At 37.3% G+C, this 72,089-nt stretch overlaps 2 non-coding genes across 2 annotated transcripts; both read right to left on the reverse strand.

The window, feature by feature from the left end:
- Nucleotides 1–14,492: 14,492 nt before the first annotated feature.
- Nucleotides 14,493–14,599, reverse strand: LOC145135303 (small nucleolar RNA R71). The gene has a single exon (XR_013719765.1). It is a non-coding gene; the product is annotated as a small nucleolar RNA R71 (small nucleolar RNA).
- A 24,070-nt stretch (nucleotides 14,600–38,669) lies between these two features.
- LOC145135226 (small nucleolar RNA R71) lies at nucleotides 38,670–38,776 on the reverse strand. Its single transcript, XR_013719687.1, has one exon. It is a non-coding gene; the product is annotated as a small nucleolar RNA R71 (small nucleolar RNA).
- Between the last annotated feature and the right edge of the window lie 33,313 nt (nucleotides 38,777–72,089).

Consider the following 72,089-nt stretch of genomic DNA (forward strand, 5'->3'; position numbering starts at 1 on the left):
TTATTGCCTGCATTAGGTTAAAACATTGGGAGAGGTAGGCGATAACGCTTAGTGAGTTCAATAATAGATACAATATAACGTTATGCCATATATATACCAATATGGCAGAAGCAAATAGGAGCAAGGAACAACAAAGGCATAATGCGAAAAGCTTTCCTATCAATCAATGACTCGATTCAAAGATATACAATCAATGAGATATAACAATTTCAATACTTGATAAACATCAATAAAGCTTCGGCCCAAATGGTACTGAAGACAAACAATTTCTGATTAACATTAAGGTAGATTTCAGGTTTTCACGCCCTGTCTAACCTTCTGCCAATGCCATAGAATAATAGTCATTCTCTTACGGATACATGCTCTACATGGCCAGAGGCTACATACGCTCTGTCTAACCTCCTGCCAATGCCATAGAATAGAGTCATTCACTTAGTGGGGGACATGCTCTACATGGCCAGAGGCTACATACCAGTACCACCGTGAATCTGAGTTCTTAAACTGATCACATGGTCAAAGGTATAGCTTTGCTATCATAAATAGCAGAAATAAAAATAACACGGAAAAATAACCCGGAATAATAACACCGAAAAGCACATAGTACATATAACACATAACATACAATTGTTCCTATATATTAAACTCACCGTGAAATAACCGGGGGTCAAAATAGTAATTTGGGCAGCATTTCGGCTCTAAATATGACTTTCGTCGTTGAAAACCGGACCCTGCGAGGGTTGGTCTTCGAAACCGAAAAGATAAATTTTCCGGGTCTTCTCGGGAATCTTGGGGCGTGTTTCGGGCATTGGAATTAATCCCGGGGCTTCGGGGGATGTCAAAATAGTAAAAATATTGAAAAATGGTGAAAAAGTGCCAAAATTCTAAAAATACCTGGGAGGGTTCGCATGGCTGCTATTTATAGGGGAGGAGGACCGAAGGCTCGGATCCGAGGCTGGGAAGCGAGAGGCTCGTATGCGAGGCTCGGACCAGCTGTCAGCAGGGCGAGGCTCGGTTCGGACAGATGTGCGCTTCGGATTGGGCCTCCTCCTCGGTCGAATCAGGAGCCAACACGCGGGTCGGATCACGTGGGGCACATGCGAGATCACGTGGATTCTTCGGACACCTGTGAGACACGCGTCGCTTCTCGGACATGCCACGCAGCAGCTTCGGACACGTGGCCAGCTCCGAGCGAGGGTGACGTGGCAATCACTATTCATGCGAAATTTCTCGAAAAATGTGCCCAATCTTGTAAAATCCATAACTTTCTCATATGGGCTCCGTTTTTGACGTTCTTTATATGCACGCGTAGAGAAAATTATGCTCTACAACGTTCGTTTAGACTTCGTCGGAAAATTTTGACTTTATTTTTATATTATTATTTTTAACAGACCGGGACTGGTAAATCCGTTAAAAATTCATAACTTCTTCATCTGACGTCCGTTTTCGTCAGACTTTTTACCGTTGTACTACTAATGACGAGACCTTCGATTCTCGTTTAGGTTGTGTCGGCTAAAAATCACTCGATCTAAAATTCGAGTTTTTAGCTGTCTACTGCTAACCTGAAACTTGTAAAAATCATAACTTCCTCATACGAAGTCAGATTTTGGCGTTCTTTTTATCGAACTTCTCGGTTTAACGAATACTACGACTTTCATTTAGATCACTAAGGCTGAAAAGTAGTTTATCAAAAACTCACTTTTTACGTCATTTGTAACATACACGTTTTGAAACTGTGTTATGTAATCGAAAAAGTTAAAAATATTATGAAATATTATGTGAAATTGAGTGTTGAGTTCTAACAGATAGTTTTTACTAGAAATGAAGTAAAACTATGTTTAGAATCACTCATAAAGTATTGGAAGTCTTATGAGATTCCAATCAAATGACAAATAGTGAAATTTAGAGAAAATATAAAATTTGAAATAGGTACAATTTTATTATTGAAAGTTGTAGATAATCTCGTTAGAAACACGTAGGCGAAAGCCTCGTCGAAATCCGAGTTATAACGAAGAAGTTATGACCAATCGAAGATCCGCGATAAAACCGGCACGGTGCCGAATGACGTAAAAAGTGAGTTTTTGATAAACTACTTTTTATCCTTAGTGATCTAAATCAAAGTCGTAGTATTCGTTAAACCAAGAATTTTGATAAAAAGAACGCCAAAATCTGAGTTCGTATGAGGAAGTTATGATTTTTACAAGTTTCAGCTTAGCAGTAGACACCTAAAAACTCGAATTTTAGATCGAGTGATTTTTAGCCGACACAACCTAAACAAGAATCGAAGGTCTCGCCATTAGTAGTACAACGGTAAAAAGTCTGACAAAAACGGACGTCGGATGAAGAAGTTATGAATTTTTAGAAGGTCGGGGCACAATTTCCGAGAAATCTCGCAAGGATAAGGCTGATTTCGGTGAGTCATCGCGCCATGTGTCCGAGCCGAAGACCCAGCTGCTGACGCGTCGCCTTCTGATTTGTCCGAGCAGCGGCTCAATCCCCGTGTCCGATCCATGACTCATCCTCGCATGAACAGTACCCGCGTGTCGCTTCCGGATTCGACCAACTTCGTGACCAGTAGCCTTCTGACGCGCCTCGCACACCTGTCTGAACCGAGGCCTCGCAGCCTGCCACCTGCTTCGCTCTACTGACTCCGCGTGTCCACTGACTCATCTCTTCTCGGATCCGAAGGTCGGTCTCGCACCCTATATAAGGGAGGTGCGAGACTTCCCGGGTAAGAGTTTATTTTTGCCCCTTTTTCACCCCTAAACTTTATTTTAAGCCATTTCGACTTCCCCCGAAGCCCCGATACTTATTCCAAAGCCCGAAACGCGCCCCGAGATTCCCGAGAAGCCCGAAAAATTTATCTTTTCGGTTTCGAAGCCCAACCCTCGCATGGCCCGGTTTTCAAGAAAACTCCCGGTTTTCAACGACGAAAGTCATATTTAGAGCCGAAGTGCTGCCCAAATTATTATTTTGACCCCCGGTTAATTCAAGGTGATTTTAATACATAGGAACAATTGTATGTTATGTGTTATATGTGGTATGTACTTTTCCATGTTATCATCTCGAGTTGTTGTATCCGCTATTTTTATAGCAAGGCTGTACCTCTGACTTGAAGTGTATGACATAGGCATCACTTGGGTATTGGTATGAACCGTTGACCATGAAGTGTATGACATAGGCATCACTTTGGCTTCGGTAGAATGATATTCCTGAGTATTTTCTCTGTGTTATTTTTATTTCTGCTATTTATGATAGCAAAGCTATACCTTTGACCATGTGATCAGTTTAAGAACTCAGATTCACAGTGGTACTGGTATGTAGCCTCTGGCCATGTAGAGCATGTCCCCCAGTAAGTGAATGACTCTATTCTATGGCATTGGCAGATGGTTAGACAGGGCGTGAAAACCTGAAATCTACCAAAAGGTTAATCCGAAGTTATATGTCTTCTGTGCCATTTGGGCCAAAGCGTTATTGATGTATATCAAGTATGGAAATTGTTATGTCTCGATGATTGTATATCTTTGAATCAAATCAATGATTGTTAGGGAAAGCTTATCACATTATGTCTTTGTTGTTCCTTGCTCCTATTTGCTTCTCCCATATTGGTATATATATGGCATAACGTTATATTGTATCTATTATTGAACTCACTAAGCGTTATCGCCTACCCCTCCCAATGTTTTAACATAATGCAGGCAATAAGCACCCAATATAGTTGGAAGACTTAGAATAGTTGTAATATTATTTTTTTGTATTTGGTTAGGTTTGTATAGATTTACAATATCCTAGGTAGTCATGTAAAATCTTAAAACATAGTCGGTTTGTATCCAATCTTTTGTAATGACTTTATCAATGTAAAAATATTGTTTTATGTATATGCATGTAGCATGTTTTGGAGTAACTATATTGTCAAGTATGAGAGTTTGGGTCTTTCAGAAATATGAAAGTATAGAAAGGGGTCCTTTCAATCATGGTATCAGAGGAGTGGTTTAAGTGAACTAAATTCCATGGATTGGTATTTAGAGTTAAACTATTGGAAGTTCAATATATGAACTGAATCATTGTAAATATATGGATACAAACCATAGGAAACACTTAAGTGGGGTATTGGGTAGTGATAAACCCTAGCATTCTAAGACATTAAGTTACTTCAAGAATTTTAGAGAATTAGTTTATGTAAATTGGAATTTTGAGAATTTCTAGATTTAGACATGAATTGTTAAGTGATGATACAATATGTATCTAGTATACTTTAGGTTGAATACCTAATGGGGTAAGCACTAGAATATTAAGAGGAGATATGCCTTATATTCTATTAAGTGCTAAATGATAAGTAAATATAGCATGCTTTAGGTTTCATACCTATATTGCTATTACTTGAGAAAGTTTAAGGTCTGTTGCCGACCTTGGTTTAGAAAATTTTATGTTCAGAATTCTAAGAATTTCCGTAATAGAATTTACATGAAATTTTTCGAAGTAATAAAGATACTTATGATAGTCGATATTGATAAGTTTATTGATAGACGATCGAAGGATATCGTGAAATAATAAATATGAAATGTTATCGTAAATAGTGTATTAATATCAACAGAGTGGTATTATGCATTTAAAATATGTAAGATAATATAATAACATCTTTGGAAGAAAGATGTGCGTTTGAAATACATTTGGATGAGATAAATGTTTTGGCATAACCAATGAAGTTGTTCCACCGTTGTTCAGATTAAAGCAGTGATTGTTTATAGAGTCGGAAGAACCGAAGCTGGTGATAAATACTTCGACAGTATTGAAATTAATGTAGTATAAGATTTAGAAGAATTAAATGAAGATCAACGGAAAGGCTAATGAAGTTTTTAGACTCATTAGGCCAAGACTTTGTGATGTAGTATGTAGTTCGAGTAGTAACCCAATACAAGATGTTCAGACTTAGTATTTAATAATACTGAGTGATGATTGACTTCTATCACATCATTATGGAAGTTCCATTGTGTGTTAAGCCGACTTTAACATACAAGATTGGGATAGTGAAATAGGTTATTTGGTTGTGAAAAGGTTGAGTGGCTTACTTGTTAAAGTAAGGTAGAGTACTTAGTTGAAGAAGATATACACTCATATTATTATATGAGAGGAGATATTGTAGTTAGGAATAACAGAGAACCAAGTTGAAGCTAGTAGAGCTTGCTGAGATGCAGCTATAATGCAGACTTCTTAGGATAGACTCCTATGAAGTAGACTTAAAAGATACAACCATGAGAAGAAGATTTACTCAGATACAGGAATGACGATGTCATGAAAGGATAATGAAACCAACAAATATGCATGATGGTTTGCATGAGTTAGAAGACGATACAAGTAGTTAAAAACTGTTTGTCTCCACGATACTAGAGTAAATTTTGGCATAGTGTGTCTTGCAAAGTAGACACTACCCGAGAAAGAATTTATATGAAGAATTGGAAGTAAAATTTCTATCGACCCATGGAAAAATATTAGGATATATTAAATCGAGCATATGCGTGAGAAGAATCCTAGAGGGCGAGTATTGGTAATCCAATATATGTTTGATAGAAACGCGAAAACCCTAGTTGAGTCTAGGAGAAATTGTTGTATGTACTTGTTTGAACACACTTAGGTGTGAAAATTTTGCTTTGTGAAAACTTTTGAATGGTGACTTGGGAACTGCGAGACAATACTTGGGACGAGTATGAGTAGGTGTGAATAGTAGTAGAGGCCTATACTACTAGAAGCACAGGACTCACACTTGGATCAGGAAAAGTCACAAGGTTACCAAGTAGCTAGTAAATGATTCCGTTTTATTCATGTATGTCGTTACCTTCGTTTCGGTAATGACTAAGGAAACAATTATCGTTCAAATCTTAATGTCATAAAGAATCGAATTCGATTAGTATAAATTCGCGAAAGGAGTTGATTGGTTCAGATAACCATGTCTTGTATAGTGACGAAACTTCAGTAGGAATACTGAAGAAGTAAATGGTCGAGGTAGTCGATAGAAATATAACAATCTTCATTAAAGGATTGAGCAATCATTAGCCAGAGATGTGACTTGCTATGTGGTGTTACTGGCCAAAAGAAATGTTTCCGCCCTACTCTTACTAGTCAAATGGCGCGGAGTCAAGTTTCCGTTCAACAATCAATGAGTACTCCAACTAAAAAGGAGGAGGTGCCAAAAGCTAAAAGATGTATATGTCCAAAAGCATGAATTAGAGATACATGGTGCTATTCTTTCTATTCCGAAGCATCCACGTGTTGTTCAAACTCTTTTTGTTTTCTTTATTCCCTCATCTTGATTTATTCGATCTGATTCTAATGCAAGAGTTTGGTTCGTTATGTGTCTTGTGCGTTATAAAATCAAAGGTCATTAGAATAAGACCATACGAGTTGTTGTTATAGCAAAAGTAAATGCCTTATCTTGGGTTTAGTCTATAAACCAAGAAGGAGCAGGAGTCTACAATGAGAATTGAGTTTTAACTCAAAGATTAGGATCGAAGGCCCAATAGAGAATGATGAGCGGGTGCAGGTTTGAGCACCGCTAGTAATTAGTAAGTTTGAAGAGTTTGACAATCGTTGGGCAAACTAAAAGTTAAATATCGTACATTTTAGATTACCACAGAGGAAGTAAGTTAGGACTCGAATGTTGTGACTAGTAATTTTCTCGTAAACTTTAGATCTGCTCACATCTTATTTGATTGTGATGCCTCAGATTCTTTCGTGCCTTATAAATTCGCACATTCTTTTCAAATTGCTTATTACGCAATTGTCCAATCATTTCATATAGATAACATAGGAAATATATCATTACTTGCTGATAAAGTCTATAGAGATAGTGCTATAGGAATTGAAAGTTATAATCTTCCTGCTAACCTAATTCCTATCTTTGATATTATTCTCGACATGAATCGATTGTCAAAGAACTACGCAGAACTCTTGTGCTACGAAGAGATGATATGTATCCCTATCGAAAGGAAGGATTCTATTTGTATCTACCGTAAAAATAATAAATTTCTTTCTTAAAAACTCGTAAATTATATCGAAGGGATATTCTACTTATCCGGATTATACAGTTAATACCTTGAAAGAGGAGAAGAAAACTATGAATGATAGTCTTTGGATAATTATCGACCGGCTGAATAAGAGTGCATATTTTCTCGCCATATGTACAACGGTTCTAATGGAGAAATACGCACAAGTTTACATAGACGAAATTGTGACGAGACATGGTGTGCCACTAAAGATTATTTCCGATCGTGATACTCGCTTCACTTCTCACTTTTGGGCGAGTATGAAAAGTGAATTGGGATCTCGAGTTGCTCCCAACGCAGCTTACCATCCCCAGACAGATGGTTAGACGGAGAGAACAATCCAAGCAGTAGAAGATATGCTTCGTGCATATGTCTTAGAGTTCGATAGTAAATGTGAACACCCTTATGTTGGCATAATGTAGGACAGAAAATCCTTGGTGGTCCTGAAATGATTCAAGACACCACTGATAAGATTCAAATTATACGAGAAAGAATGAAAGTAGCCCAGGATCGACAAAAAGACATGTGTAGAAATGGAGGAGACGATCCATAGAATTCCAAGTGAGTGATACTGAAGGTAACCCCGTGGAAAGGTATTATGAAATTTGAGAAGAAAAGGAGATTGAGTCCTAGATTTATTGGACTTTTCAAAATTATCTAACAAGCATACCGCTTGGAATTGCCTGAAGATTTGGCAGGTATTCATGATGTATTTCATGAAAGATATCTACGTAATTGCTTGAGCATAAATGATGAAACGGTTCCATTATCCAAGGTGAAACGAGATAATAAACTTATACTTAGGGAAAATAAGAATGAGATAAGAGCGAAATATCCTCATTTGTCCAAATCGTTGTGATTTCGGGGACGAAATCCTCAAAAGGAGGAGGTAATTGTAACATACACGTTTTGAAATCGTGTTATGTAATCCAAAAAGTTAAAAATATTATGAAATATTATGTGAAATTGAGTGTTGAGTTCTAACAGATAGTTTTTACTAGAAATGAAGTAAAACTATGTTTAGAATCACTCATAAAGTATTGGAAGTCTTATGAGATTCCAATCAAATGCCAAATAGTGAAATTTAGCAAAAATATAAAATTTGAAATAAGTAAAATTTTATTATTGAAAGTTGTAGATAATCTCGTTAGAAACACGTAGGCGAAAACCTTGTCGAAATCCGAGTTATAACGAAGAAGTTATGACCAATCGAAGATCCGCGATAAAACCGGCACGGTGCCGAATGACGTAAAAAGTGAGTTTTTGATAAACTACTTTTTAGACTTAGTGATCTAAATGAAAGTCGTAATATTCGTTAAACCGAGAATTTTGATAAAAAGAATGACAAAATCTGACTTCGTATGAGGAAGTTATGATTTTTACAAGTTTCAGCTTAGCAGTAGACAACTAAAAACTCGAATTTTAGATCGAGTGATTTTTAGCCGACACAACCTAAACAAGAATCGAAGGTCTCGCCATTAGTAGTACAACGGTAAAAAGTCTGACGAAAACGGACGTCGGATGAAGAAGTTATGAATTTTTAGAAGGTCGGGGCACAATTTCCGAGAAATCTCGCAAGGATAAGGCTGATTTCGGTGAGTCATCGCGCCACGTGTCCGAGCCGAAGACCCAGCAGCTGACGCGTCGCCTTCTGATTCGTCCGAGCAGCGGCTCAATCCCTGTGTCCGATCCATGACTCATCCTCACATGAACAATACCCGCGTGTCGCTTCCGGATTCGACCAACTTCGTGACCAGTAGCCTTCCGACGCGCCTCGCACACCTGTCCGAACCGAGGCCTCACAGCCTGCCACCTGCTTCGCTCTGCTGACTCCGCGTGTCCGCTGACTCATCTCTTCTCGGATCCAAAGGTCGGTCTCGCACCCTATATAGGAGAGGTGCGAGACTTCCCGGGTAAGAGTTTATTTTTGCCCCTTTTTTCACCCCTAAACTTTATTTTAAGCCATTTCGACTTCCCCCGAAGCCCCGGTACTTATTCCAAAGCCCAAAATGCGCCCTGAGATTCCCGAGAAGCCTGAAAAATTTATCTTTTCTGTTTCGAAGCCCAACCCTCGCAGGGTCCGGTTTTCAACGACGAAAGTCATATTTAGAGCCGAAGTGCTGCCCAAATTATTATTTTGACCCCCGGTTAATTCAAGGTGAGTTTAATACATAGGAACAATTGTATGTTATGTGTTATATGTGGTATGTACTTTTCCATGTTATCATCTCGAGTTGTTGTATCCGCTATTTTTATAGCAAGGCTGTACCTCTGACTTGAAGTGTATGACATAGGCATCACTTGGGTATTGGTATGAACCGTTGACCATGAAGTGTATGACATAGACATCACTTTGGCTTCGGTAGAATGATATTCCTGAGTATTTTCCCCGTGTTATTTTTATTTCTGCTATTTATGATAGCAAAGCTATACCTTTGACCATGTGATCAGTTTAAGAACTCAGATTCACAGTGGTACTGGTATGTAGCCTCTGGCCATGTAGTGCATGTCCCCCAGTAAGTGAATGACTCTATTCTATGGCATTGGCAGATGGTTAGACAGGGCGTGAAAACCTGAAATCTACCAAAAGGTTAATCCGAAGTTATATGTCTTCTATGCCATTTGGGCCAAAGTGTTATTGATGTATATCAAGTATGGAAATTGTTATGTCTCGATGATTGTATATCTTTGAATCAAATCAATGATTGTTAGGGAAAGCTTATCACATTATGCCTTTGTTGTTCCTTGCTCCTATTTGCTTCTGTCATATTGGTATATATATGACATAACGTTATATTGTATCTATTATTGAACTCACTAAGCGTTATCGCCTACCCCTCCCAATGTTTTAACATAATGCATGTAATAAGCACCCAGTATAGTTGGAAGACTTAGAATAGTTGTAATATTATTTTTTTGTATTTGGTTAGGTTTGTATAGATTTACAATATCCTGGGTAGTCATGTAAAATCTTAAAACATAGTCGGTTTGTATCCAATCTTTTGAAATGACTTTATCAATGTAAAAATATTGTTTTATGAATATGCATGTAGCATGTTTTGGAGTAACTATATTGTCAAGTATGAAAGTTTGGGTCTTTCAGAAATATGAAAGCATAGAAAGGGGTCCTTTCATCATTCGGCACCGTGCCAGTTTTATCGCGGATCTTCGATTGGTCATAACTTCTTCGTTATAACTCAGATTTCGACGAGGTTTTCGCCTACATGTTTCTAACGAGATTATCTACAACTTTCAATAATAAAATTTTACTTATTACAAATTTTATATTTTCACCAAATTTCACTATTTAGCTTTTAATTGGAATCTCATAAGACTTCTAATAATTTATGAATGATTCTAAACATAGTTTTACCTTATTTCTAGTAAAAACTATCCGTTAGAACTCAACACTCAATTTCACATAATATTTCATAACATTATTAACTTTTCAAATTACATAACACGATTTTAAAACGTGTATGTTACACTTCAGATTTCGACACAAAATCATTGAGGGTCCCATATATATTACTTCCTAGTTACTAGAATGAACAAATAAACTTTGACTACATAGTTTTTGCCTACTCGTCTAATCATACATGGAAATACCCTTTATGACTACTAGTTACAGATAGTGTTGTAGCACACCAATGAACAACATATATTGTAAACAAGACCCCATATATATCTCGGTTAGAAAAATAAAAGATATTGTCATCTTAAAATTACTCGTGACTTGATCTATAAAGTAATATCTAAGTGTGGTTGTTCCAATACTTAAATCTATATTTTCAAGTACGCATGCAATATTAGCACAATCTCTATTGCAATGCCCAAAACAATTTGGTCAATTAACCAATACTCATAATATTCTATAATACCAACATTTATTCCTGAGAATGCGACCGACTGTGGAGTTTTGAATATTATTAAATATTCTCAAAGTTGGTTTAAAACATCCAAAAGTGAAACACAAATTTTGAATTAACAAGACTTTGAGAGTAAATTAAAACTCATTATTAAGACTCTTTGAAATTAACATCAAAATTGGTACAATTCATACTATAATATGTTTTATAATAATACAAACTAACAACTAAACTACTACATCAGATCACTATTTAGTCTCATGCCAATGGTCCTTGTATAACCATCATGTTTCTCCCTTGATAGTGGCTTTGTGAATGGATCAGAAAGATTCTCCTCGGATGATATCCGACTCATAATGATGTCATTATCTTCTACATGATGTCTAACATAATGATACTTCCTCTGAATGTGCCTCAAATTGCCATGGGCATTGGATTCTTTAGTCAAGGCGAATGCACCCTCGTTATTACAAAAGATCTCTAGTGGTTCTTTGATGCTTGGTACTACTCCATGATCACTGATGAAGTTCTTTAACCATGTAACTTCCAGTGAAGCTTCATGATATTGCTATATTTATGCATTATTTCAATATATTTTAGTTATAATTTGGTTTTATAGAAAAATATTTGGTACTTATAAAGTATACCTCCTGTTTTTGTAGCCAAATAAGGACATTCTCATGAAAAGGGACTAAAGAGAAGCACAATTGAAAACTTGGAGGATGGAGCTTGCATCGAAGAGAAGATGAGAAGAGTTATACATAAAAGAAGAATTCCACAACGTGGCATCTCCGGATCCACAGTGTGGAAACAAGAACCTTCTCGATTGACTAATGACGAAGCTTGCAGAATATGCTTATGATATGATTCCCATAACATTTTGACCATAAGGCCACGACGCGGAAGCTGATTTTTGGCAAGTATAAATATTGATTTTTAGGTTAAAATTCAGGATGCATGAAGAGAGAGTTGTTGTTTTTATTCGACTAATAGCAACCAAGAACCCTTGGAGACTTGATTTCGTTTGGAGAAAAAGATTTAGGGAGATTAAAATAAAGATTCATCATTAATCATTCGGTTTTCCTAGATTCTACTTTGTGTTAATTTCTACTTTTATGGATTATTGAAGTTGGTTTTAGCTTGTGTTTGGTAAATCATTATCGTAGCATGTTAAAGTTTCAAACTTTATTGCCTTGCCCTCATGTTTGGTGTAGTTGAATGGCCATTTATTGCATGAACTTGTTTACCTAGTAGTTTATGATCATTAAATTACTTGAGCTAGAGATTAGCCATAGCCTAGTTTAGGTAGTAAAGTTAGTTTCTTAAGTGTGTTAGAGAGCATTATTACATCATAATACATGCTTGACTGATTATCTTGATCATAGATAGATAATTCTCAGATATATTCATTCATAGTCCAAATATATCTTAAAATCGATTTGGTGTAATTAACTTGCATGATTATTGGGGTTAAAGTTCATAAATTGACATATGCTAGTTAGTCTCATCATGATAACTAGTAACCACTAGTTTGGTAACCAACATAATTAATTCATTGTTTGAAATTAACCATAGGAAAAGGGGGGGGGGGGGTTTCGAATCTAAACGGAAGTATCTTTCATCAAATCATGTTTTCCAGTTGTTTGCTTTAGTTGAAGTTTTGTTTTAGTGATTGCTTTATTTAAGTTTTTCTGAACTTGAAAAATCAGATAAAAACCCCCATTTTAAGTTTGTTTCTTTAAGTTAACTTTTAGAATTATTTTCTTAATTAGAATACCATTCCAAGTGTTTAACTCTTACTTACTATACTTTACTAGTACGCAACTAGGTACACTACCTATTGTGTTTTAGTTGAGTTGAATAATTGAGATATAAATCTAAAACTTTGTTTTATAACATATTAACTTTTTGGTGTCGTTGGCGGGGAACGGATTATTTTAGCTGAAATTTAATTGCTAGTAGGTAATCGATCCTTTTTAGGGGTTAAATCCGCAAAAAGTTATTTTTCTACTTGATTTTATTTTTCTGTTTTTACCGTTTACACGACATGGCCATCTTGTTGCCACGACATGGAAACCGAGATTTCAGTTTTTTTGTTTTTTATTTTTTATTTTATCGTTTTACGTGTATTTCTTTGTTTTGTTTCAATAGAACATGACCAGGAGATCAACCTTTAAAATTCTACCAACCTTTGATGATCCGAAATCCAAATTCCATAAGAAAAAGGACAAAAAGAAAGGTGAACTGAGTAGCGGTTTCAAATCCGATGAGGTATCGACTTTCGAAAGAACTCCGGACAAGAAAGGAACATGTTATGAACCAGAAACTGAGAGCAATTCAGAAGAAGACGACAAAAATGGACCCGACAACACAATGGTGGACATAACCACCATGACGATGGACAAGTATAATCGGCGTATGTGAGATGACAATAGGTCGGATCTCGTACCACCCGAAATTCCATCTATAATAAATTTCGAGATTAAGGGACGTATCTTTAGCATGCTCACGAACATGCCTTTCATTGGGAAGAACCACGAGGGATGCATGCAAACACATTGACGACGTGTTGGAAACAGCGAACTATTTCAACATTCCAAATGTTACCAAGGACGTGGTGATGTTAAGACTTCTTCCAATTACATTAAAAGACGCGGCAAAGAATTGGGTGAAATCACTTCCACGAGGAGCTACCACGAAATAGGCTAATTTAAGGATGAAATTTATTCAACAATTAAGTCTGATGGGTTTTGAGCATAACAACATTCATATGGTGTACATGCAAACCTAATTGCTTTGGATCTAGGTTTTTTTCTTTTGAACATACAACTATGAATACCAAAGCAATAACCCTATGAACTAGCATAAACAATTCTAAATTGACATATAAACTAGGGTTAGATGCATACCTTGCTTGTTAAATTGCAATAACAAGATTAATCCTTCTTGATCTTGACTTCTGAAAGCCTAGTGCCCCAAGTGTCGCACCTCTAATGGAGTCACAAACACCCAATGCAACAAGATGACTTAGGAGAGAGGTGAAATTCGGCTAGGGCAACTCCAAGAAGCATAGGGCCAAAATTCACATGTAGAGGGGGCTTTATATAGTTGTGTGGGCTGCTAGGGTTTCAGGTGGAAACCCTAATTCTCTGCTTAGGCCTTAAGCAATCCATGGAACCCTTCTAGAAGGCCCTTTGGACGAAAACTATATGGGATTCCCATAGATTTCGTCCACCCCTTCTATTAGGAGTCCATAGCCCAACACTCAACTATTGATAATTTACATAATCAGTCCCCGTTAATTTAATCAGTCTCTTTTGATCACCAAATTAATTTCTGATCAATACTAATTAAATAATATGATTTCCAAATAATATATTAATCTTATAATATATTAATAAAACCATTTTGAGTACCAATTTATTATTTATATAATAAATCCTACTTTCTCTCCTCTTGTCATCCTATCAAGTTGCATGAGTGAAGGCAACCCAAAAGGACCATGATCATAATCAAATCCAGTACATACCATAAATAGTTATGGCTTAGACACCTAATTCAACAAAGTCCACCCTCGAATATTTCTAAATTAAAGAAGAACATCGTAAATTTTTAACAAAATGATAGGGAGTCGTTTTACGAAGCGTGGGAGCGCTACAAGGGAATGTTACGAAATTGCCCTCAACATGACATAAATATGCAACAAAAAATCATAACTTTTTATGATGGAAAAATATATGATCACAAGGCAACTTCTCGATTCGCAAGGTTGTAATGTCAAAGAAATCAGAGTAAAATTTTTAATTTTTCAAAAACAATCCAATGACCATAATTGTTACAAAACAATGTTTCCAAGACTAACAGTCACAATCACAGTATCCCAAAATCCAAAATCATAAAACAAGAGGATGTGCACGATCACGCCCTCGCTTTTCCACGAACATCTGAAGTACCTGAAACAATAAACTGAAACTGTAAGCCAACGCTTAGTAAGTTCTCCCAAAGTATCACACACAACATATATAACATATACAATTATGCATGCTAGGTCTAATTAGTCATCAGACTGGAATACCTTCAGGTCCACAACCATTGGGTCGGATTACCCCCTGCTCAATAAGTCATCAAACTGGAATGCCGCTATACAACGGGTCCAATCAGGCATCGGACTGGTATATGCACGCTCTCGGTTTAAAGTCTACTACGAATTTCTTTTAGATCGCTAAGGCTAAAAAGTATTTTGTCAAAAATTTACTTTTTATGATATGCGGAGTCGTGCCGGTTTAATCGCGAAACTTCGATGAGTCATAACTTCTTCGTTATAAGTCGGATATCAACGTTACTTATATGTACGGAATCCTTGTGACATACAATATAACTTATGTTAAGATTATTTATCCTAAATAATCTTCTATCAAAAAGTCATTTTTAACGCTTATTATCTCTAAATTAACTAGCAGGAATCTGCGGGCGTTACAATAATTCTTCGTGTAAAATAATCAACCCCACAATGGTTAGAATCAAACGAGAGCTACACAATAACGCCAAATCCATCACTCTGAGATTATTTAACCCTTGCAGCACGTGAGTTACGTATTCACTTAATGGTTAACTCACATCAATAAGGGTCCCACATAGCACAAAGCAAGTAACATTCATGCTGTAACACTCCAAACCATAGAACAAAGAAAGGACATCCCAAGCTCAATTGCTACTACCATGCTAGGAACTTCTACTCTCACTGTCGGTTGCCTTATACAAGCAAATTATACCCAATACATGATCAAATAGACTGTTAAATAAAAGACTCTACCCTCATTGCCTACTTCCAAAGTATGATTGACTGTGCATGTTTGAATAATCTTATTATTCGGGAAGTCAAAACATGCGAAATGAAACACAAGAATAATCAAATCCAATATGGTCTCACGCTTTTTAATATAAATAAAACACTTATTATTTAATCACCATATTGATTACACATTATTCATTGTATAATGTTTTGGCTAATCAAATTAATACTTTAATTAAAACAATAATTATCCCATGCTCCAAGCATGCACAGTATGCTTACCTACGGTCCTTTCTTTGTGAAATAGATCAATTGAATACATTTCCAAAGATGCTCATTTTACAATTCCTAATCCTTATCACAAGTGTAAGAATAACAAATTCTTGCCACTATTAGAATGTGCTAGATTCTAAACTATCATGCAATGATCATTTTGTAATGTCTACGCACCAAAGTCACAGAGACTGTGCCGATTACAAACATTCCATTGGAGATTGTTACAAGACAATTCCATGAAAGCGAAGTCTCACATTCAAAGTACATCCCTTTGAACATCCTTCTTGCATAAAAGTTTTTAACCTACACATAGATTCTTAATATCCAACTCCCATTATGGAAATCTTTCCATATTTGCCATATGACAATTTATTCTTAACATAATCCTATCTATTCATAATAATGTCAATATGGTCCATTCATTACTATACTTCCAACTGCCCACAAGCGACAAATCCTTAGCGAACCTTGGATTGTCCTTAACAGTTGTTTAATAACTTTAGTCATATCTGGTTCTAGTCCTTTTTCCTTCTTAATGCCCTAGGCATTTGGAAAAGACAGAATGGTCGAATATTACAACATATGTAATTGATCCTATACCTGAAGCGTATGGAATACAATTTATAATTTCTTACATAGAAACATGATACTTTACCAGTCTCTTGCTATAACATATCCATATATAGAATTCCCATGTTGAAACATTCCAATATGGTAATCATATATGTCCATGACTAAGTCAAATTAATATTTCAATCTAAACTTTTAGATTCGAAATAAAGTATAAGTATCCTCTCCCTTACTATAGCGAAACAACTTTTCAAACTCTGCAACTTTGCAAATTAAAACTTTGTTTCCTATAAATAGCATTGCTGACTTGCAATGCTTAATGTAAGAATTGTGCTCCCACTAGCATAATAATTACATTCTTACTGGCATAACACTTATGCTCCCACTAGCTTTGATATGTACTTAGAAATCAGCTGGACTTCTAGAAATCAATACTTATTGACTTTCTTACCAAACTTCAGATTTCTAACACGAGATGCTTCAATAAGCTTTTGTCTAAGCTCATACATCCTTTAGAAAGCTCATATGTGTGTCTAAACTATTTCAGAACTTATATCAATAAGTCCCAAATGTTTAAACCTTTTGCCATTTCTCACAATTCGATCTATGAAGAGGGATGCCGTAATCGTACTCGAATTTGAGAACGCAATTTACACAACTGCGATCTCCTTAAAATCCACTTAGTGGAAGCGTTTCCTCACAATCATTTTCATGAATTGGAGAGAAACTTTGCACTTAGATTTCATGGTGTATGTGTCCCCACTCATGTGAATCTGTCATTATCATAATCACAAGACAAGGTTTGTGACAAATCCAAACTCATATGGACTGAACTTGTTCATTCTTAATTTCTTGCCACTTAGTAGTACAGGGCCTACCATTTCTTCCAGGTTGTTAAGCAGCTCACCTATACTAGTCAATGCACTCTCATTGATCAAGGTGCTTTGCCTTTATGCATTCAAATGAGAACACATATGACTCACATGCATAGTTAACTTAACTGGAATGGCATAGAAACAAGAATATGTCAACACGATAGGTTATAAACCTCAAGTCGTGTGATAGTGATAACAACAGGTTTACTCTTGATTAGTTCTTGAAGCTATTCAAGATCATTATGACTCCCACTAACCTCTTGACATATAAGATTCTCTTGTCAAGAAACATTCATTGATAAACAAATATTCAAGAGTTAGTGTGGGTTCTTATCAAGACAAACACTTCACACAATTGGTCTTAGTTGGTCTTTATCTTATCCAAGACATCACAACTTACCAATTACAAATGTGCAATAGTAAGAAACCTTTCTACTCCACATTTGATGAATGTTATAAACCTTCTTAAGATTATGTCACTTAAAACACAATGTTGGAGTATAACTCTAAGACTTGTTTTGGAACGAAGTATGACTCACCTTAATTGATTTAACCATTTCAACAATTCTCGATTCCTCTTCTTAGCCATGCAGATGCACTAAGGTGTCCTTAGAGGATCAATTGTGATATGGTTTCATAATCACTAAGATGATCATAAAACACGATACTCAAGTATTCTCCTTTCCTTTCAGATTGGAGAAACTTTTATCTTTCTGCCTAATTGATTCTTCTTATTCGTTCTGCTATATATTGAAACTTTTCCAATGATTCAGAATTACACTTAATCTTGTAAGCATAACCTTGTTTACTAAACTTTTAGTAAATCATGTGGAATAGTCTTATCGTTCTTTGTGGTGGACCTGACCAGTGCACAACAATGTGTACTAGATCCCCTAGTCCTTCATTTGAATCACATCCACATGTGAACAAGGAATTAGTCTTAATTTCCCAAAGATGAAGGTTTTCATTAATCACACAATACTAGTTGCATGATTCCAAGTTTCTGTCCAATTGAAACTTGGGCAATGAGAATCTTCCCTTATTTGGTAAATTTCTGACACTACCACAAATAACATAACTAAGAATCACATCCATTTTTAATATTGCTAATAATATATAAACACCAAATTTTCACAAATGCCATTGCAAGGAAATATAAAATAAGACAAATCAAAATTTTTCTTTATTTATAAAAGTGCGGAAACACTTGTCCTTACAACGCAATTAAAAATGAAAACTATGTTATTAAATATTCCTAAGCAATCTATCATAACTCTTAAGCAGCAGCTCAAAAATCCGATCATCGAACCATGCGATCGAAATCCATTTCTTCGCGATCAGACTCATCTCACTCTTTCTTTAAGCTTTCTTTCTTTTCTTCGATCCTACAAAACATCAAAATGTAATCTTATCACATCATGTATTAAGAATCTACAAATATGAACTTAATAGAGTTAGATAGTGGACTTACCTGAAGCAGAGTCATACATCTTGACTTTACCATCCTTGCGATCCTTCAGGTAGATACGATAGCTTCGCATCCAATGCTCCTTCTCTTGGCAATAGAAACAAACAGTCTCTTTTGGAATGGTACACGGGACAATTTCAGACTTAGCCTTTCTCTTTACCATTTGGTCAAATAGTTTGACCTTGGCCGATCCCTTTCCCTTGGGAATAGAATACTTTTTCGGACATCCAATGTTACCATTGTCAATGTCCATGGAAGTTTGGTAGATTGATCTTCCAGACAAATTTGCTTGACCAGTACGCCAAATCATTGCTGATTCAACAACAATTAGCAAATAGGTAAGATCAATGAGGGTCACGTCGTGGTCCATCATATAGTAATCTTTAATGAGCTCACTATATGAGTCAGGAAATGATTGAAGAACCAAGTCAACAGCCAGCTTCCTCGGGAAAACGACACCCAACATCCCAAGTTTGTCAATGTGTAGCTTCATTTCCAAGACGTGAGCACACACAGCCTTTCCATCTTGGTGTTTGCTTGCCAATAGGGCTTGAGTGACCTTGAACTTTTCTAGTCTTCGAACATGTGGGTCAGGGAGAATTATTGGAGGAGATGGAGGAAGTGAAGTATGATTTCCATTTCCATGATCAAAATGTGGAACACCACCTTCATGAGGAAAGCTTTTTCCAAAAGATTCGGGAAGACCATAGTTGTTAGAATAAGACATCTACAAAAAGGGAGAAAATTCAAGTTAGTTGATTCAAGTCCTTAATATAACACCCAAATGAAATATTAAGGCTAGGACCCAACACAATATTCTACAATTCAGAAGAGGGATGCCGTAATCCAATTGAAAAATATTTCAAGGTAGGGAAATGACGATTTACCAATTTCCACCATGAAAAAATGAAAATGAACATTAGGTATTAAATGAATTGAAATTCCTAGATCTTTTGAGATTCATTGAACTTTTCAACGGCATGTTTAATCCCGATTATGCCCTTCAAGTTTGTGACTGGGATACCGAGGATCACAAACAAGGTGTGAGTAACCATGCAAATTAGCTTGGTACTCTCGAAGACGTTTATCACCTAATCAATGTGCCGGTTAACCACATACGCTCCGTTGATCTATGATAATATACGAGCTACCCATTTCCATCCTTCATTAGTCCCATATTAGTGTGTCGGTTAACCACACATCCTCCACTAACGACCAACAAGGTGCAATGTGCAATTTCATGGATTAGCACAAAATTCACATTTTTCCTAAAGTAACTAAGATTGAGAATTTATAAAAACGTTTAGTTACTTCGTATTTTCATTATACTTTTAATGGGAGTTTGTGTCCTATCCTACCCGTTCGGCTAACGACCCTCCACTAGTCAAAGGTGCGGTGGGTAAGAATGGATACCCAATGGCAGTCATTTTACAGGCCGCTTCCTTAAGCCACCCCTTATAGACCATCTTCGTGAATGAGGCCTACTAACAGTAAGACTGACTTTTACTTATACATATATAATATATTAGACTTTTAATTTTATATAGTATAAGGGTGTATTTTATACATTTAAAATACTAGGTGGTTTAAACTATAAATTAGAATTTTTATTTAATGAAATTTAAATCGTATTATTATGGATTTATTAATTCTCACTTTTAATTAAACACTTAATTAATATAATAAAATCCATAAGGGTATAATTTGAACTTTTCAAAGCACTAGGGTTTTAGAATTTAATATTTCAAAATTAAAACATTTTAATCAAATTTTAAATTCCAAAACTTGAGGACAAATTTTGAAGCTTTTCAAAATATTATGGTTTAACTATTTAAATTTACAAACCTAAAACTTTTAATTTTAAATTTAAACTATAAAACCAAAAGGGTGTAATTTAAAACTTTTTCAAAATTACTAGGTTAAATATTTGAATCAAAATAATCCTATATTATCCATATTTAACCAAATCCATCAATTTTGATAAGGATATCACATACCAATCATAAAAGTCGAATTTAGGCAATAAAAACGAGTTATGGTATTTATCCAAATCAAAATTTGGTCAAAAAATCGAAAAATCCGGCAGCAGATCACACAACTTGTCAAGTCCACTATGGAACTCGTCGAGTTCATGCAACTTGTCGAGTTCATACATGATTGACTTGTCGAGTCAGTCTGTCAGACAACAAAATTTTCGACTTTTTGATCCTTTGGCAGTTCACTTTTGCATCTATTCAATTGAAAAACGACCTAGACTCTGATACCACTGATGAGTTTTGAGCATAACAACATGCCTATGGTGTACATGCAACCCTAATTGCTTTGGATATAGGTTTTTATCTTTTGAACATACAACTATGAATACCAAAGCAATAATCCTATGAACTAGCATACACAATTCGAAATTGACATATAAACTAGGGTTAAATGCTTACTTGCTTGGTATGTTGCAATAAAAAGATTAATCCTTATTGATCTTGACTTCTGAAAGCCTAGCGCCCCAAGTGTTGCACCTCTAATGGAGTCACAAACACCCAATGCAACAAGATGACTTAGGAGAGAGGTGGAATTCGGCTAGGGCAACTCCAAGAAGCATAGGGCCGAAATTCACATGTAGAGGGGGCTTTATATAGTTGTGTGGGTTGCTAGGGTTTCAGGTGGAAACCCTAATTCTCTGCTTAGGCCTTAAGCAATCCATGGAACCCTTCTAGAAGGCCCCTTGGACGAAAACTATATGGGCTTCCCATAGATTTCATCCATCCCTTCTATTAGGAGTCCATAGCCCAACACTCAACTATTGATAATTTACATAATCAGTCCCCGTTAATTTAATCAGTCTGTAACACCCAAAAATTCAAACCAATTTAAACTTTTAAAAACATTTCAAACCATTAAAAATCATTACAACTTTGTTTTCAAAATGTATAATATCAGAGTTTTCCCAGAAACATAGACAAAACATGAGGAGCTGTACGATCACGCCTTCGCCTTGCCGCGATCCCCTGATGTACCTGAAACAATAAACTAAAACTGTAAGCCCGAGAGCTTAGTGAGTTCCCCCAAAATACCGATACACATACAGTCCACATAAACATATCATAACAAACTGAACAACATGTAATGGGTCCCCAGCTTTACAGACTGGATTACCCCTGACCCCACAGTACGAGTCTCCCCTTTAGCCCGTAACTGGAATGCTCCCGAGCCCACAGTACAAGTCTCCCTTTAGCCCGTAACTGGAATGCTCCCGAGCCCACAGTACGAGTCTCCCTTTAGCCCGTAACTGGAATGCTCCTAAGGTCTGTTGGCTACCGCACGGAGCAGTACAACCTCAACCCATCCCACATAACATATAACATACCACATAACCACTGAGCATGCAATAATCATATAACATCACAGGTAGTCCTACAGGTCTACCTAACTGGCATAACCACTAGTATGCAACACTAACTCATACCCAACATCTAACACTGCTAGGATAACATATCCATTGGGCCAGCCTTAGTGCCTTAGACCCCTTAGTATAGTGAGGATAACTCACCTCGCAACTATCGTCTGAAACTAGAAAGCTCAACTCCCGGATCACCAAAACGAACTCCACCACGTATAGTTACCATAATACCCTTTTTCATAAATCTCCAAATTACCAGAATACCCTCAGAAGTCAACTGGTCAACTCTTGGTCAAATTCAAAGTCCACAGTCAAAGTCAACAGTCCATGTTGACTCGAATCGTCGAGTGCAGTTCACCGACTCGTCGAGTCCTTCCTGAACTCGAGAAGTCGTGAAATCCTTGATTGGCTCGTCGAGTTCCCCTTTAACTCGCCGAGTTCATACGTGTCCAAGAATTGGGAGAAACCCTAGCCGACTCGCCGAGTCTTCGAACGACTCGCCGAGTTCAAGGCAATCTTCAACGGACTCGCCGAGTTTGTTCATCGACTCGACGAGTTCATGACCATCTTCATATGACTCGTCGAGTTGACTATGCAACTCGCCGAGTCCTTGCAGACCTTCATCCATGCAGACACATTTTAAGCCATGCCAAGGTTCCAGATTACAGATCCAAGCTTCTAAGGCATGTTTATCACGTAAAGTTGCAAACTTTACACACATGCAAGGTCCTAAAGGCTCTAAATGACCAATCTAAGCTTCTAATGGAGCTTTACACCTTAGGAGAGTCTCATCCTTGCAAGAGCTGGAAGCTTTATGGACTTAGGACTCAAAAGAGGTTCAGATCTGAAGTTTCAACTTCAGATCTAGCTCTCATACCAAAATCCCTTCATGAATAACTAAGGAAAGCCCTAGTTTTCACATATGAATGATTCTAGAAGAAAAAAAGGTTATGGTAACAGCTAGTTACCTCCAAAACGTGGCCAAACTGAAGTAGACTCTGGATCCACACAGAAATCTTGATGCTAGCCTCTTGATCTACAAATTTCCTTCACAAAAGTCACTTCCCAAAGCTCCAAAACACTCTCCAAGCTCTCACTCACGGAAATTAGGGTTTCTGGGTCTCAAGAGGGTGATAGAGGACAGTGGGAGGCGCTAATGGTCCAATATATAGGGTGCAAAACCCATGAAAATTAGGGTTTCCACTGCCAGCTCCTACTCGTCGAGTCCCTCATGCCGACTCGACGAGTCACTCATTAATTGACGTGTCCTGGCCCGCTGCTACTCGACGAGTCATAGCGCCAACTCATCGAGTAGACCTTAGACATGAAGTCTAAATGGAAAAATTAATAATACCTTGTTGGGTTTTGAGCATTCTAACACTCCTATGGTGTACATGCAACCCTAAATACCTTGGATCTATGTTTTCTCTAATATACATGCAAATGCTAATATTCCAAGGTATTACCCTATCTAGCATACAATCATAGATACTTGGGTAATAATATAGATATAATACATACCTTTTGTAGTGTAGCTTGACTCCATGGGGCTTGAGTGCCTAGTGCCTCAAATGTGACACCTCAAATGGATCACACAACATCAAGTGCTCTTGGAATAACTTAGAGAGAAATCCACACTTCAAGAAATCGGCTAGCCCTTCTTTTTCACACATAGTCCCCGATTTTGGTGAATAATATGATGCTTATATAGTATGTTACAATTAGGGTTACACCATGTAAACCCTAATTGTCATGACCTTTCATTTCCATGACCCATGGGTTAAGTAACCTCCATGGAGCATCCATGGAGTATCCTATGGGTTTAACCCAACTTGATTATCCATGGAGCTTTGGCCCACTATATAAGTTATGGATGATTTACACAATCAACCCATATATTTAATTAGTCTTCTTTTGATCACATAATTAATTCTAAATTAATTCTTGATCAATACTAATTAAATATTATTATTCTTATTATTAATATATTAGAACTTATAATATATTAATAACCATAAGTGTCTTATTTCTCTCATTTAGTCTATCCAAGTGCATGATGCCATGCAACCCAAATGGACCATGCCTGGTCGGGTCAAGTACATACCAAATATAGTTATGACTTAGACACTAATCCAACAGTCTCCCACTTGGATAAGTCTAAAACTATTATTGTGTATGACTTCAAGAACCAACTGGCAATCGTAGCTCTCAAAAGCCTTCGTCGAACTCTGACCTTGCCGATAATCTCTGACCTTTATCAATGACTTGTCCATTAGATAAGTGATCATATATTCCTCCATTCTAGATATCATATGGACTGAGACATGGATTATAATCATTCTCTCTGTCCATTTGTTGTTTCCCGATTTCCGATTTATGATGACTGACTGATTGAACAAATCAAATCAGTCCTGGCTTGGCCAAGCACTCACATGTCTCATCACTAAATCATCGAGGGGCCCACAGATATCGCTTTTATCCCGAAGGTAAAAGGAATGGATAAACTTCGACTCATATGGCTTGTTTTGCTACTTGTTGAATCATACACAAAGGCACGTTTTATAACATCAAGTTACCAATGCGTTTTCGTGCAATCAATGTACTATCAACTCATAGTAACAACTCATATCTCTAGGTTTGAAGAATATAAGATATTATCGTCTCATGAACACTCGTGATAAAATCCATGAAGTGATTCAAATGAGCACGGGTTGAATCCAATACTCAGAACTTATGAGCACTCATGAGTGTTGTAGCACCACTTTATCCACCAACTTGGACCTCTACAAGCCAACTCATGACAGTCTTGATTCATATCTACTTCCAACATATGACCGACTGTGGATGGTTTGAATAACTTAATCATTCAGGAAGAGCGAATTAGTTATTCTGGAAGTCAAAACATGCAAAGTGAAACACAAGAATAAATGAATCAAATATGGTATCAAACCCTATGAATATAAATAGACCACTTTTATTTATCACCATACTGATTACTCATTATTTCATTGTTTCGGTTTTATCAACTTTATATCTGAATTAAAAACACTAGTTGTCCCATGCTCCAAGCATGTACACTATGTTTTTCTAAACAATAGCTTTGGCATACACCAAGTATGCACTCTATGTTTGTCTATGATCCTTACTTTGTGAAATAAACCAATTGAACATAATTTCAATGATTCTAATTTCACACTCCCAAATCCTTATCGAAAAATGTGAGAATTTCAAATTCCTATCATTTATCGAAATCTGTTTAGATTTTAAACTTATATGCACTGACCCTCCTGTAATGAATATGTACAAAGTCACAAAGACTTGTCAACAGTCATTATAAGGTATTCCACTGGAGATCAACTCCATGGAAACTAAGTCTCATATTCAAAGTACATTGCTTTGGACATGCTTCTTGCATTAAGTTTTCTAATCTTACACAGATAACTTCCACCTATGGAGACAACTCCATATTCTCATTTTGACTATCACTTCTGAATAAGAGATGCCTCTTTTCAGAATATGTCAATATGGTCCTTCCAAAATTAGCACTATACTTCCAACTGTCCCTGAGCAACCAATCTTTGGTAAACCTCAGATTGTCCTCGACAATTGCTTAATCATTTTAGTCATATCCAATTCTAGACCTTTTCCCTTCTTAATGCCTCTGGGCATTTGGAAAAATTTAGAAATGACAAATATTATAGCACATGCAATCGATCCTGTACCCAAAGCAAATGGTATACGATTCATGATGTCTCACATAAAGACATGATTCTAGACCAGTCTTTTGCTACAATATTTTTATTTGTCATGTTTACAAAATTTGACTATGAAGAGGGATGTCGTAATCATAATCGAATTTTGAGAACGCAATATATAGAATTTCCTTAAGTTGAACCAATACAACATGAAATTCATATATATATATATATATATATATATATATATATATATTCTTGACTAAAGATGATTAAGGTCTCAATCTAAGCCTTTAGAACTGAAATGAAGTATATCCTCTCCCTTAATTATAGCAAAACAACTTTTTCAATCCCTGCAGCCTCACGAATTGAAACTTTTGTTTTCTATAATTAACATTGCTAACTTGCAACACTAACAATAATTATCATGCTCCCACTAACATGATGATTATTAGCATCACACTTATGCTCCCACTAGCTTTGACATGTACTCACAAATCAGCTGGACTTCTAGAAATCAATACTTTATTGACTTTCTTACCAAAGTTCAGATTTCTGATACGAGATGCTTTGATAAAACTTTATCAAAATCATACACCTTTCCTTAGATAGCATGCATGTGTGTCTAAACAATTTCAGAACTATGAAAAGGGATGTCGTAATCATAGTCTCAATTGTTTAGACCTTTTGCCATCTGCTTCAAATCTACTTGGTGGAAGTGTTTCCTCACCATCATTTTCATGAATCGGAGAGAAACCTTATGACCCTTAGATTTTATGGTGTATGTGTTCTTATCCATGTGAATCGTCAAAACCATAGTCACAAGACACGGTTAATGACAAATCCAAACTCATATGGACTGAACTTATGCAATCTTAACTTCTTGCCACCTAGCAGCTCAAGGGCCTGCCATTGCTTCCAAGTTGTTATGCAACCAACTGAGAACTCTAAGAACTCATATGCAAAGCCAACTTTAACTGGAATGGGCACAGAAAAGGAAATATGTCAACACGATAGGTTATAAACCTCTCGTCGTGCGCTAGTGTTAAACTACATGTTATTATTCTTGATTAGACCTTGAAGCTTTCAGAATCTCTAAGACTCCCACTGTCCTCTTGACATATAAGACTATCTTGCCAAATATTCAAGAGATAGTGCAGCTTCTTTATCAAGACAAACACTTCACACTCTTGGCCTAAGTTGGTCTTTGTTTAACCCAAAACATCACAACTTACCAATTTCAAATGTACAAGAGTAGGACACTTTTACTCTTACATTTGACAAGTGTTATAAACCTTTCTTTAAGATATGTCACTCAACTTATAGTCTTGGAGTATCACTCTAAGACTTGTTTTGAAACGAAGCATGACTCATCTTCTTGATTTAACCATTTCAACAATTCATGACTCCTCTTCTTAGTCATAAGAATGCACTAAGATGTCCTTAGAAGACCAATTGTGATGTAGTTCTTTAATCATTAAGATGATCACAAAACATGATACTAAAGTACTCTCCCATCTTTTCATATTTGAGAAACTTTTATCTGTCTGCCTAATTTGATTCTTCCCATTCGTTCTGCCATACATTGAGACTTTTCCAATGTTTCAGAATTATACTTAAACTTGTAAGTATAACCATATTTACTAAACTTTAGTAAATCATGACGAATAGTCTTATCGATCTTTTGTGGTGGACTTGATCAGTGCACAAGAATGTGTACTCGATCCCTTAGTCCTTTACTTGACTCACATATACATGTGAACAAGGAGTTAGTCTTAGTTTTCCAAAGCTGAAAGTTCTCATTCATCATACTATACAACTTGCATGATTTCCAAGTTTCTATCCAACTGAAACCTTGGGTGATGAGAATCATTCCTTATTTGGTAAATTATGACACTACCACAAACGTAAGAATCAAGTCCATTTTTCCAATATTGCTATCAATGGAATCATATATACAACCATTTTTCACAAATGCCACTGTAAGGATATTTAAAATAAATATAAAATTAAAACCTTTTATTTTATTTCAAAACTTTGCGGAAAAAACTTATCCTTACAGTGCAAATGCATATGAAAAACTTGTTGTTATCTATTCCTAAGCAATTTATCATAACTCCTTAGTAACAGCTTCAAAAATTCTGACCACCAAACCATGTGATCGAAATCCATCTTCGTGATCAGAATCAGCATGTACTTCCTTTAAGTTTCTTCACTTTTCTTTGATTCTTAAAACATCAATATGTGACCCAGTCACATCATGTAATGAGAATCTCATAATAGAAACTTAACAGAGTTAGATAGTGGACTTTTACCTGAAGAAGAGTCAAACTTCTTGACTTGATCACCCTTATGATCTTTCAGGTAAATAGGCAGCTTCGCAATCAATGCCCCTTTCTTTGGCAAGATAAACATATGGACTCTTTGGTAATGGGACTATCTCAGACTTAGCCTTTCTCTTTACCATTTGGTCAACCTAGTTGACTATGGTCAAACCCTTTCTTTGGGATGAGAAGGCTTTTCTAGATATCCGATGCTACCATTGTCAATGTACATTGGGAAGTTGATCTCCTAATCAAATTGCTTTACTAGTCCTCAAATCATTGCTGACCAAGCAAATAGATAAGGTCATTAAGGTTCATGTCATAGTCTGTTTCATAGTAGTCCCAAAGGAACTCACTAAGTGACTTAGAAAGTGATTGAACATCCAACCTTCTTAAGACTTTGACACCCAACTCTCCCGGCTTGTCAATATGTGACTTCATCTCTAAGATGTGATCAGACATAGACCTTGCTTTCCATTAGGGCTTAAGTGACCTTGAACTTGTGGGTTAGGGAGAATAATTTGAGGAGGTGGAGGAAGTAAAGTTCCAAGAGATTTGGGAAGATCATAGATGTCTGAACTAGACATCTTTTGGGAGATATTCAAGATAGTTGATCTAAAGTCCTTAATATAACACCCAATATGAAATATTAAGGCTAGGACCCAACAACCTATTTATAACTGGAAGAGGGATGCCGTAATCCGAGTTATAAAATAGTTGAAGGTAGGTAAATGACGATTTACCAATTTCCACCATGAAAAACGAAATAATTTAATTAGGTTTTTAATTGGATTTGAAACTCCTAGATCTTTTGAGATTCATTGAAGTTTTCAATGGCATGTTTCAATCTCGAGTGTGCCCTTCAGGTTTTGTGACTGGGATGCTGAGGATCACAAAACAAGGTGTGAAGTAACCATGCAAATTACTTGGTACCCTTAAGTGTTTACCCCTCAATCGATGTGCCGGTTAACCACACGAGCTCCACCGATACTATGATAAATATTAAGTTACCCTTTGCCTACTTTGTTAAATCCAGGTTAGTGTGTCGGTTAACCACACACGCTCCACTAACGGTTTAAACAAAGTGCAAAGTGTAATTTCATGGATTAGCACCTTATTCACATTTTCCTAAGTAACTAAGATTGGGAATTAATAAAAGGTTTTGTTACTTAGTATTTATCATTAATACTTTTAATGAAGGGAGAATTATAGTCCTTGTCCTACCTGTTCGGCTAACGACCCTCCACCAGTCAAGGAAGCGGTGGGTGAGAGTGGACACCCATTAAGCTGCCATTTTATAGGCAACAACCTTATACCCCCCCTTATAGACCGGCTTCGTGAATGAGGCCTACTAATGGTAATACTGACTTGCTCTTATACACACACACACACACACACACACATATATATATATATATATATATATATATATATATATATATATATATATATATATATATAGATTATTAACTTATAATATTATAAAGTATAAGGGTTGAATTTGAACTTTTAAAATTCTAAGGGCTTAACTTGGAATTAAAGTATTCATTAGAGATAACTTTTCAAATTCCAAAACTTGAGGGCAAGTTTTGAAACTATTCAAAACTCTTGGATTTTCATAACTTATGAGTTTTACGTAAAGCTTTAAAACCTTTAATGAAGAGACTCTTGGACATCCATAACTTGAGGACAAGTTATGGAGCCATAAAAACTATTTATAAGAAAAGACTCTTCATTTTTTTTGTAACCTAAGGCATATTTATGAGTTTTTAAGATTCATAAATGTGACTTTTCATATAACTTGAGGACAAGTTACAAAAAAACACATTTTATGAACAACTTTTAGATTAATTAGGATTGAAAACAACTAAAACATAATTTTTTTTCCATTAATCTAAAGTAACTCATAAATACCACTGTTGGGTTTTCAGCATTCTAACACTCCTATGGTGTACATGCAACCCTAAATACCTTGGATCTATGTTTTCTCTAATATACATGCAAATGCTAATATTCCAAGGTATTACCCTATCTAGCATACAATCATAGATACTTGGGTAATAATATAGATAGAATACATACCTTTTGTAGTATAGCTTGACTCCATGGGGCTTGAGTGCCTAGTGCCTCAAATGTGACACCTCAAATGGCTCACACAACATCAAATGCTCTTGGAATAACTTAGAGAGAAATCTACACTTCAAGAAATCGGCTAGCCCTTCTTTTTCACACATAGTCCCCGATTTTGGTGAATAATATGATGCTTATATAGTATGTTACAATTAGGGTTACACCATGTAAACCCTAATTGTCATGACCTTTCATTTCCATGACCCATGGGTTAAGTAACCTCCATGGAGCATCCATGGAGTATCCTATGGGTTTAACCCAACTTGATTATCCATGGAGCTTTGGCCCACTATATAAGTTATGGATGATTTACACAATCAACCCATATATTTAATTAGTCTTCTTTTGATCACATAATTAATTCTAAATTAATTCTTGATCAATACTAATTAAATATTATTATTCTTATTATTAATATATTAGAACTTATAATATATTAATAACCATAAGTGTCTTATTTCTCTCATTTAGTCTATCCAAGTGCATGATGCCATGCAACCCAAATGGACCATGCCTGGTCGGGTCAAGTACATACCAAATATAGTTATGACTTAGACACTAATCCAACATACTTGACGGTTGGGATGTTACAATTCTCCTTCACTTGACTTAGACTTCGTCCTCGAAGTCTGCTGTAGCGAATAACTCCGGGTAATGCTCCCGCATCTCAGCCTCCGACTCCCATGTCCACTCGGATCCCCTCCGATTCTCCCATTGTATCTTTACCAACGGAACCTCCTTGTTGTGCAGGACTTTCACTTTCCTTTCCAAAACGGCAATCGGCCTCTCAATATAATTCAGGCGCTCATCAATCCGAATGTCATCCAGTGACACCACTGCCTCCGGGTCCACAATGCACTTTCGCAACTGCGAAACGTGGAAAGTACTGTGGATCCGACTAAGCTCCTCCGACAACTCTAGTCTGTAAGCCACCTTGCCAACCCTGGCAATGATCCTGAACGACCCAATATATCGGGGACCCAATTTTCCCCTCTTCCTGAAGCGGATCACGCTCTTCCTGGGCGAGACCTTCAGGAGTACCATGTCACCGACCTGAAACTCTAACTCGGATCGACGTCGGTCAGCGTAACTCTTCTGCCGACTCTGAGCGGTCTGCAGCCACTGTCTAACCTGTTGAATCTTCTCGGTAGTCTGCAAGACCACCTCCGTCCGACCCATCACCCTGTGACCAACCTCACTCCAACAAACCGGGGTGCGACATTTCCGCCCATACAACAGCTCGAATGGCGGGGCGCAAATGCTGGAATGATAGCTGTTGTTGTAGGCGAACTATGCAAGCGGTAGGTGGGAATCCTAGCTCCCACCGAAATCAATGAAACACGCCCTCAACATATCCTCGAGGGTCTGAATGGTCCGCTCGCTCTGACCATTAGTCTGCGGATGGAATGTTGTGCTGAAGTGCAACCGTGTGCCCATCTCCTCGTGAAACTTCTGCCAGAAGCGGGAGGTAAACCTGACATCCCGATCAGAGACAATAGAAACGGGAACCCCATGGCGAGACACGATCTCGCGAACGTACATGTCGGCCAATTTCTCGGCCGATGAGCTCTCCCGTATGGCCAAGAAGTGGGCACTCTTGGTCAATCGATCCACGATGACCCATATAGCATCAAACCCCTTCGCCGTCCTTGGCAACTTGGTAATAAAATCCATCGTGATCTGTTCCCATTTCCACATGGGAATCTCCAGGGGCTGCAGCTTGCCATGCGGCTTCTGATGCTTGACCTTGACCATCCTACATGTCAAGCACCTCTCGACGTACCAAGCGATTTCTCGCTTCATGCACGGCCACCAATAGCTCAAACTCAAATCTCGGTACATCTTGGTGGCCCCCGGGTGAATAGAAAAATGAGACTTATGAGCCTCCTCCATGACCGTCTGCCTGACCCCACCAGACATCGGGACCCAGACCCGACCGCATCGGGTCAATAATCCCCAGCTATCCTGCACTAACCGGGTATTCTCACCCTTGATCCTCTCCAGCTTCCAATTCTCTGGTCGCGTGCCCTCAACCTGGGCATCTCTGATCAAAATCACAAGCGGAGAGTCTACTGCTATCCTCATACATACCGCTGGGGCGGAAGACCCAGCTGACTTGCGGCTCAGAGCATCCGCAACCACATTCGCTTTACCAGGGTGGTAAAGGATCTCGCAGTCGTAGTCCTTGACTACATCCAGCTACCTGCGCTGCCTCATGTTCAGGTTGGCTGATCCATGATATGTCTCAAGCTCTTGTGGTCCGTGTATATGGTGCAACGGACCCCGTAAAGGTAATGTCTCCATATCTTGAGGGCAAACACCACCGCCCCCAGCTCCAAGTCATGCGTAGGGTATCTTGTCTCGTGCGGCTTCAATTGTCGCGACGCATAAGCTATCACTCGTCCTCTCTGCATGAGGACCGCCCCTAACCCTGTGATGGATGCATCACAACACACCACAAAATCCTCAACTCCCCCGGGGAGTGTCAAGACTGGGGCCTCGCACAACCGCTGTCGGAGGGTCACAAACGCCCTCTGCTGCTCAGGGCCCCACCAAAATTCCACCCCCTTCCTCGTCAGACGAGTAAGGGGTACCGCAATCCTGGAGAAGTCCTGTATGAATCTCCGGTGGTACCCTGCCAATCCTAAAAAGATCCTGATGTCTGAGGGAGATTTCGGAACCTCCCACTACATAACCGCCTCGATTTTGGCCGGATCGACCAAAATCCCTTCTTGGTTAACGAGATGTCCGAGGAACTGGACCTATCGTAGCCAAAACTCACACTTCGAGAACTTGGCGTACAGCCGTTCTCGTCTCAGAACTCCCAACAACTCCCGCAGATGCTCCTCATGCTGCTCTCGGGTCTTGGAATACACCAACATATCATCTATAAACACTATGACCGAGCGATCGAGCATCGGTCTGTAGACCCGATTCATCAGGTCCATGAATACTGCTGGCGCGTTGGTGAGCCCAAACGGCATCACCACGAACTCATAATGTCCGTAACGAGTTCGGAACGCGGTCTTCTCCACGTCCTCCTCTCTGACCCTGACCTGATGATACCCAGACCTCAAGTCTATCTTGGAAAACCAAGATGCACCCTGCAACTGATCGAAGAGATCGTCTATCCTCGGGAGTGGGTAACGGTTCTTAAACGTTAATTTATTCAACTCCCGGTAGTCAATTCACATCCGGTGTGAACCGTCCTTCTTCCGGACAAAAAGAATCGGTGCTCCTCATGGAGAACTGCTCGGACGAATGAACTGCTTGCCTAGCAGTTCCTGTAGCTGTGACGACAGCTCCTGCATCTCTGGCGGAGCCAATCGGTACGACGCCTTAGCGATAGGGGCCACGCCTGGCACCAGGTCGATCCTGAACTCGACCTGCCTCTCCGGAGGTATCACTGGCAACTCCTCCGGAAACACATATGTAAACTCCCTGATCACCGATACATCGGAAACCGAAATCTGATCCCTGACTCGCGTATCTACCACATACGCTAGATAACTCGCACACCCGTACTGAATGTACTGCCGAGCCCTGGCAGCTGAACAAAACCCTGATCCCACTCTGGTGCCCTCGCCATATACAGTCAGTTCTCCCCCACTTGGGGTTCAAACTACCACTCGCTAGCCCTCGCAACCAATCATAGCACCGAACCGACTGAGCCAATCCATGCCTACAATCACGCACACCTCCCCCATGGGGATCGGAATCAAATCTATCGGAAAGGACACCCCGAAAATCTCCAAATCACACCCTCGATAAACTGAAGAAGCAGAAACCCCGTGTTCGTTGGCGATAGACACTCGCAACGGACACTCTAACTCGCCTACTGGCGCACTGAACTCCCTACTAAATGACTGAGATACGAAGGACCGACTCGCCCCCAAGTCAAATAAGACCAAAGCAGGCAAAGAGTTCACTAAAAACGTACCTAATCACAGGTACAACAGATAAGCATACAACAGATATATAAAATGAGATAAAGGATAGAAACATACCAGCAACCACATCGGGTGTTGCCCTGGCCTCCTCTGCGGTCAACTGGAAAGCACGAACCTGAGCCTTCGGAGGCTCTGCCCTGACTGGTCTCCCATCCGTGATCCTCAAGGTAGTCGGCGCTGGAGCATGCGCCGGCTTGGCGGCTAGCAACGGACAGTTGGCCTTAATGTGGCCAACCTGATCGCAGTGATAACATAACCTCATACCCTGAATCGGGACTGCCTGACGGCAGTCCTTCGCGTAATGCCCCGTCTTGCCACACCTGTGGCACCCACTATCAGCTTGACACACACCAGAATGACCCCTACCACACTTCCCACAAGTGCGGCTCTGCTGACCCCCGGTCCTACTATCAGCGGTCTTAGACCGCTTCGGCGCCGGCTGAGACTATGTTGGGGCCTGCCGCTGCTCCCTCAACTGCAGCTCAATCTCTAACTCACATCGTCTGGCGGCCTCCTGCAACTCTAGAAGAGTATCACATCGCTGGGTGGACACAAACTGACAGATATCCGTCTTTAGCATGCTCAGATAACGAGTCATCTGAGCCTGATCTGAAGCAAACTCCGGGCAAAATATCGCCCTCTCAGTGAACATACGGGTGATCTCCGTCACCGACTCCCCATCCTGTCTCAAACTTAGAAACTCCAGTGCCAAATGTTCCTGCTCAACCCGCGGAATGTAACGGGGCGCGGAACATGTCCCTGAACTGCTCCCAAGTAACAACAACTCTCTGATCATCAGTGTACGACCCAGTCGCAAGTCTCCACCAGTCCTTGGCCCCAGACCTAAGCAGGTTCAGAGCACACCTGACCTTCTGGTCAGCAGGACACGAGCAGGTGAAGAAACACCCCTCCACATCTGAAATCCATCTCATAGCCTTGATGGGATCCTGCGTCCCATCAAAAGTAGGGGGCTTCGTGTTATCGAAGTCTCTGTACTGGAAGCCCCTACCAACTCCTCCCCCTGCCGCTGATACAGCTGATGCAGCTACTGCGGCGGCTGTCTCCGCCAGGGCTGCATAACGCTCATCAAAGTACTCCACCATGGCGGTCTTAATCGACCCAAACATCTCTAGTAAATGTGCCCGGAACGCAGCAGCAACCTCATCATGCAGGATCTCTCGAATCCTGGTATCCAACTCCTCTGTACCCATCTGCACCACTGGCTCAGGTGCTGTTGGCCTCTCCTGGTCTCTGTCCCCTGATCCTGATCCCAACCGGATCCAGCCACAAAGCGTCTCGTCATCACCATTCTGAAACATACCACAAGATATCAGATAATCCATATAAATAACTGGGAGCCAACTCCCGACTAACCCTAGGGATTATGACTCACTTGACACGCGTATGGGTCCTGTGCTTTCAGTAGTATGGGCCCCTACAACCTTCCACACCTACCCATATTTGTCTCAAGCATCACCACAATTCCCTAACTGAATACACAACATAGCGAGCGCTCAGTCCTCACTCCTAGAGGAATGCTAAATATCTCCTAACTGGCCTCTCGGCCTCACAAAACCCACCTATCCATGAAACTTCCACCAACCTGCAGCACTAGTGTATGCTAGCCATACATAACGCTGGACCCTATAGACTTTCGAATATCCAATCCTACCCTAAGCTCCCCATCAAACAAGAACAGAACACAAGGCCAAATCAAACATTCTCAGGCTATAAGATCTTGGTTATGTATAACCGTGATGCATACACTAAGCAACTACAGTAATGATGTCAATCTCATATAAAGGAAACCCTTGGCTAGCAGACATCATGTAATCAGGCAATTCTATCATGCAATTCCTGAAGATCCCTAGCCTAGTACTAACATGCTCTTCTAACATATCTCATCATCAAATAACTTGTATGGTATTTTGGGGTCAACTTACTGGCTCCGGCTGATCGTACATCCTGCATCCTCCTTTACTTATTTTGAAAACCTTTTAAAAAAGTCATTTTGAAAATCCTTTCCTTGATTTGAGACTGGAGTTACACGCATGTTCCTCCAATTCACTCAAACCAAGGCTCTGATACCAACTTGTAACACCCAAAAATTCAAACCAATTTAAACTTTTAAAAACATTTCAAACCATTAAAAATCATTACAACTTTGTTTTCAAAATGTATAATATCAGAGTTTTCCCAGAAACATAGACAAAACATGAGGAGCTGTACGATCACGCCTTCGCCTTGTCGCGATCCCCTGATGTACATGAAACAATAAACTAAAACTGTAAGCCCGAGAGCTTAGTGAGTTCCCCCAAAATACCGATACACATACAGTCCACATAAACATATCATAACAAACTGAACAACATGTAATGGGTCCCCAGCTTTACAGACTGGATTACCCCTGAGCCCACAGTACGAGTCTCCCTTTAGCCCGTAACTGGAATGCTCCCGAGCCCACAGTACGAGTCTCCCTTTAGCCCGTAACTGGAATGCTCCCGAGCCCACAGTACGAGTCTCCCTTTAGCCCGTAACTGGAATGCTCCTAAGGTCTGTTGGCTACCGCACGGAGCAGTACAACCTCAACCCATCCCACATAACATATAACATACTACATAACCACTGAGCATACAATAATCATATAACATCACAGATAGTCCTACAGGTCTACCTAACTGGCATAACCACTAGTATGCAACACTAACTCATACCCAACATCTAACACTGCTAGGATAACATATCCATTGGGCCAGCCTTAGTGCCTTAGACCCCTTAGTATAGTGAGGATAACTCACCTCGCAACTATCGTCTGAAACTAGAAAGCTCAACTCCCGGATCACCAACACGAACTCCACCACCTATAGTTACCATAATACCCTTTTTCATAAATCTCCAAATTACCAGAATACCCTCAGAAGTCAACTGGTCAACTCTTGGTCAAAGTCAAAGTCCACAGTCAAAGTCAACAGTCCATGTTGACTCGAATCGTCGAGTGCAGTTCACCGACTCGTCGAGTCCTTCCTGAACTCGAGAAGTCGTGAAATCCTTGATTGGCTCGTCGAGTTCCCCTTTAACTCGCCGAGTTCATACGTGTCCAAGAATTGGGAGAAACCCTAGCCGACTCGTCGAGTCTTCGAACGACTCGCCGAGTTCAAGGCAATCTTCAACGGACTCGCCGAGTTTGTTCATCGAATCGACGAGTTCATGACCATCTTCATATGACTCGCCGAGTCCTTGCAGACCTTCATCCATGCATACACATTTTAAGCCATACCAAGGTTCCAGATTACAGATCCAAGCTTCTAAGGCATGTTTATCACATAAAGTTGCAAACTTTACACACATGCAAGGCCCTAAAGGCTCTAAATGACCAATCTAAGCTTCTAATGGAGCTTTACACCTTGGGAGAGTCTCATACTTGCAAGAGCTGGAAGCTTTATGGACTTAGGACTCAAAAGAGGTTCAGATCTGAAGTTTCAACTTCAAATCTAGCTCTCATACCAAAATCCCTTCATGAATAACTAAGGAAAGCCCTAGTTTTCACATATGAATGATTCTAGAAGAAAAAGAGGTTATGGTAACAGCTGGTTACCTCCAAAACGTGGCCAAACTGAAGTAGACTCTGGATCCACACAGAAATCTTGATGCTAGCCTCTTGATCTACAAATTTCCTTCACGAAAGTCACTTCCCAAAGCTCCAAAACACTCTCCAAACTCTCACTCACGGAAATTAGGGTTTCTGAGTCTCAAGAGGGTGATAGAGGACAGTGGGAGGCGCTAATGGTCCAATATATAGGGTGCAAAACCCTGAAAATTAGGGTTTCCACTGCCAGCTCCTACTCGTCGAGCCCCTCATGCCGACTCGACGAGTCACTCATTAATTGACGTGTCCTGGCCCACTGCTACTGGACGAGTCATAGCGCCAACTCGTCGAGTAGACCTTAGACATGAAGTCTAAATGGAAAAATTAATAATACCTAACGGTTGGGATGTTACACAGTCTCTTTTGATCACCAAATTAATTCCAAATTAATTTCTGATCAATACTAATTAAATAATATGATTTCCAAATAATATATTAATCTTATAATATATTAATAAAACCATTTTGAGTACCAATTTATTATTCATATAATAAATCATACTCTCTCTCCTCTTGTCATCCTATCAAGTTGCATGAGTGAAGGCAACCCAAAAGGACCATGCTCATAATCAAATCAAGTACATACCAAAAATAGTTATGGCTTAGACACCTAATCCAACAAAGTCCACCCTCGAATATTTCCAAATTAAAGAAGAACATCGCAAATTTTTAACAAAATGATAGGGAGTCGTTTTGCGAAGCATGGGAGCGCTACAAGGGAATGTTACGAAATTGCCCTCAACATGACTTAAATATGCAACAAGAAATCACAACTTTTTATGATGGAATAAATATGATCACAAGGTAACTTCTCGATTCGCAAGGTTGTAATGTCAAAGAAATCAGAGTAAAATTTTTAATTTTTCAAAAACAATCCAATGACCATAATTGTTACAAAACAATGTTTCCAAGAATAATAGTCACAATCACAGTATCCCAAAATCCAAAATCATAAACCAAGAGGATGTGCACGATCATGCCCTCGCTTTTCCACGATCGTCTGAAGTACCTGAAACAATAAACTGAAACTGTAAGTCAACGATTAGTGAGTTCCCGCAAAGTATCACACACAACATATATAACATATACAATTATGCATGCTAGGTCTAATTAGTCATCAGACTGGAATACCTTCATGTCCACAACCATTGGGTGGGATTACCCCCGGCTCAATCAGTCATCAAACTGGAATGCCACTATACAACTGGTCCAATCAGGCATCAGACTGCTATATGCACGCTCTCAGTTTAAAGTCTACTACGAATTTCGTTTAGATCGCTAAGGCTAAAAAGTATTTTGTCAAAAATTTACTTTTTATGATACGCGGAGCCGTGCCGGTTTAATCGCGAAACTTCGACGAGTCATAACTTCTTCGTTATAAGTCGGATATCAACGTTACTTATATGTACGGAATCCTTGTGACATACAATATAACTTATGTTAAGATTATTTATCCTAAATAATCTTCTATCAAAAAGTCATTTTTAACGCTTATTATCTCTAAATTAACTAGCAGGAATCTGCGGGCGTTACAATAATTCTTCGTGTAAAATAATCAACCCCACAATGGTTAGAATCAAACGAGAGCTACACAATCAGGCCAAATCCATCACTTTGATATTATTTAACCCTTGCAGCATGTGAGTTAACATATTCACTTAATGGTTAACTCACATCAATAAGGATCCCACATAGCACAAAGCAAGCAACATTCGTGTTGTAACACTGCAAACCACATAACAAACAAAGGACATCCCAAGCTCAATTGCTACTACCATGCTAGGAACTTCTACTCTCACTGTCGGTTGCCTTATACAAGCAAATTATACCCAATACATGATCAAATAGACTGTTAAATAAAAGACTCTACCTTAAGACCACAACCAGACGCGGAACAGGAAATAAGGCTAAATCAATCATTCAAAGGCTATATGATCCTAACTGTATCCAATCTTTCTGGCATGCAACTATTCATATCATATAACATATCAACATGTATGGGTATTCTGGGAATCACTTGAGCTCGGTTGATTGCACGCATCACACCCCTTCTTCTTTATAAAAAACTTTTTAGAAAACTTATTTTATTTCAAAAAGATTACCAATTCCCCAGTTTGAGTTCAGACACACCCGAGAATGTGCCCGAATCCGTCAGACTAAGGCTCTAATACCAACTTGTAACATCCTAAAAATCCATGGAAAAAATTTCATTTTTAAAACAATAAACCATACAAATGAGTTGTTCCAAAACCGGTCAAAATGGATATATTATTTAAACATCAAAGTAAAAATCATAAACAACCACGCAAAATAACACTCTAAGGGATGATGTGCAGTCACGCCGACCCTTCCCTTTCGAACCGGAAGTATATAACCATAAAACTTAAGCATAAAGCTTATCGAGTTGCCCAAATACCACATTACATACATATCATTGGGCCTAGCTCGAAAATTAGGCTCGTCACATAATAATAGGCCTAGCCCTTCCTAAATAATGGGCCCAACTTAGCATACATTTAGGCCTAGCCTGTCATACAATGGGCCTAGCCCAACATACAATAGGCCCAACCCTCTCATTCAACTGAACCTAGCCCTACACGCATGTCTATGGGCCCAGCCCAACATACAATGCAAGAGTCACAAAGATAGCTAGCATTCTACCTAACACATTCCAGTGGGCCGACATTGGTGCCTTCGACCCACAAGTACAGTGAGGAGACTCACCTCAATCTAGAGATAACCGAATCACACACACACGTTGTTGCTACCGGGATCCTCACACTAAACATATCTAAAATCATTTGTAATCAATAATTAAGGCAATCACCCATAATCCAAGGTCCAATCATATTCCATCATGCTAAGGGGTAAAAGACCATTTTATCCTTCCCATACTTGACCCAACATTCCTGGCCCAACACCCGCAAGACCCAAGGCCCAAAAATGGACCAAAAGCCATTCTGGTGAGTATGCCCCGCGTACCACCCCAATATGCCCGACTTACTGCATGCTGAAGCCCCATTTCTCATTCTAAGCTCTTAATGCCTTAAGACAAAACATCTAACTTCCAGATCTGATTCCAAGGGACATTGTAAGTCATAAAGTTCCTGACTTTATGACTTTGCATGGCTTAATGATGCCCAAACCAAAGCCCTACAGTCATAATTTCACCAAAAAGGCCACCAACCCATGCATGGAAACATTATACTCATTAAGATCCGATTTTTATACTACATGAACATTAGATCTAACAAGAAATGACACCCTTAAGCTTTGGACTAGCTTTTACTCACAAGAACCAAAACCATGGGACCAAAACATGGAAATTATAACCTAAAACTAGATCTACAAAAAGAACCATCAAGTTTGAAGATTTATACCTCTAGAAGAAAGATCAAGGTGAACAAGGTCTGGATCTACAAGCTCCATGACAACCAAAACTTCTCTAATGAGCTCCTTCTTCTCCAAGATGCACCAAAAACACTCCAAAACACTCAAAAGCTCAAGGATCTCACAAATGGGGCTATGGTTTCGAATTTAGGGTTACAGAGGATGGAGGTTGAAGGTAAGAAGGGTTTGCAATAAGTTAAGGTCTTAAAATAGGATCGAAGACCCAAATATTAGGGTTTGCTTTAGACTTGCATACACCCAACATACTCCTGGTACGCCCATTGTACCAGGGTGAACCTCCACGATCATTTAATCGTAGTACGCCCAACGTACAACCTGTACACCTAACGTACTAGCCTAAACCCAATAACTCTCGCGACCCAACTCCGATTTTGACGTTCTTTATATGCTCGGAAAGGTAATGAAAAACCCTATCATACCATCGAATCTCTTTTGACTCAAAACCTTCCGAATTAGAATCCTTAATTTAATAAAAGGTGTGAAGCATCACTTTTACCATTATACCCCTGGACTCCCAAAACGCAAACCGAAAGTTTGGATCACACAAATTTTATAATCCACACCCAATTGGGTCTATAACCCAAGCCCTTTGAAGTCCATGGCTGTAACTTGATCCATCGGTCTAGTTTACATGATGTCATGATGATTGAACTATAATATCTCCTCCACAAAACGAACTGTCATGATTGGAGAGATAGAAATAGATAGATAGATGGAGAAAGAAAATATGAAGAAAATGATGAAGAAAAAGATGAAAAAAAAGAAATTCACATCAACAAGCTGAAAGGGGAGACGAGGGAGAAAACACGAACTTGTCCAAATATGGATGGCACGTGTGGGTCTTCTACGAAAAATATTTAGCAATGTGTAAGAGTAAGAGGGACCAAAAATGTTTAGAAACTCTTCACTAAGGACCATATTGCAAAAATAAAGGTTACTTGTTATACCTCCTAAACCAAAAAAGTGTTAAAACATGGACCAATTTGTAATCTAGTCTAAAAACGTTATGGTTTTATTAGAGATGGAAACGGAGTATTCCATTTCCATATATATAGTAAAATTAGTTTATATAAAATTTGTTATTTGTGAATATTATTTGGTCATTTGAAATTTGGCAAATGTTTAACTCAAAAACTCAAAGTAGAAAATCAAGACGATAAATATTTGTGAGTTTGTCATGCATAGTTGAGGGCTCATGGTCCTATTATGATTTTTCTTTTTTATGTACCAATGATGTATACTATGTAAGATAAGTCCTTCCTTGCTATGAATTATGTCACATCAACAAAAAGTATAAATTCATTGAGACCCCCCCCCCCCCCCCCCCCTCTGTTTCTCTCTCATTTTTGGTAAACATAATGCTAAAGAAGAAGGTAAATATACCATTTACATAAAAATCAACAAAACACAAAAAAACGTTTTCAACGAACATATAAAAGGTGATACACGACTTTCTTGCATAGAACATTAGTAAAAATGCATTTATTCTGTTATATAATATAATTATTAGTTTGATGTGAAATAAAATTAATCACAAGTGAAAAGTGATAAAACAAAAAATGGATGATTATTTAATTATTATATGTGAAATTGTCGAGGCCCGGGACCAAATAATATGATGATGCGTAGGCGATTTACTTACGTCTTAAAGCGTACAAGTTTCACACACTCTCACTATATTTGTGTTGATGTTGCTTAATGATCTATGGTTACCAACGACCCTAATATTCATCGAGTTAACTAGAGCTAATAATATACGTTTAAATATATTAGTTTTATTAGTTTTTTTTTTTAATTTTTAAATTTTTTTATAAATAAGATATAATATGGTATTGTCTTATAATTTTTTATGTTGTGGGTATATTTATATTGTGAAAAAACAAAACGTGATTAGATATATTTTTATGTGATAATCGCTAAATTTACCAAAAATAGATGGTCTCATTGCAAGATAGGACATGACCATTTTGATTTTTGAACATTTATCTTTTAAAAACTATTTATTTAGTGAAATCGGCCTTTATTTGTGATTTTTATTTAAAAAAATGCAAAATCGTGTACTATTCGAAAACTTTTATGTTTATAAACTCATGACTAAAGTCTCGTTTAATAGTTTCTGTCCGGTAAAGTATTGTCTGGGAAAGTGTTGTATGAAAATATTTTCTAACTTGGAAAGAAACCACGTTGTTTGATTGTACATCTGATTGACTAAGTTGAATGATGAAAAATGACAATATTAATTTGCCGTTCTATACTATGATGGATGAAGTTGTTGAATAAACATAAAATCATATAAATTGTCATACAAAATCAAAATTACACAATAATCATTTAAAAATCCAAATAGAATGTCGGTTAAGTTGCTTTTAGTTTATTTTTTTTCAAGTTGATCTTATGTTGTTATTCTTTCTAGTCATTTTTTTTATAACTCAACATGTGATTCTTGACCCAGTTTATATCTAATAGTGGTGGGATGGATGAGATTTTTTTAAAATATATTAGGATGATGGTGGTGTTGTTAAAAAAAAAGAATTAATCCAATAAAAATGAATTAAAAATTTAACTAAAAGAAATTAATAATCCAATAAAGTAATATTTATTAATATATAAATATTATATGTTTATAAATAATATTTATTAATATATAATAATCCAATAAACAAGAATTAATCCATAAAAAGGAAATAAAAAAAGAATTATTTAAAAGAAATTAATAATCTAATAAAATACTATTAATTAATACATAAATATTATATATTAAAAATAATATTTATTAATATATAATAATACAATAAAAAAGAAATTAAAAAGTTATTTAAAAGAAATTAATAATCCAAGAAAGAAAAAGGCGAAGTTTGAAGCAAAATTGTCTTTTCAGTCTATTTAGCCAGAAATGTATGATTTTGGAGCTTTTTAGGAAAGACATATATTACCGGGAAAGACCCATGTTTTTGTGCATATCAAACAGTCTTTTCGGTCCATTCAGCCAGAAAGATCTGTTTGGACCTGAGAAAATGTCTATCAAACGGGGCCTAACATTAGATACAATTAAGAGCATATTTGGAATATTTAAAAAAAAAACTCCATAAGCTTTTCAAAATAGTTTATCAAAAGCTAGTTTATAAACTGTAATAAATTATTTATTATTATTTTACCAAACAACATATTACAATGAACTTAACTTATAATTTTTTTTAACCAATCTATTATATTTATAAATCGATTATCAAATATTTGCTTATGGCATGGAATATTCATATTTAATCCATAAAAGCTTTTTAAATAAAAACTAGAAGGAATCTCGTGCTTCGAACAGGTCAGAATGATGCATGTAGTTCTGGGATATTGTTTCACGAACTGACCATACCTTCATCGAAATGTCCACAAAAGATTGATAGCCAATACAAAGCCTACAGAAGATATACCCATGAGATTAAGAAACACCCATGATCCTTTCTAATTCCAACAGTGAAAAGCAAAGTTGTAGCTAACAAAATGCGTTTCTTCCCGTCATGCCATCGAAAGCTTTTTCATTCTCACTCTCATTGGCATTTCCTTCATCATAATTGTTTCCTGTTCCAAGAGCATATGGTGAAAGAATCAATATACTGGTTAAATTTTGGGTAAATTGCTGGAAATTATTGTCTGCTGTTTTGTAAAAATAATTAAAAATAGATCAAATATGATTTAAGGCCTAGGCCAGGGGATGGATGTCTAATCTCATCTATCAAAATCTCATAACCTGATTCCCACTCATTTCAACTAACAACACTCAACTACTTTTCTATTCTTACCGAGTTACTTTGGAAGCGACAATGTGAACCTATAATAGAATATGATTCATTAGATGTATTTACGACGACTTCCTTTTGTAATAACCATTGATCTACTTGGTCATCGATGTTGACTCTTACATAACCGTTTTAGTTAGCAAAATAGTAAAAAAACCATGATCAAAAAACAAATCCAAAAAGATTTACAATGGCTAAGATAATCTAATTGTTGAAAAACATTTAAAAAAAAATATTGAAACCACTTATTTCTCATACATGTCAATCAAAAACGTAAATTGAAAGGTAATGACCGGAACTAGGGCAGTAGAAACGATTGCCTGCAAAAGATGAAGACTGAGACCGAATCAGAAGGACGATTTCTTGGAAAGGAAATTGTTGAAAACTAACTACACAAATGCAATGTTTAAGAGACAAACAAATGAGCCAGCAAGCACCTTCTTTAAAGATGATCATATCTCATGAATCTGAAACAACAACAAATAATTCAATTAAGGGTGCTGAAAATGTCATACCCGAACAACCAAATAAGGTTCACTTTATTTGGTTTTGGGTCTAACCATTTATCTAAAACCTTATTTGTTTCAATTTTTTATTTCAAAATCTAAAAGGCGGTATAACCAATTAAAATGAATTACAAATATATGTATTTTTATAGTTAGAAATAATTTTGTGTTCAATAGTAAAGTATCTTGTAATAATTATAAATTCTTAATATGTTTTTATTTTTAGTATTTATTTTACAAATAGCATGTAAATGTTGATGTTCATGGTGTTTTGAAGCTATTATTTTTTCAATATTTTGAGATTGAAGACATTTTTTCAGTTTTGATTATTAGGGAGCACCTTCAAGTGTTCAACATATCAACATATGCTTTCTTATTTTTACACACCTTTAGTTTATGTTTACTCATCTTACTTTGAGTTATGTTTATTATAGCCTTAAGTGTCAATATTTATAGGAAAAGATTTGAGTTGAAGTAAAATATAGATGTTCGCTATTTGGATTTAACCGAAAATTAATCCAATTAAACAGAAAATCGATTAAACTGAGCCTTATTCGGTTTGGTTTCGGTTAATAACCAAAAAACAATAATATCCAAGAATTTCTTGAGTTGTATTAAATAAAGCATGTTTAGTGGTAGTGCAGAAAACATCCTGAATATAAGTTCTTTGTAGTTAAAGAATTTCAGCAAATTCCACAATTTTCATCTATGGTTTAGAAGTTATCTTCACATCTTAGCCAAAAAATCAGAAGTTGGCCTTGACCTTAATGTGGACCTGTAATGGTAAAAGGGAAGAGGAAGATTAACAATTTGAAAAATACCCCCATCTTTATGTTTGCATGTAGTATATTCAAGTATTCAATCATTGTTTTCTTACAGTCGATGGTAACATCAAAATAAGTCGTTGGAACCCATTGAAGCCCAAATACCCGCATGACTTTCATACATGTTAGATTATATTTATCCTATATTGTATTAGTCCAATTGTATTGTTTAGATATCCTATTATTTGTATTCAGCCCATTCCTCATGTAATTTGTATATAATTGAATGTCACGACTCAAAATGATTCATGGGAAAATATATATTATAACATGGTATCATACCTCCTTCTATAACCCTAGCCGATCCTCTTCCCCCTGCTGCTTCTTCTTCTTCGATCGTATCTTCATCTTGGTTCTTGAGTTCTCGGTAATTGTTTATCCTTCGTATATATCTCGTTACTCTGTCTCTCCTTTCGTTCTCAATGGGTTCGGGTGACGAATCCTCATCCAAGAACGCTCCTAATGACAAAATCTATGGCATCACCAACATAAAATTCTATGTCCCTCTTATCTTAGACCTTGACAGGTTAAACTATGATTCTTGGAAAGAGTTATTTAAAACTCACTGCATAGCCTACCAAGTGTATGATCATCTCACAGATCTCCCCAAGGCTGGTACGGATTGGAATACTATTGAAAAACATTGTCAAACAATGGCTTTATGGTACCTTATCACAACCTGTTCTTTAAGCTGTTCTCACACCAGATGTCACTGCCAAAGACATATAGGATGCTATTCAAGGGCTGTTTCACGAAAATAAGGAGCAAAAGGCAATTGAACTTGATGACGAGCTCCAAAACATCACCATTGGCGACTCCATAACAATGGAATATTGCACCCGTATGAAGTCCATTGTTGTTCTCCTCACAAACATAGGTGCACCGGTACCCGAACGCACCCTAGTTACTTATGTCGTCAATGGTCTATCACAAAAGTATGGCCATCTCAAGCCTCTGTTGCGAAACATCAAGCCCAACTTTCTTGAATTTCGCTCCACTCTTACCCTTGAAGAACGATCCATTAACAAGAAACAAACCCGCATCGCCACCATTGAACCATCACATCGGGATCATTCCTCATCCCCGACTGTCCTGAATACCGAACATCAAACTCACACCCTCCCCAACTCACCTCGTCGCAACACCAATCAAAACTCCTCTGGTCGAGGTGGTGGTCGATCTTACCATGGCGACGGTCGTCATGGTCGCACTGGCCTTGGCGGCGGTGGTCGCTTCGGTCGTGGCAGCTTCACGCATGGATACAATACCGGCCGGGATAGTTTTGTACCTTGGCCGGTCATGGCCTTTCCTCCACAACAGCAGCATGGGTTACTGCCTTCCCCACCTGGCCCAACTTCAGCTTGGACCAATTCTGCATCTCAGCAACCCACAACCCATCCTTCTTGGCCTTCAATGATATCGGCCCAACAACAAGCATGTCGTCCTACTTTTAGCAACCCATCTACTCCAATGCAAGCCTAGATCAGCCCACGTCGCTTCCACAAGCTTTCAACACCATGAGCCTTCGAGATCTGACCAATGAAGGCTGGTACATGAACACCGGGGCCACCGTACACCTCAACAACGAAACATGTATTCTCAAGTCTTTTAGCGATAAGTGCAATAGTTCTAATTTATCGGTTTATTTCGATAACAGATCTCGAATTCCTGTCACCAATGTCGGTCATTCCGTTGTCGATGTCAACCCTTTTCATCCCCTATATCTGAAAAATGTTCTCATCACTCCTCACATTATTAAAAATCTTATTTTGGTTCGTAAGCTTACACGTGATAATAAGTGTTCTATTGAGTTTGACGAATTTGGTTTTTTTGTGAAGGATTATCGACCAAACAAATCCTTCTTCGATGTGATAGCACCGGTGATATCTATCGCTTACCAAGCCAACAATGCAAGCCCTTCTCCCCATCGGTCCTTCCTTGTGGCACCAACGTCTTGGTCATCCTAGGTCCTCAGTTTTCAAGCACTTAGTGTCAATTCATTCTATTTCATGTAATAAAAAAGACTCTCCATTCTTGTGTCATGCGTGTCAACTTGGTAAACACGTTCGTTTGTCTTTTACTTTATCTAAAAGCGATGTTGTTTTTCCTTTTGAAGTTGTTCATTCTGATGTATGGACATCTCCTTTAGTCAGTCATAGTGGGTTGAAATACTATGTTATTTTCCTTGATTAGTTTACTCACTTTGTTTGGGTGTATCCTCTTAGAAAGAAATCTGACGTATTTTCCAAGTTTCTACATTTTCGAGCCTATGTTCAAAACCAATTTCAAATGGAAATTAAAACCTTTCAGTGTGACAACGGAAAAGAATACAACAATAATAATTTTCACCAGTTTTGTGACAAATATGGTATTCACATGCGCTATTCATCCCCTATACATCTCAACAAAACGGAAAATCCGAACGCATCCTCCGAACTATCAACAACATGGTCCCTTCCCTATTGTTTCATGCGCATGTACCACTTACATATTGGGTGGAATCTCTACACATGGCATTTCACCTCCTCAACATCCTACCTTGCCTCCATTCAAAATGATACACCATTCAACAAACTTTTCCATAAACCACCAACCTACACCCATTTATGTGTCTTTGGATGCTTATGCTATCCTCACCTCCACAACACCACAAAACTTGAAAATCGATCCGTTCCATGTCTTTTCCTTGGATTTTCCGTGCATCACAAGGGATATCGTTGCCTTAACCTTCATACCAAACAAATTATTATTTTCAGGCATGTCACCCTTGATTAAATCGCTTTTCTGTTTGGCTCAATGACACCCAACAAAGCCCCCGACTACCACTTCCTCGATATTAAAGATTCCCATAACATGTTTAATGACCCTAATCATACACCCGTACCCATTGGCTCTTTCACCACCGAACCGTCACATGTTGAAACCACCACTACCAACCCGCTGCCCTCCCCTAACCACAAAACTCCTCAACAACCTATCATAACCGATTTTACACCGCCTCAATCATACCCACCTAGCAATCCACCTACAGCGGCTCCGAAACCGGCTGCAGCCGGTCCTGCCATACCGGCTCGACCACCTCGCCCGATACCTTCAACCGAGAACACACACCACATGCAAACTCGTGGGAAACTTGGTATTCCTCCTAAACCTGTAAATCGCCTCAATCTCCATGTCGATAACACTCTTATCTCTTCCGTTCCTCGTAATTATGTCCAAGCTTTTCGAGATCTAAATTGGCTAAATGCTATGAATGAAGAATATAATGCACTTATTTCTAACGGAACTTGGGTACTTGTACCTAGTTCCCCCAATGCTAACATTTTTAATTGTATTTGGATGTATAAGAAGAAACTTAATGCAGATGGTTCTATTGCACGTTACAAGGCGAGGCTAGTGGCTAATGGTCAGAGTCAGCGTCCAGGTATTGATTGTGAGGAAACTTTTAGCCCAGTTGTCAAACCGGCGACTATCAGGACGGTTCTCAGCCTCGCCATCTCTCATTCATGGCTTGTTCATCAGTTAGATGTGAAGAATGCTTTTCTTCATGGGCACTTACAGGAGACTGTTTACATGCATCAACCTCCAGGTTTCCGCAGCTCCTCTGATTAAACCATGGGGAGACTGTTTACATGGGCACTTACAGGAGACTGTTTACATTCATGGCCTGATTACGTGTGTCTTCTTCAGAAATCTCTATATGACCTCAAACAGGCTCCTCAGGCGTAGTATCACCGGTTTGTTGCATCTATTACGCGGTTCAGTTTTATTAGCATCAAGTCAGACACATCTCTTTTCATCTATCGCCAGGGTGCTGATATGGAGTATCTTCTCTTATATGTTGATGACATTGTACTTACTGCCTTGTCTACTACTCTCATTCAGCAGGTTATTGCTACGTTGCCGACCGAATTTGCTATGACTGATTTGGGAGCTCAAAATTATTTTCTTGGTATTACTGTTACTCGTGACAGTCATGGCATGTTCCTTTCTCAGCAGAAATAGGCTTCTAAAATTCTTAACTGTGCCAAGATGTCTACATGAAACCCGACGCGTACTCCTGTTGAAACCGCCATCAAACTTGATGGATCTGGACCGCCCTTTGCTGATCCTACTCTGTATCGCAGCTTAGCCAGTGCTCTCCAATATTTGAGCTTCACTAATACGGATATCTCCTTTACGGTTCAGCAAGTGTGTCTGTACATGCATGATCCTCGTGAACAACATTTTGCTGCTCTCAAACGAATTCTTCGCTATGTTCGTGGGACATTAGATCATGGTATTCAGCTATATGTTTCTCCCTCTCGTGGTCTGACAGCTTACTCTGATGCTGATTGGGCTGGCTGCCCCACTACTCGTCGCTCCACATCCGGATACTGTGTGTTTCTTGGTCAGAATCTTCTCCCTTGGTCATCCAAACGACAGGGTACCATCTCTAGATCTAGTGCTGAGGCTGAATATCGAGGTGTTGCAAATGTTGTTGCTGAAACCAGTTGGCTTCACAACCTTTTACGTGAGTTGTTCTATCCTCCTCGTACTGCCACCATTGTCTATTGTGACAATGTTAGTGTCGTTTACATATCCATCAATCCCGTGCAACATCAATTTACCAAGCATATTGAGATTGCCATTCATTTTGTTCGCGATAAGGTTGCTATGGGACAGGTTCGACATCTTCCTGTTCCATCTTCGTCTCAATATGTTGACTTCTTTATCAAAGGGCTACCGTCTACTTTAATTCTTGATTTTAGATCCAGTCTCAACGTCCTTTCAAGATCTCCCGTTACGACTGCAGGGGGATGTTAGATTATATTTATCCTATATTGTATTAGTCCAATTGTATTGTTTAGATAGCTAATTACTTGTATTCAACCCATTGCTCATGTAATTTGTATATAATTGAATGTCACGACTCAAAACGATTCATGGGAAAATATATCTTATAACAATACACATTACCACCTGAGTCATAAATTGAGTTAGAAAATGTAACTAAAACTGGATTTGAAATCAAAAAACCGACACAACAGATTGTTTAATAAAACTTTTAATCTCTAATGTCAATCATAGATAGTTGTTTACTAATCCCCATTCTAATCACCCGAATACAATAGGAATAAATGAACAGGCTCCACCTAGTATAGTCAATCTTTGGACTTTCTATAAATTTTCTTGTTACCATGCAAATAAGATATGCATTCAAGCTATCTGATTATACACAAATGATAAGCCAACCGATTAACTTAACACTTAAAAGATATTACTTTTTCAGAAGAGTAGAAATTTGGTGACATATATTCTAATATAATTCAAGAAAAAGATTTTCTATCTTTTTTTATTCGTTGGATTGTAACTTGGTCTTAGAATTTCCTTATGTGTATCTTCTTGTTGTTCTTGATGATCAATCTCCTTGTTGAAATCCTGCATCTTTATACATGAAGTAGACATCATCAATTTCACATCAAGGCCTTATGAGATTAGTGTTCTATACATCAATGTGTCAAATTTATGTCAATAAATTTCCTTCCGTTGATTTTCTCGTTGCTCAACTTGCAATCCGTTAATTAGGCAATGGAAGTAACTTGTCTATAAGAAACTCTTTCTTTCCGGGTATAATTGACAAATAAACCGATTTCGCTAAACAATGGCACATCACTTTCCAATTTGTATATAGCCAAAACAAAATATTCTCCCAAAATCAAAACACGCCATGACACATTATACCCCTATAACCTACCCAATCAGATACGGTCTAACAGAGTCAAGAACATACCAAATTCGATATGAAAGCAAACCATTTATCCTCAACTCCTACACGACCACAAGAATCCAATTCACCTAAAGATCATGATTTCATCGTCCATTGTTTCTTCATCTTTTATTCTACAAACCTGTAAAAACCACCAAAGATTATGCAAGCATCTAATCATCAAATCAACGCATACCATCTATTATTATGTTGTATTCAGTTTTAGAAATTTACCAAAGTTTAAAAAATAAAGAAATTATGGAAATCTTACCGACCAGACGGTGTTGAGGGTGGCATCGACATGACCACAATCCTTAAATTCTACTCTGCAGCGGACACGATGCAATCGTGTTCGACTGTAGAAAAAAAGCCTTTGATTTTGATATGAAAAGAGGCAACACCCTGAAGAATCACACCACAAAGACAACGGTATGAACAAATTAACGATAACTTAAAAATGAAAGCGGAGTAGACCAAGGTTAGCACAGTTGTGAAGTAAATTACAGAGTTTGTGCTTACTCAGGTTCCTCTTAAAAAGCCTTAAACCCCACCGTTGCTAAATTGTAAAACTTTGTAGCATAAAAACACAAAGAAATGGGTAAAGTAGCAGAAGAGTCTGACGGCGGCTCTTGCTCCTCCTGTTGGTTGGTCCCGGTGATCGAAAACCGATCGAAATCGACGTTGCAATCTCTGGTCGTCATCATAGAAGAGTCAAGAACCCCTGCGGGTTCAATTTATGGTCTCTGTGCGTCGATTTCTTTCAAAAGAAAGAGAGGAGAAGGTTTGGAGGAGCGTGGGAGCGGTGGAAGGAAGAAACTAGATTGCCAACATTCACAACAATTGAAAGTTTTGTGGATTGAGAGGATCGGTGACGCGGTGTGTAACGTCCCGAAAATCATGACATAAAATTTTTGTTTTTAGATTAATAAATCGTTAATACATAACTTTCCCATATAACCAGAGTAACTAAGTTTTAGCAAAACAATGACAAATCAGAGTAATACACAGAAAACGGAAACATGTGTTGTGTGCACTCCAATCACCCCGAGCCCTTCCATTTGAAAACCGAAGTACCTAAAACATAAACTGAAAACCGTAAGCACAAGGCTTAGTGAGTTCTCCAAAATACCATACAACATACAACCACATATTATCATGCAACATACATATAGTTTCTATGGGCTCCCCCATGGTCTTTATCTGGTATGCCATGGGCTCCCCCATGGTCTTTACCTGGAATGTCATGGGCTCCCCCATCGTATGATATCTAATTGCTACGGGCTCCTTTGGGTTTTGAGCATTCTAACACTCCTATGGTGTACATGCAACCCTAAATACCTTGGATCTATGTTTTCTCTATTATACATGCAAACTTGAACTTTCCATGGTATTACCCTAACTAGCATACAATATTTGATACTTGGGTAATATAAACAAGTTAGAAGACATACCTTTTTATGTAGCTTGATTCCATGGAGCTTAAGAGCCTAGTGCCTCAAGTGTGACACCTCAAATGGTTCACACAACATCACCAACATCTTGGAATAACTTGAGAAAAAAGGTTCCTATGCTCAAATCGGCTAGCCCTCATGTGTACACACACTAGTACCAATTTCTTGAGCCATGGGGTCCTTATATATGGTGGCTATTAGGGTTACACCATGTAACTCATGTATTTCCATATTCTCCATGCTCCATGGGTTAAAACCTCCATGGAGTATCCATGGGTTTAGCCCAACATGAAGAACTACGGATCATAAGCCCACATATATATGAATGAATGATTTACACAATCAATCCCCATATGTTTAATTAGTCTCCTTTTGATCACAAAATTAATTCCAAATTAATTCTTGATCAATACTAATTAAATAATATGATTTCATATTAATATATATTAACAAATCATAAATATCATTTTCTTATAAAAGTCTATCTAAATTGTTCCGATGCCATGCAACCCAAATGCACCATGCCAATCGGTTCAAGTACATACCAATTATAGTTATGGACTTAGACATTAATCCAACAGTCTCCTACTTGGATAAGTCTAAAACTATTATTGCGTATGACTTCAAAACCCGACTAGCAATCGTAGCTCTTAAAAGCTGCTGTCGAACAATGAACAAATCAATGACGCGTCCATTAGATAAGGGATCATATATTCCTCCATTCTAGATATCATATGGACTGAGACATGGATTATAATCATTCTCTCTGTCCATTTGTTGTTTCCCAATTTCTGATTTATGATGACTGACTAATTGAACAAATCACATCAGTCCAGCTTGGCCAAGCACTTCGGGGTGTCATCACTAAATCATTGAGGGGCCCACAGATATCGCTTTTATCCCTTTAAGGGTAAAAGGAATGGATAAACTTTGACTCATATGCTTGTTCTACTACTTGTTGAATCATACACAAAGGCACGTTCTATAACATCGAGTTACCAATGCATTTTCGTACAATCAATGTATAACTAACTCATAGGCAACAACTCATATCTCTAGGTTTGAAGAATATAAGATATTATCGTCTCATGATCACTCATGATACAATCCATGAAGTGAGTCAAATGAGCGTGGGTTTAATCCAATACTCAGAACTTATGAGCACTCATGAATGTTGTAGCAACTCTTGCTATGTCCACTACCTTGGACATCTACAAACCAGCTTCATGACAGTCTTGCCTTAATACCTACTTCCAACGTATTATTGACTGTGGATGGTTTGAATAACTTAGTCATTCAGGAAGAACGACCTAGTGATGAATCATAGAATCGAGTATAGAATGAATCAGAGTATAAAATCAAGTAAGAATGCGAAATTGAACACCGGATGTAAATATGATCTTGTTTCAGCTCTATTACGCTTTCGAATGTTTACAGAGTACAAAGACAGGTTTGTAAAAACTCTTATTTAACTCTAGTAAATATCCCTGTTTATAGGGAACAGAAAGCGTACAAAAAAATATACTAAGGCATAGACACTTAAGCTTCGGATAAAAGCGCCTTAGTAAAATAGATTACAAAACATTCGAAGAGTGCAAAATACATTTCGACTAATTACAACATTTTAACCCTTACAATCTCCCCCTGTGTAATCATAGTCGAACTTCTTAATTTGTAAGAAGCTGGATGGAATACAGCATCACTCTTTGAATTTCCGTGTACCAAGAAATAATCTTCTTTAGCTCTTTCTTATCTCCTTCATTGTTCTTCTTACAATGATTCATACGAACAATTAAGTTCGTATATTGAGACGTTGAATATCTTTCCACTTGGCATGCCTGGAATAAGAAACGTTTTGCTTTTCCAGTCTTGTCTTTTCCTGCGAAGACAATCCCAAAAGGCTTCAAGCAGATTTCACCATCAGCATACTTTTTCAATTCTGCTTGAGTCTTCGTAGGAGCCATTGGAGCTTTTATTTCCATACCTTTAGCTGTAGCTAACTCCACATCTGTTAGAGCCAAGCACTCATAATAATTTTCGATGAAAATCTTGATGTGAGCAACCCCAAGCTTAAATTCATCAGGTTCAGATATGAAAACGATTTGTCTTTCAGAATCAATGCAACTTGTATAAGATCATACAAGTTCATTAATGGAAAATCTGCAATTGTAAATTCGCAAATATTTCCATTTGCCCTGGCAACCACATACTTGATATGTTGGACTGTGTTTTTGAACACCACATCCTTTTTCATACTGATTACTTTCTTGATCTTTATCAAAGACCAAACTTCCCCAGGGGCTTTTGCAAGAACAACATGAAATCTAATTTTCATGTGTGTACCATCATCCTTTTCTTTGAAATTTCCTTCTGCTTTAAATTGAGGCATGATGAACATCATTTCATTTATTGGAAAGCACGAATCTGCAAATTGACATCCTCCCTGACTTTCTTTACGTCTTGAACAAAGAGAACATGCCTTTCCTTTGCTACATTCTTTAACTCTTTCATATCTCCTGCAAACTTTGAAGTTTGAGAATTAATTCGTAGTTCATTGTTTTGATCACTATGATCAACCTTCTCCAAAATTCGTGATTCGGAGTCTTTAATCATCCCAGATACTTTACTTACGACTCTGGCTTCGAACATTTTCAACAAAGTATCAACCTCTAAACTTGAAACAAACGAACCACCCCCCAGATCAGCTTGAGATTGAATTATAGAATTCAACTTCTGATTCAAAATTTTAAATTGCTTCATTGTCATCAGCATATGATCTGGAAAATCCTCTTCTTCTTCATGAAACTCTAATTCCTCAAACGTACCTCCAAAACCCTCATTATCAGTTTCTGTCTCCATAAAAACAGTTTCTTGAACGGTTGAATTAGGTTTGGGTGTATCAGTGGATTGAGAAGAAAAAATAGAAGTAAAGGGTTGATTGATAATGTTTTCGAATGTAGGGGAATCAGTGGTTGAAGTAATTGGAATAATTGGTGGAGGTAAAGAAACAATATGTTCGAAGGCTATAGAAGTTGGATGACCTTGATCTTCTTTCTTCGAATCTCCTTCACCCATATTGACATTTGCATCCGTATCAGATACGTTTGCAGGGGTGACGGAAGTTCGTACCTCCTCAGAAACTGATTAGGCAACCGAATCTTCGGGTGGTATGACTATTGTCTGCTCAGGAGTTGAACTTTCTGCGTGAAGAGTTACTTCTGATGTTTCAGGAATTCTTTCATCGTCATATTCTGTAGACTCAGTAGAAAGCATAAGCTTTCGTGTCTTCTTCTTCTTCTTCTTTGACAGATGTTTGGCCATATCCTCAGCCCTTCGTTTCTTGGACAATGGAGAAACAGGTGCTGGCACTTCTCGAATTAAAACACCTTGATGAGTGACTTGAGGTTTTCGGACCACTTTATGTGTTGGAGACTTGCTTTTATGTGTTGACTTCATTTTGATTCTTCGAAACATACCGGTCTTCGAAGGAATGATCACTTGCTCTTGAGTATCTTCAACAACAGGCTCAATCAATTGTGTCTCAGCAACAGACACTTCAACTGTTAGAGGCTTCTTCTTTGGAGATTTCGAAGATTTCAACTCTGTGATTTTGTCTTCAAAAGAAGTAGTTTCAGTCTTCTTTGACCGCTTGGATTTCTTATCTTCCCTTTCCAATAGTATCCCAATTTCGACAGTAGAATCAATAGTTTTCAAATATGCCACTAAGACAGAATTCGAAGGATCAACTCTTTTGAGCATTGCATCAGGAATACGAGCAACAGATGGAAAATCCTCAGCACTATCTGTGAGATCCTTCGGATAGTGGTACGATTGAAAAACAGCTTTTTCCTCATCATTGGGTACCAAAATACCTTCCTTGTTGTAAAAATATTGCAAAATCAAGCTCCAGTATCGTGCACACGAAATACCATGAAGAGCATTCGTGTGTTCTACACTCTTTTGGAATTCCTTCCACAATTGTGTAGAATAATCCACTTGAAGATCATAGTATAGCCCAACAACCATGGCATATACCTCCATTCTTCCTTTATCAAGACCAACTGTTCTCCCAGTTAAACATCTCAGAAAAATACCAAATAAGAAATTCCAGATACTTGGAAGACCAGATTTCTTAAAATCACTGATCTTGGATAGTTGAGGCTGATATCCCATCTCATTAAACATATGAACGATTTAAGGGAATGTAAAAGCAACATACGGAGGTGAATTCGAAATTTCAAGAATTTGACAAAAGAGTTTCTTTGATAATCTGACCTTTTTGTCATTCACCGGATGGAAAGTAATGGTATCAGAAGCTTTGTTGTAAGTAGTGGTTGATCCTGCTTGAGAAAGCCATGACATAGGAACTGAGAACGAACTGAACATCGCCTTAGACAAAACAGAGCTCTTCAAGGCAACGATTAACATCTTCAATTCTTCCGGGTATTTAGATACATCACCCTCCAAGTAATAGTTAGTTGCTTGAATCTTCATAATTGGTAATGAAGAGACATCATCAGTGGTATGAGAAGGATCAACATCAACATGAACAGAAGTCGCCATTGTTAGGGTTTGAAAACTTTGAAGATCAGAGAATTTGGGAATTTTTTCTTTTTGATCGCGTAAACTGATAATGAACCCTTGAATTCCTTTTTATATGTAACCCTGAAGTTTGAATTTGAAGTGGGATGTATATTTAATGATATCTGACGTGGCACCTTGAAAATCGGACCATTACTGCGTAAAAGAGGCCATGCGTCAAAAAGTAGCTGTCACATCACCTTGAAATCCGGACAGAATACCATACGTCATTAAAAAAACAGCCTGTATTGATATCCCCAAGAAGATTGTAACCGTCAGAACCCTTCATATGGAAGCAAGGCTCTTTCACTTTTGGGATGAAAAGCGAAGTCATATGCCAGATGTTTGAAATCATCAGCCTGAGTTGGTATTACTCAGAACCTCAAGGATTTCGTGAGTGCAGTGTTCCAAAGAATTTAGACGAGAAACAAAGATAAGAAAAATTTGGGATACTGTGATGTCAAAATATTAATTTGACACGAAGGCAGATAAAATCCCGGGCAAAGATTGCTTCATTAATCATTAAGAGAAATGATCAACAGCTTGTGTAGGTTCCCGTGAAATACAATCGAATACTTGTAAATAAGTATCGAAGGGCTTCTTTTATAATGCTTCGTGGGTAGTTAAAAAAAATTCGTTACATGTCATCCTAAACATAAGGTGATAAATTGTAACAGAAATTACTTGTTTGATCAGTGTAGTCAGAGACAAGTTTGCTTTGAAAAATTTGAAGTGACATTGAAGTTCGAATAAAACTCACACGGAAATCATATTCAAGAAAAAATTTGTGCTGGATCTTGTTGGGTAACAAACATCATGGGTTTCGAATGTTTGATCAAGACCACTCATACGAAATGAATATGATTTGGAGTTTCGAATTTTGGTACTGAACCAAATGTTTCGTGAAAATCTGGAACATAGTTCCCCGTTAATTCCTTAAAAGTTTAGAAAATTGGGTTTCACTTTCATCACGGTCTCATGATGTCAGATCATAAACACAGATTTTTGATATATCTAAGTCTCGATGGGTTTGATCAGAGACCTCTCGGACATATGTCTTCGTGTGTGATCGTGTAAGAACTTTATAGGTGAAAAAGATTGGTGTAAGACATAAAAGGTACCTCTGTTATATTCGGACAAAACAGTAAACTCTTAACTCATTTTGAGAAGAGTCAGGTAGCTCAGAGACTAATGTGAATATAAGCCTGATTGGGAAGAAATTTTCGTATGAATAATTTCATTAAGGCTTTCGTACACACACATTGAGTCATTGGAGGCTTTGGACAACATACAGCAGCATGCTTCTAGGGACATCTTAACTAGTTCAAAATATTGACAAATTTATCGATTCGTACGAAACATGTACCTGACCCTAGAACTGCAAGCATAATCCACTGTGTATCATCATAATTATCTGCAACAAAGTACTAAAAAGAAATAAGAAACAAAATATTTTTGTTGTTTTGATTTTTCGGAAATAGAGACAGAACAAAAACAAAACAAAATCTTTTTGGATTTTTAATTTTTCGAAAATTAAATGACAAAACAAAAACAAACAAAAATCTTTTTGGATTTTTTAATTTTTCGAAAATAAAATGACAAAACAAACGAAAATCTTTTTGGATTTTTAATTTTTCGAAAATTAAATGACAAAACAAACGAAAATCTTTTTGGATTTTTAATTTTTCGAAAATAAAATGACAAAACAAACGAAAATCTTTTTGGATTTTTTTAATTTTTCGAAAATAAAATGACAAAACAAACGAAAATCTTTTTGGATTTTTAATTTTTCGAAAATTAAATGACAAAACAAACGAAAATCTTTTTGGATTTTTAATTTTTCGAAAATAAAATGACAAAACAAACTAAAATCTTTTTGGATTTTTAATTTTTCGAAAATAAAATGACAAAACAAACAAAAATCTTTTTGGATTTTCAAATTTTCGAAAATTAGAACTAACTGTACTTGTTGCAAATACACGAAATTTTATCATCCCATGATAAGTGACAAATTTACGAATTCGAAGGGATTCGAAGCGTTGACTATGAACAGTAACCTCTGAAGCAACCCTTAAAATAAGTGACAAATTTACGAATTCGAAGGGGTCGAAACGTTGACTATGAACAGTAACCTCTGAATGCTGACGGATATTGCTTTGTCTTTCATTCAGCGCCTCTGAATCAGTCCTTATCATGCATCATTCTTCTTTTTCGCATGGAACAGAATTTCCATCAATCATTACAAGTCCCTCTATAATTCTCACAAGAGATTTTTCATCTAAAGGTTTCGTGAAAATATCAGCTAACTGATCAGTTGTTTTCACGAAATATACTTCAATATTCCCATCCTCCACGTGATCATTGATGAAATGATAATGAAGTGCTATATGTTTAGTCTTCGAATGCTGCACAGGATTATGACAAATTCTTATTGCACTTTGAGAATCACAATATAATGGAATCTTTTTCATATTTATTGCATAATCACGCAATTGACTTTGGATCCATATTATTTGTGAAGTGCAAGCAGCAGCAGCCACATATTCTGCTTCAGCTGTTGAAATTGATACACATGTTTGCTTTTTCGACTGTCAGCTCACCAATTTGCCATCAAGAAATTGACATCCACCACTTGTGCTCTTTCGATCAAGATTACAACCACCCAGGTCTGCATCCGAATATGCTTGTACAAAGAACCCAATGTTCGAAGGATACCACAATCCTAACGAAATATATTCTTCACAGCAGTGAGATGTGGTTCTCGTGGATTTGACTGATACCTAGCACAATTACATACAGAAAACATGATATCAGGTCTACTTGCTGTAAGATAAAGTAATGAACCAATCATGCTCCTGTAAAGAGTTAGGTCAACTGCAGGTTTATCTAACGAAGGTGTCAACTTTATGCCAGTTGCCATAGGAACTCGTAACTTTGTGCTATTCGTCAATCCAAACTTCTCTAGCAGATTCTTCGTATATTTTTCTTGATTAATAAAAATTCCTTCTCTGCTTTGATGAATATTCAGCCCAAGAAAATTATTTATTTTTCCCATCATGCTCATTTCGAATTTACTTTTCATCAGATCTTCGAATTCTCTAGACAAGGCAGGGTCAGATGAGCCAAAAATAATATCATCAACATAAATTTGAACAAGCATTAGATGATTCCCAACTTTCTTTCGAAATAATGTGGGGTCAACAGATCCTTGTTTAAATTTAGATTGTTTCAAAAATGAAGTAAGAGTTGCATACCATGCTCGTGGTGCTTGTTTTAAACCATAAACCGTCTTATCTAATATATAAACATGATCAGGATATTCTTCGTTAATAAAACCTGGGGGTTGTTCCACGTAAACTGTTTCTTCAAGCTCTCAATTTAAAAATGCACACTTCACGTCCATTTGATAGACATCAAAGTCTTTGTGAGCTGCATAAGCCAGAAATATACGAACAGCCTCGAGTCTTGCGACAGGGGAAAAAGTTTCTTCATAGTCGATTCCTTCTTGTTGTGAATATCCTTTAACAATAAGTCTGGCTTTGTTTCGAACGATATTTCCATCTTTGTCGGTTTTGTTTTTGAAAATCCATTTTAACCCGACAATCGAAACATTTTCAGGTTTAGGAATTAATCTCCAAACCTTGTTTCGTTTAAATTCAGACAATTCAGATTGCATAACAACAACCCAATCTGAGTGTTCCATTGCAACCTTAACTGTTTTTGGTTCAATTTTAGAGATGAAAACATTGAACATGCAAAATTCTTGATGAGTATTCAATACCTCATTCTTTGCACGAATTTGAGCTCTTGTTAAAACACCCTCTTGTGGATTTCCAATTATTTGATCTTTCGGATGATCTCTTGTCCACTTTTCCATTGGCGGATAAGCTGGATCAAATTCCAAAGGTGCATCTTCGTATAAATCATCATTCTCTGAACCTGCAATCGAACAAACATCATCAAAATCATTATTATTCTCAATGTTTTCTAAATGCTCCCCCTCAACATCAGCATTCAAGCTCTCATTCTCCCCCTCGAAAGAATGCTCCCCCTCAACTAGAGTGTTCGAATCCAAGTGCTCCCCCTCCACTGTATTATTTTGCATACTTTCGTCTTTCTCTTGAGAAGTTGATGTTGAATCATCATTAAACTTTGTTAATTCAGAGAGATGATTATCATTTGCATTAATTTTAGCATCAACAGCATGATCTGAAATACCAAAAATTAAATCATAATCAATATCTAAGGTTTGTGAAGATTCAGATTCATCTTGTATTTCTTTTAGAATAGGATGATTTTCACACTGCGTTTCAGTTTGTTTAATATAGTAATCATCAAATGTAAGATTAAAAGTTTCTTCAACTTTTCGTGTTCTTTTGTTCAACACACGATATGCGACTGAATTATGTGAATATCCCAAGAAAATCCCTTCATCTGCTTTAGCTTGAAATTTTGTAAGATTATCCTTGAGATTCATAATAAAGCACCTGCATCCGAAAACATGGAAAAATTTGACGTTAAGTTTTCGATTGTTGAGAATTTCATATGGAGTGATGTTAAAACGACGATGAATGAAAGATCTGTTTTGAGTAAAACATGCGGTGGATACTGCTTCAGCCCAAAGGTATTGTGGAAGATTCGCATATGCCAGCATAGTCCTTGCCGCTTCGCATAGAGACTTATTTCTTCGTTCAACAACACCATTTTGTTGTGGTGTGTATGGTGATGAAAAATTATGCGAAATCCCTTTGTCCACCAAAAATGAATCAAGAACATTGTTCTTAAATTCAGTTCCATGATCACTCTTAATTTTTCGAACAATCTTCTTCAATGTTGTTTCCATCTTTTTGATAAAGTCACTCATGATTTGTGCAACTTCGGATATAAGCCTGAGAAAATAAACCCACGTAAATCTGGAAAAATCATCAACAATGACTAATATGTACCGTTTCTTGTTGAGTGTTGAAACTGTTGATGGACCACACAAATCAATATGTAAGAGCTCTAGAGGTGCGACAATTTTCGAATCTATCGTAATCGGATGACCTTGTTTATGTTGCTTTCCAACTTCACAAGCTGCACATAAAGAATCATTATCAAATTTAAGTACAGGTAAACCTCTTACCAGATCTTGTACCACAAATTTATTGATGTTTCGAAAGTTGAGATGAGAAAGTCTTCGATGCCAAAGCCAACTTAAGTCTGATGTTGCTTTCGAAAGAAGACATATAGCAGGTTTCCCTACTATCAGATTGATGTCCAAAGTGAACATGTCACCTTTCCTTTTGGATTTAAGTAAAACTTCGTTAGTGTTGACATTCGAAATAACACTTCCTTCTTCATTAAAAAGAACTTGATTGCCAGTGCCCACAACAAGTTGGGAAACACTTATCAAGTTATGTTGAAGACCTTCTACATACGCAACACGATTCACTGTGAATTGTCCGTTCGTGATCTTCCCATATCCTTTGACTTGACACTTTTGATTGTTCCCAAACTTCACAACTCCAGCATTCTTTAGGCTTCGAAAATCACGTAAATTCTCCTTCTTCCCAGTCATGTGACGAGAGCAACCACTATCAATGTACCATTTATCATCATATTGCTCGTCACATAGTACCTACAATCAGTGGAAAAATTTAGGTACCCAAGGCTTTTTGGGTCCTTGGAAATTAGATTTCAATTTCGAATGTAATGAAGCACTTTTAACCCAATCACAAACTTTGGTTTTGAGACTGTCAATTAAGTTCACATATTCATTTAAAGGAACCGAAACATAAGATTTTGATGGTTTCGAATGTTCACTGACATTACCCTTCGTATTCTATGTTTGTGAATGTACATTCTTTGTTTTGATTACTGGTTTCCATGCTTTGACGGATATGTTCGAATCCTTAGAAGATAGACTTCCATTTGATGAAGTATTTACATACTTTTCATAAGCTTCGTGAATTTGCTCCTTTGAAAATGTATTCGACTGATACATTTTTCCTTTGCCTTCAAGCCAATGATCAATGTTCTTCCTTGAAGTTATCCCTTTTTCATGTGAAATTTTCATAGTTTATTTCTTTGTATGATTAGGAAAATTTGGCTTTTGAGGAACAAAATCAACTTTTGGATTGGTTAGAAAAGATTGACCATAAGATGTATCAACAGTGGATTTAAAATATTGACGTTGAAAGAATTTTTGATTTGGATTTGATGTATTTGGAATATTAGTTTCTGAAACTTTCGAAAACTTTGGTTGTTTATTCACTTCAGACCTTGAATTTTTAGCTTTGAAAACATTTTTAGATGATTGTGATTCAGACATCTTTTGAGACTCAATTATCTGCCAAAATATTTTCTTCCTAGCTTGTCTTTTTGAAATGTTATTTTCCTTCAAAAATTTGTCAATTTGATCTTTGAATTCCTTGGAGTTTAGTTTGACAACTTTTTCATTTTCCTTTACAACTTGTTTTGAATTCTCTTTTTCAATTTTTGATTTTTCAACCCATTTTCTTTGTGGTTTTTGACGATGAAAAACATACGAATTCTTTGTTAAGTTGTTTTCAACTGTGCTTTGATTTGCAAAGAAACCTTCATCAGTTGTTTTCAAATTATCTTTTTCAACTAACTTCTTTAATTCTGGTTTGATATTCTCAACATTTCCAGTAGTTACGAATACTTGATTTGGAAAAATGACATCATCTGTACACTTGAAATTTGGATAAACCACAGTATTCGTTTCAAGATAATGATCACCTTTTTCATTCATTACTTTTTCGAACTTTTGTGTATCACCATACACTTGATCAACCATTATTCGAGGAATTTCTTCTTCCTTCGAAGATTTCTTTTCCTTCGAAATTTTCTCTTCTTTTTCATCATCGCTATCATCAGTTTGACTGTCTCTGAGATCCACGAAGTCCGTATCACAAACTTTCGAAGTTGAGGGTATATCAGTTTCTTTCTTAACCATCAAATCCTTAACTTTTTCTTTCCCTTTAAATGTTGATGCAACATTAACAACAGACAATTGAGAACAATCAACTTCCTCAAGATCACTAATTTCACTAATATTGTCAGAATTATCTTCAATATCAACAAAATTAGATTGAGAATCAGATGTTGAATTCTCAGTCTTTTTCAAAATTTGAATTTGTTTAGATTTAGTCAAAGTATCATTCACTATGTTAACTAATTCATTCGCATCAAGACATTCATCAATTTTGACAATTCCATATTTATATCTATCATCAGGAACTTTGTCAAAATCAGCTATTATTTTCTCACAATCATACGAAATATTATCTACCTTAGCTCTTTCGTATGCTAGAAAAGGTAGTAATTTTCTATGTTGCTCTTTACTTATTTCACATGAATGATGTAAATCAGTTAATTTGCCATAAAGTCTCTTAGCAGAATTACAGTATATATTTCTTTGTGCTAGCAAAAGTTTGACTTCATTTGATAAAGTATCCCTATCACACATAATATTTGTTATCTGTAATTCCAAAAAATCAATTTTACTTATTTTCATGTCTAATCGCTTTTTGGTCTCTAATAACTCCATGGACAACTTGTTGGCCTCATTGCTAGCAGACACAACAATTGAATCAAAATAAGTAACTGTCTCATCAAAAGATATTAGTTCAGAGTCATAAGCATGTGTAGGAGTATTAAAAGATTAGAGAATATTACGTACCTTTGTTGTCATTGGAGATTTGTCTGCTGTCTTGGATACGAAGCATCTTCCTTTCACTTCGAATTCCTCTTCATCTGAGTCCTCCTCCATCTTCGCATACATTGCTCCATGTGTTGGATTTCTCATTTCTTCATCGTCTGATCCGGATGACCAGATTTGATAAGTTCCATCCTCCTCCTGTTCACCCCTTGCGACCAGTGATAAATTCTTAGCTTTCGCACGAACCTCCTCAAGCCTCTCTGCATAATAAGCCTCATCTTTTACTTTATTCTATCTCTCATCCTTCTTCCGAAGCATACAATCATTCGCAAGATGATTGGCTCCATTGCAATAATGACAATCAATACCAGCATCACCTTTCAGCTTCTTCTCACTCTTTCCTTCAGACATTTTCGAATCTTTCTTCTCAACCTTCTTTTTCTCCTCAACAACAGTTTTACTCACAGTACCTCCTTTTACCTCAACAAGCTTAGCCTTCGGATTGAACGACTTTTTGAAAAACTTCTTAAAACGATTATTCGAGTAAAATGCTATTGCCTCATCATCCGAATTCATGATGAATCCCTCTTCTTCCTCAGAATCACCATTTTCAGCTTCTTTCTCAGATATCTTTGACACAAGTGCCAATGGACCTCCTAAATTCAGCTTCGTTTCCTCAGCAATTTCATTTACCTCAGTTTCGTGTGTCTTCAACTGATTGTACAAATCATTGAGAGTTGATGTATCAAAACTTTGCTGATTCTTCACCATCATACTCACGCTTCTCCATTCTTTTCGAAGATCCATCACAAAGATGAGATTGAATTCCATTGAAGTCCTGGTAATTCCATAGCGATTACAACGATAGATTAACTCGTTCAGTCGATCATAGTAGACTTCAATTGTTTCACCTTCTTTTTGTCTGAAATCTTTCAGCTCGACCAAACACTGTTTGACTGAATTGATTTTCGTCTTCTCACTTCCTTGAAACTTATCTTTCAGATTGTTCCAGATCTCCTTTGCAGTTGTACAACTCCTTACATAATTGTACACAACTGGAGGTAAAGCTCCTCGCAATTCCCTCATACACCTCTTCTCCAGTTTCTTCAGACGATCACTTTGATTATCAACACCAGAACTTGTAGAAGATGATCCAATTGCTTGAACATTCACTGGAACATTGACATTTCCAGTGATACATGACCATAATTCTTCATCAAGACCATTCAGATAATCTTGCATACGATCAGCCCACTGATCATAATATTCAGGGATTAGCATTGGAATTTTGGTTGATGATCCTAACAAATGAGAAAACGAGGTCATTGAATTGAGATTGAAGCTCGCCATTGTTGTACGGAAGATGATTTTGAAAATTTTTAAGAAGATTTGGAAATTTGAAAACAAACTGGTTGAATCAAATCAAAATTACAAGAAGAACACTCGATTCAACAATTCAAATGCAGAATCAAATCACAAACTAAAATCTAGACAAATTTTTCACTATCAAAAAGTGCGAAAACTTTTGAACCAAAAATTTGATTCAAAAACTTTTTGAATAGATGAAAATCAGATCACAGATGTGATTCCTGCTCTGATACCAATTGATGAATCATAGAATCGAGTATAGAATGAATCAGAGTATAAAATCAAGTAAGAATGCGAAATTGAACACCGGATGTAAAAACTCTTATCTAACTCTAGTAAATATCCCTATTTATAGGGAACAGAAAGCGTACAAAAAAATATACTAAGGCATAGACACTTAAGCTTCGGATAAAAGCGCCTTAGTAAAATAGATTACAAAACATTCGAAGAGTGCAAAATACATTTCGACTAATTACAACATTTTAACCCTTACACCTAGTTATTCTGAAAGTCAAAACATGCAAAGTAAAACACAAGAATAATCGAATCCAATATGCTCTCATAACTTATGAATATAAATAGAACACCTTTTATTTATCACCATATTGATTACACATTATTCATTGCATATTGTTTCAAACTATCAACTTTATACTTCAATTAAAACAATAGTTGTCCCATGCTCCAAGCATGTACACTATGTTTTTCTAAACACTAGTCATGCCATACACCAAGTATGCACACTATGTTTTTCCAAGCATTAGTTATGCCACACACCAAGTATGCACACTAAGTTTGTCTATGATCTTTTACTTTGTGAAATAGATCGATTGAACATAATTCCAATGATACTCATTTCACAATCCCAAATCCTTACCGCAAATGCAAGAATTCCAAATTCCTGCCGTTTACCGAAATCTTGTTAGATTTTAAACTTATATGCACTGATCCTCTTGTAATGATTATGCACAAAGTCATAAAGACTTGTCAACAGTCATTATAGAGTATTCCAATGGAGATCATTCCATGGAAGTGAAGTCTCAAATTCAAAGTACAATGCTTTGAACATCCTTCTTGTATTAAGTTTCCTAATCTTACACAGATCTAATGAGTAACTTCCACCTATGGGAATATTTTCATATTCTCATTTTGACTATCACCTGTGAACAAGAGTTGCCTCTTTTCAGAATATGTCAATATGATCATTCCAAAATTAACACTATACTTCCAACTGTCCCTGAGCAACCAATCTTTGGTAAACCTTAGATTGTTCTCGACAATTGCTTAATCAAATTAGTCATATCCAGTTCTAGTACTTTTTCCCTCTTAATGCTCTAGGCATTTGGAAAAATTTAGAACAGATGAATATTATAGCACATGCAATCGATCCTATATCCGAAGCATATGGGACACGATTCATGATGTCTCACATAAAGACATGATACTAGATCAGTCTTTTGCTATAATATTTCTATTTCTATTTGCCAAGTTCTCATAATTCAGATTATGAAAAGGGATGCCGTAATCATAATCGAATTTTAGAACGCAAATAATGTACCCATATATAGAATTTCCTTATGTTGATCCAGTCCAACATAAACTTCATATATATATCCTTGACTAAAGATGACTAAAACCTCAATCTAAGCTTTTAGAATTGAAATGAAGTATAATTTCCTCTCCCTTAATTATAGCAAAACAACTTTTTCCAATTGAAACCTTTTGTTTTCTATAATTAACATTGCTAACTTGCAACACTTATGATAATTATCATGCTCCCACTAACATGATGATTATTAGCATAACACTTATTCTCCCACTAGCTATGACATGTACTCAGAAATCAGCTGGACTTCTAGAAATCAATACTTTATTGACTTTCTTACCAAAGTTCAGACTTCTGATACGAAATGCTTTGATAAAACTTTATCAAAATCATACACCCTTCCTTAGATAGCTCACATGTGTGTCTAAACAATTCTAGAACTATGAAAAGGAATGCCGTAATCATAGTATCAATTGCTTAGACCTTTGCCATTTCTCACAAGTCCATGTTAGTGTGCCGGTTAACCACACACGCTCCACTAACGACTTTGAGACTGCAAATATCATAATTGCTATCTACTAAAAATCTACTTAGTCAAAGCGTTTCCTCACCATCATTTTCATGAATCGGAGAGAATCCTTATGACACTTAGATTTTATGGTGTATGTGTTCCAATCCATGTAAATTTGTCATAACCACAAGGGGAGGTTAGTGACAGATTCAAACTCATATGGACCGAACTTGTGCAATCTTAACTTCTTGCCACCTGGCAGCACAGGGCCTGCCATTCCTTCCAAGTTGTTATACAACCAATTGAGAACTCTCAGAACTCATATGCAAAGCCAACTTTAACTAGAATGGGCACAGAAATAGGAATATGTGAACACGATAGGTTATAAACCTCAAGTCGTGTGCTAGTGATAAACTACATGTTTTATTCTTGATTAGACTCTTTCAGAATCTTTTAGATTCCCACTGTCCTCTTGACATATAAGACTCACTTGCCAAATATTCAAGAGATAGTGCGGATTCTTTATCATGACAAACACTTCACACAATTGGCCTTAGTTGGTCTTTGTTTTATCAAAAACATCACAACTTACCAATTTCAAATGTACAAGAGTAGAACACATTTTACTCTTACATTTGACAAGTGTTAATAAACCTTCTTTAAGATGTATCACTCAAATTACAATCTTGGAGTATGACTCTAAGAATTTTTTTGGAACTAAGTATGACTCATCTTCTTGAGTTAATCATTCCAACAATTCATGACTCCTCTTCTTAGACATAAGAATGCACTAAGATGTCCCTAAAGGATGAATTGTGATATGGTCTCACAATCATTAAGATGATCATAAAACATGATACTAAAGTACTCTCCTATCTTTTCAGATTTGAGAAACTTTTATCTTTCTGCCAAATTTGATTCTTCTCATTCGTTCTGCCATACATCGAAACTTTTCCAATGCTTCAGAATTATACTTAAACTTGTAAGTACAACCATATTTACTAAACTTTAGTAAATAATGACGAATAGTCTTATCAATATTTTGTGGTGGACTTGACCAGTGCACAAGAATGTGTACTCGATCCCTTAGTCCTTCACTTGACTCACATATCCATGTAAACAAGGAACTAGTCTTAATTTTCCAAAGATGAAAATTCTCATTCATCATACAATACAACTTGCATGATTCCAAGTTTCTTTCCAACTGAAACTTGGTCGATGAGAATCTTTCCTTATTTGGTAAATTATGACACTACCACAAGCGACAGAATCAAATCCATTTTCCAATGTTGCTATCAATGGAATCATATAAACAACAATTTTTCACAAATGCCATTGTAAGGATACTTAAAATAAATAAAATCAAACATTTTCTTTTATTTAAAACTTGTGGAAAAACTTATACTTACAAAGCAAATGCATATGAAAACTATGTTGTTATCTATTCCTAAGCAATCTATCACAACTCTTAAGCAGCAGCTCAAAAATTCTGATCACCGAACCATGCGATCGAAATCCATCTTCGCGATCAGAATCAGCTCACTCTTCTTTAAGCTTCCTCTCCTTTCTTTGATTCTTAAAACTTCAACATGTGACCCAGTCACATCATGTAATAAGAATCTTCAAACAGGAACTTAAGACAGTTAGATAGTGGACTTACCTAAAGTAGAGTCAAACTTTTTGACCAACCTTATGATCTTTTAGGTAAATAGGGCAGCTTTGCAACCAATGCCCCTTCCTTTGGCAATACAAACATATGGACCCTTTGGTAATGGTACATGGGACTATCTCAGACTTAGCCTTTCTCTTTACCATTTGGTCAACCGAGTTGACTATGGCCGATCCCTTTTCATTGGGAAGAGAAAGCTCTTCTGGATTTTTAATATTACCATTGTCAATGTCCATGGTAGTTTGGAAAGTTGATCTACTAATCAATTTTGCTTTACCAGAGCTCCAAATCATTGCTGATTTAGCAGCACCAAGCAAATAGATAAGATCATTGAGGGTCATGTCATAGTCTTTTACATAGTAGTCCCAAAGGAACTCACTGTGTGACTTAGAAAGTGATTAAACAACCAACTTTCTCAAGACTTTGACACCCAACTCTCCCGGCTTGTCAATATGTGACTTCATCTCCAAGATGTGAGCACACATATCCCTTGCTTGCCAATAGGGCTTGAGTGACCTTGAACTTGTGGGTTAGGGAGAATAATTGGAGGAGGTGGAGGGAGTGAAGAATGATTTTCGGGACATCATCTTCATTAGGAAAGCTTGTTCCAAGAGTTTTGGGAAGATCATAAATGTCTGAACCAGACATCTTTTGGGAGATATTCATGATAGTTGATTTAAAGTCCTTAATATAACACCCAATATGAAATATTAAGGCTAGGACCCAACATAATATTTTATAACTTGGAAGAGGGATGCCGTAATCCAAACTATAAAATATTTGAAGGTAGGCGAATAACGATTCACCAATTTCCACCATGAAAAACGAAATAATTTATTAGGTTTTAATTGGATTTGAAACTCCTAGATCTTTTGAGATTCATTGAACTTTTCAATGGCATGTTTCAATCTCGATTGTGCCCTCTCAAATTTTGTGACTGGGATGCCGAGGATCACAAAACAAGGTGTGAATAACCATGCAAATATACTT

Source organism: Lactuca virosa, chromosome 8 (assembly GCF_052849685.1).
Source record: "Lactuca virosa cultivar CGN04683 chromosome 8, Lactuca_virosa_CGN04683_v6, whole genome shotgun sequence".
NCBI lineage: Eukaryota > Viridiplantae > Streptophyta > Magnoliopsida > Asterales > Asteraceae > Lactuca > Lactuca virosa.